The sequence below is a fragment of the Diceros bicornis genome, chromosome 17 (genome assembly GCF_020826845.1).
Source record: "Diceros bicornis minor isolate mBicDic1 chromosome 17, mDicBic1.mat.cur, whole genome shotgun sequence".
Taxonomy (NCBI): domain Eukaryota; kingdom Metazoa; phylum Chordata; class Mammalia; order Perissodactyla; family Rhinocerotidae; genus Diceros; species Diceros bicornis.
This window is the reverse complement of record NC_080756.1, coordinates 50,043,255-50,115,343: the sequence shown is the minus strand read 5'-3', so window position 1 is coordinate 50,115,343 and position 72,089 is coordinate 50,043,255.

Here is a 72,089-nt window from a genome sequence, read left to right as displayed (position 1 = left end):
TCTGCCCCCTTGTCTCGCTCTTCTCCTTCCGGGACACCTATAACACGGATGTTAGTGCGCTTGATGTTGTCCCAGATGTCCCTTAGACTGTCCTCAGTCTTTTTAATTCTTTTCTCTTTTACCTGTTCACCTTGGGTAATTTCATCTAGTCTTTCGTCCAGCTCACAGATCCGTTCTTCTGTATCCTCTACTCTGCTTTTGAGTCCCTCTAATGAATTTTTCATTTCCAGTATTGTATTCTTCATTTCTGATTGGTTCTTTTTTATATCTTCCTCTTCTTTCTTGACATTCTCACTGTGTTCATCTATTCTTCTCCCCAGATCAGTGAGCATCCTTAACACTCTTAGTTTGAACTCTCTGTCGGGTAGGTTGCTCATTTCTGTTTCACTTAGTTCCTTTTCTGGGGTTTTGTCCTATTCCCTTACTCGGAATGTATTCTTTTGTCTCCTCATTTTGCTTCCTCCCTGTGCTTGTGTCTACGTATTAGGTAGGTCAGCTACGTCTCCTGTTCTTGGATAGGTGACCTTATGTGAGTGATGTCTTAGGAGGCTTCCAGTGTGCTTCCCTCAGTTCTCAATGTTCCAGGGTTGACTCCTATGTGGGCTACGTGTGTCCTTCTGTTGTGGCCTGTTTGCTCTCCCTGTAGGCGCCCAGGGAGGCTGAGTTATGCTCCTGGCCAGCTGTTGTAATGCTCAGCTGCTTGTAGTTGTTGTGGGCCCTTCAGTCTCTTTATGAGGTGTGGGGAGTCCCAGCACAGTTGGCTGCAAGTTGTAATACCACATTTGTGTTGCAGTATTTCTTTTAAGTGAGTAGGCCCCCAGCGTGGCAGGTTGTTAGGCTCAGGGCCTTACAATTGCTGTAAGCTTCTAGCCTCTTATGTCTCTTGTCAGCTCTCTGAGGATTGCAGCTGGGTGGGGCTGGCCTCAGGCACGGGAGCACCCAATTGTTTCAGGCTTTGGAAGGTGGGGCAAACCTCCTATGTGGGTCTTTGAGAAGCACAAGTCTTCTGCGGCTGAGAAGCCCTGCCGCCCACAGGTCCACACACACAGTCAACACAGTCCTGCCCCATGTGAGCGCCCCGACCTCACCAAGCGGACCCAGTCTCTCCACAGCAGGAGCCCCACACACTCCTCCACCTCCTCACACTCTCCACCTGCTCCTTGTGCACACCCTGCCCCGCTCAAGTCGGCTCAGTTGCCAGGCTGCAGAGAATCCTGTCACCAATCTCTGCAGGCCCACAAGTAGCCTGAGGGCTTGTTGTTGGGTGGGGCCAGTCTCTAGGGTGGGCTGCCTGCCCTGGCTGAGCTGGATTAAATCGGTGCTCTAGCGGGTGGGGCAGACCCTGGGCTAGCAGGCCTCAGGGAGAACTCCAATGGCGTCTGTGTCAGCACGCCCACACCAGGCCACAACAATGGCCGCCGCCAATGTCCCAGTCCCTGGAGAGGTCTCACCCCTCACCGAGATGCACTCAGGGCCTATTAGGTGAGTCTCTTGTCACCAAAGCACTGTGCACCTTTCTTTCTGGTGATTTTAGGATGCTTTCTGAAACGGGTGAGTTTGCACGCGGGCCCTTTAAGAGCCAGTTTTAGTTTCTTTGTGAACCGGGTTTTCTGGGGTGACTCCCCAATGTTTTAGTAGCAGGCACAGTCACATATTATGCCGCTGGTCTCGATTGTGCTGGGTCCACAAAATGCCCACAGCAGGGGCGCTCCCTGGCTCAGGGCCCCGCGCCTCCAGGGAGGGTGCGTACCTGTGAGCTCTTCCCGGCGGCCGTGACGCTGCGGCTTGTGAAGGCGGCGTTTTTCCTCTCCAGAAGGGAGTCTCTGTCTCTTCCACCTCAGTTAGGATTGTCCGTTGTTGCAGGAGTTCCTCTCATCCAGTTTTCAGTTTTGTCTCAGGGGTAATTTTTCCACAAGTAGTTGTAAATTGGCTGTGTCCACAGGAGGAGGTGAGTTCCAAGTCTGCTTACGCCGCCATCTTCTCCTTACCTCTATGTATTTTTATCTGTATAAATATATCTAAATTAAAATATACTCATAGCAACTCTTAAAGTATTTGTATATCAAACTGATACAGTAGAAATTATCCAAGATAACATTAAAATGTCCCATATTTTGCCTAACATAAAATGTATTATCCATATATTCTAATTATACTATTAATTGTATCATCATTATTCTGATGGAAACATCAAAATTGTTTTCTTTTAACTTATTCCAGGCAGATATTTTCAATTAGGCTCAATGAACAATCACAAAACAGAATAAAAGAATTTGGGATAAATGAAGGAAATGTGCATGGAGTCCTATTTGTTGTCTTGGGAAAATCACAATCCTTTCAGGGATGTTTATGGGGATATAGGTTTCCTTAGATTCAGGCAACACTTCAGCTTCCTCAGGACACTGAGAGAAGCCTGTTTCAATTTGCTGATCCATAAAAACAGAAGAAATGGATGGCCAGATGGACTGAAAAATATTAGCACATTAGCAAAAATCTTTGCTGCGAAAGTGTCTATAATGGCAGAGGCTGAATTTATTATAATATGAGTCAAACAGTACAAGAAGAAGAGGAGTAGGAATGAAATCATACACTTCATGGCTCTCACATGGGCCTCTGTGCTGGAATCCCTAGAACCTGTGCCCTTCATCTGCCTGGTGTGGCTCCATAAGGACAGGATTAAAAGGAGTAGGGAGGCCAGTGACACTACAAAGGGGATGAGGAACATTATGTTAAGGAGCATTTGAGAAGTTAATAAATCATATTTTCTCACTGTGAGTTCCATGTCAAATTTCATTCAGTGTTTCCCTGGTTTTTGATCAGGCTCCTAACTACTGTCTCCTAAAAGAGAAGGAGCAAGCAGAAAGAGAGGGCTGCCCCCAGCACAAGAATGAGAAGCACCTTGTGAATTCTCCATTTCATCCAGAGGAAAATAAGATTAGAAAAGTTGGCTATCTTGAGGAAATAGAAGACACTGATGCAGTATCTATAAAATTAATATGCACAGCAGAAATATTCTGGAAATCACCAAGCAGGTGAGAATAAAGTCAATGAGGGAGAACTTCCAGCTCTTGATCCAGTCAATACAGTTAACTAATACAATGAATCCATTTCCCAAAATCCCCATCATGAATTCTCCAGCATAAAGGATCATAAATATCTTCTTCAATGTGCTTGCCATGCCTGCCGACAGGGAATCTCTGCCTTCAGTTCCCCAGTGATTTATAAATGAGGTGTTACAGATTTGTGCATCTGAAGCTCTCATGTTCAATAAGCTTCTTTTCCTGTATTTTGATGTCCACTGGCAAAGGAATGATTGTATCCAGTGTGCTCCCAAAGTGTTAATTATCTTTGGGAAAATCACCTTTGTTCCTCTCAAGATCTCAGCTAGTGATTTTCAAGGTAGGTATTATATTACCTGCTGCTGTGACTCTGCTTATAATTTCCATGTAAAGCTGTGCATTAGAATTTGAATGCTGGTTTGTTAAAACACAAAATAGAGGTACATTTTAAAATATTTTTTTACAATGTCTTCCTTCCCTTAAGTAATAAGCATTTTTAATCACCTTAGCTATAAGCCAGAAACATTAAAGTCCAATCTAGAAAATATGCTATTTCAGTCTGATTGCTCTGAGAAATAAGGAAATGACTGAGGGAAATGTCTGAATGGGAAGTCCTGGAGAGAGCAGAGGCTGGGAGAGCTGTTATACTACAGATAAGTCTGATCCCTGTGGGGGAGAGTAGGTAAGAAAGAAGGAAGGTCTTAGAAAACAATGTAGTCCTAAGAAAGTTCTAAGAAGGCCAGTGGTCATTGTCAAGCCCGTGGTGCACACCAGAGGTTCCTGAGCCTCCCGGGAGCAGGCCTGCCATGGAATCTCTGCCCTGATCAGCCATTGGCTGGGAGCAGCTCATAGGAGGGAATGAGGTGATGGAGTGTAGAGCATAGGAACATGGGCTTGTCAGCTGTGTAGGAAATATAATTAAATGCAGTATCTTCTCCTAACTCAGAAAACTTCTCCACAAAGATAGTAGAGAAAGAAAACAATTTTATTATTGAATAAACATTAAAGTAGAATCTGATATACATTACTGGCAATCTGCTAAGAGATTGTGAAAACAAAATGAAATCTGACTCTTTTACATGGCAAAGCAGATACAACTCATTACATGCATGTCCTCAAGGTAAACAGGAACTAGTCCTCACATAAGAAGATTTGGCAGAACCATTTATTACACATAGTTTATCCTACATTGACCTGGTAATTTGGGTGACCATCTGTGTTAGATAATTGGCTTTATATAAAGGAAAAATAAATTCATATCTCCAACACAGGAGATAGTTAAGCTCCTCCCTTCCCACAGAAACTAGGAGATAGGGGTGTAAATTTTTAATATGAAGAATTAAGTCTCTTACTTTTAATTTGTATTTGCCCTTACATAGCCAATTATGCTCTCTTAAGTCAGAGATCTCAGAGGCACATTTTCCTATCACCACATGCAGCAAGTATCCTAAATTATAGTCACAGTTTATCTTTATTACTTATCTCATCAATACGTATTATCTCTAAAATACCCAAAGTTTATGTAAATACAGCCAATCTGCTGTCCAATGTTATACCAGAATCTCGTAGAATCTATGGCAGTTTTGAAACAAGGCGGCAAACTCTTTAACCCTCCTCTTACTGAGATCAGAGGTCTGCAACCCCTCTTTTTGAAGCTGGTTGGGCTTGTGGCTGCTTCAACCAATATAATACAGTGGAAATGACATCATAAGACTCCTAAGGCTGTCATAAAATGCCTAGCAGTTTTTGCCTTAGTTGCTGCAACATTTCCTCTTAGAGTCTTGAGCACTCTACAAGGAGTCTGACAAAACTGTTGTGAGGAAACCTAAGCCACATGAAGAGGCCACCTGTAGGAAATCTGGTCAACCATTCCAACTGATCCCAGACTTGGCACCATCCCAGTCCAGGGACAGATATGTAAGTAGGGAATCTTCTTGGTGGCACCAGCCCCTTCCATTTGAGTCATATTCAGCTGTCTAAATATTTGAAGTTGAGCCCCAGACATTTTGGAGCAGAGACAAGCCATCCAACTATGCCTTGTCTGAATTCCTGACTCACAGAATTTGGAGTATAATAAAATGATTCTTTTGTAGCAATGAGTTTTGAGTTAGTATTTTAAAGAGCTTTAGATATACAGAACAGAATTATTTAGCATATAGGTAGAAAAAGTCATTTATTATTATTATTCCAATTTTCTGTTTCTCTCTCTCCCTCAATACAAATATGCATAACTTTTGTTATGCAATATTATGTACAATTTTTAAAAATGAGCAAAGGATCTGAATAAACATCTTTACAAGAAAGGTATACAAATAGTAAATGAGTACATGAGTAGATGCTTGACATTATCAGTCATCAGGGAAATGCAAATCAAAACCATAATTAGATACCACTTCACATCCACTAGGATGACTAAAATTAAAAAGTCAGATAATAACAAGTATTGGCCCGAATGTGGAGAAATCAGAACCTTCAATCACTACTATTAAGAATGTAAGAATGTACCACTGCTTTGAAAAATAGTCTAGCAGTTCTTCAAGAGATTAGACCTAGAATTACCATGAACCAGCAATTCCACACCTAGGTATAAAGCCAAGAGAAATGAAAATACATGTCCACACAGAAACTTGTATGTGAGTCTCCACAGCAGCATTATTTATAATGGCCAAAAGATGGAAAAAATTCAAATATTCATCAAGAGATGAATGCAAAAACAAAATGTGCTATATCCTAACAATGGAATGTTATTCAGACATAAAAAGGAATGAAGTAGTGATACATGCTACATCATGGATGAACCTTGAAAACATGCTATGTGAAAGTATCCAGCCGCAAAAGACTGCATATTATATGATTTCAGTGTGAAAGTCTGGAATTGAAAAATCTATAGACACAGAGTGTAGATTACTGGTTGCTTAGAGCTGGAGTGGGGAGGGGGGTGGTGGGATGTGAGGAAATAGAAAGGTGATAGCTAAATGATATGCTAGGTTGCTTCCAAGTCTTGGCTATTGTGAATAATGCTTCAATGAACATAAGGGTGCATATATCTTTACTCATTGCATTTTCATGTTCTTTTGAATAATACTCAGCAGTGGAATAGCTGGATCATATGGTAGTTCTATTCTTAACTTTTTGAGGAATCTCCATAGCTGCACCAGTTTGCACTCCCACCAGAAGTGTATGAGAGAGAGTTCCATTTCCTCCACATCCTCTCCAACACTTGTTGTTTCCTGTCTTGTTAATTATAGCCAATCTGATGGGCGCGAGGTGATATCTCATTGTAGTTTTGATTTGCATTTCCCTAATAATTAGTGATGTTGAATATCTTTTCATATGCCTGTTGGCCATCTGTATATCTTCTTCGGAGAAATGTCTGTTCAGATCTCTTGCCCATTTTTTATTGGGTTGTTAGTTTTCTGTTGTTGAGATGCACTAGTTCCTTATATATTTTGGATATTATCCCCTTATCAGATATATGGCTTGAAAATATCTTCTCCCAATTGTTAGGTTGTCTTTTTGTCTTGTTTATGGTTTCCTTTGCTATGCAGAAGTTTTGAGTTTGATGTAGTCCCATTTGTTTATGTTTTCTTCTGTTTCCTTCACCTGGTCTGACATAGTACTTGAAAAGATGCTGCTAAGACTGATGCCGAAGAGGGTACTGTCTATGTTTTCCTCTAGAATTTTCATGGTTTCAGGTCTTACATTCAAGTCTTTAATCCACTTCGAGTTAATTTTTGTGTATGGTGTAAGAAAATGGTTTACTTTAATTCTTTTGCATGTGGCTGTCCAGTTTTCCCAACATCACTTATTGAAGAGATTTTCCTTTCTCCGTTGTATGTCCTTGTCTCCCTTCTTGAAAATTAGCTGTTCATAGGTGTGTGGGTTTATTTCTGGGTTCTTGATTCTGTTCCATTGATCTGTGTGCCTGTTTTTGTGTCAGTACCATGCTGTTTTGATTATTAAAGCTTATTAGTATATTTTGAAATCAGGGAATGTGATACCTCCAGCTTTGTTCTTTTTTCTCAGAATTACTTTGGCTATTCAGGTCTTTTGTTGTTCCATATAAGTTTTAGGATTCTTTTTTCTATTTCCATGAAGAATATCATTGAGAATCTGTTTGGGATTGCATTGAATCTAGAGATTGCTTTAGATAATATGGACATTTTAACTATGTTTTTCCTTCCAATCTGTGAGCATGGAATATCTTTCCATTTCTTTATGTCATCTTCCATGTCTTTCAATAATATGCTATAATTTTCAGTGTGCAGGTCTTTCACTTCCTTGATTAAATTTATTCCTAGATATTTTATTCCTTGTGCTGCAATTGTAAATGGGATTTTATTCTTGACTTCTCTTTCTGCTAATGCGTTATTAGTGTATAGAGGTGCAGCTAATTTTTGTATGTTGATTTTGTACCCTGAAACTTTACTTTAGTTGTTGATTATTTTTAATAGTTTTCTGGTGGATTCTTTAGGGTTTTCTATATAAAGAATCATGTCATCCTCAATTAGTGAGAGTTTTATGTCTTCCTTTCCAATTTGGATCCCTTTTATTTCTTTTTTTCACCTAATCCTTCTGGCCAAAACTTTCAGTACTATATTGAATAAGAGTGGTGAGAGGGGCACCCTTGTCTTGTTCCTGTTCTCAGAGGAATGGCTTTCAGTTTTTCACCATTAAGTATGATGTTGGCTGTGGGTTTGTCATATATGGCCTTTATTATGTTGAGGTACCTTCTTTCAATAAAAAACCCTTTTTTATTGAGAGTTTTTATCATAAATGGATGTTGGATCATGTCAAATGTTTTCTCTTCATCTATTGAGATGATCTTGTGATTTTTATTCCACATTTTGTTCATGTAGTGTATCATGTTGATTGATTTGTGAATGTTGAACCATCCCTGCATCCCTGGAATGAATCCCAATTGATCATGGTGTATGATCCTTCTAATGTATTGCAATATTCCAATTGCTAGTATTTTATTGAAGATTTTTGCATGTATGTTCATCAACAATATTGGCCTTTCATTTTATTTTTTGTGTTTTCCTTGTCTGGTTTTGTAATCAGAATAATATTGGCCTCGTAGAATGAGAAAGTGTCCCATCTTCCTCAATTTTTCAGAATAGTTTGGGAAGGGTAGATTTTAATTCTTCTTGTAATGTTTGGTAGACTTCAACAGAGAAGCTATCTGGTCCTGGACTTTTGTTTTTTGGGAGATTTTTGATTACAGGTTCAATCTCTTTACTTGTGATTTTTCTATTCAGATTCTCTATTTCTTCTTGATTCAGTTTTGTGAGGTTTCATGATTCTAAGAATTTGTCCATTTCTTCTAGGTTATCCAATTTGTTGACATATAGTTTTTATAGTATTCTCTTATAATCCTTTGTATTTATGTGGTATCCATTGTAATTTCTCCTCTTTCATTTCTAATTTCATTTATTTGAGCCTTCTCTCTTTCTTTTTCTTAGTGAGTTTGGCTAAGGTTTTGTCAATTTTGTTTATTTTCTCAAAGCAACAGCTCTTTGTTTTATCGATCCTTTCTATTGTTTTTCTAGTCTCTATTTCATTTATTTCTGGCCTAATTTTTACTGTTTTCCTCTTTTTGCTGACTTTGGGCTTTGTTTGTTCTTCTTTTTCTTGTTCTTTTAGGTTTAGTTTAAGATTTATTTGAAGTTTTTCTTTTTTGTTGTGATAAGCCTCTATTGCTGTAAATTCTCCTCTTAGAAATGCTTTTCCTGCATGCCGTAAGAGTGCGTACGTTGTATTTTCATTTGTCTCCAGGTATTTTTTGATTTCTTCATTGATCCAGTGGTTGTTCAGTACCATGTTGTTTAGTCTCCACATATTTGTGAATTTCCCTGCTTTTTTCTTGTAGTCAATTTCTAGTTTCATACCACTATGGTTGGAAAAGATGCTCAACGCAATTTCAATCTTCTTAAATTTATTCAGGTTTGCCTTATTTCCAGATATTTGGTCTATCTTTGAAAATGTTCCATGTGCACTTGAGAAGAATGTGTATTCTGCTGTTTTTGGATGGAATGTTCTATATATATCTATTAAGTCCATCTGGTCTAGTGTTTTATTTAAGGCAAGTATGGTCTTGTTGACTATCTGTCTGGATGATCTATCCATTGATGTAAGAGGGGCATTGAGGTCCCCTACTATTATTGTGTTACTGTCAATTTCTCCCTTTAGGTCTCTTTATAGTTGCTTTATATTCTTTGGTGCTCCTGTGTTACATGCATATATATTAATAAATGTAATGTACTCTTGGTTGAATATCTCTTTTATCATTATATACTGCCTTCATTATCTTGAAGTCGGCTTTGTCTGATATAAGTATGGCTACACCTGCTTTCTTTTGCTTGCCATTTGCTTGGAGTATCATCTTCCGTGCCTTCACTCTGAGCCTATGTTTGTCTTTAGAGCTGAGATATGTTTCCTGGAGGCAGCATATTGTTGGATCTTGTTTTTTCATCCATCCACTCCGTGTCTTTTGATTGGTGAATTCAATCCATTTACATTTAGAGTGATTACAGATATATGAGGGCTTGATAATGCTTTTTTATCTCTTATTTTCCTCTTGTTTTATATTTCCATCATTTCTCTTCTCTTATATTTCTGACTGCCATTTCAGTTTGGTAGTTTTCTCAGTTTTCTCTTTTTTTATGATTTGTGTCTCTGCTCTGATCTTTTGTTTAATGGTTATAATGAGGTTAGTATAAAAGATTTCATAGATAAGAGAGTCCATTTTCTGAAAGTCTCTTATCTCCATTAGCCTAAGCAGGTTCCATCTCTTTCCTCTTCCCCTTCTGTGTTAAAGTTGTCATAAATTGTTCTTTTTGGTGTTGTGAGTTTGTGACTAAATCGAAGTGTTTATAGTTATTGTTGATGCTTTGTTTCCCTTTATCTTTTATGTTATAATTTTTTACTAACCTGTTCTCATAGAGAGTTGCAATTTTTTGATTTTGTCTATTTGTCTCCTAACTCATAGCTTTGTAAAACTTTGCCTTTTTTTTCAAGTAGGAGAGCTCCATTCATCATTTCTTGTAAGGCAGGTCTAGTGATGATGAACTCCCTCAGTGCTTGTTTATCTGGGGAAGCTTTTTATTTTTCCATGATATGTGAAGGAAAATTTCACTGGATAGAGTATTCTTGGCTGATGGTTTTTGTCTTTCAGTATTTTGAATATATCATTCCATTCTCTCCTAGTCTGTAAGGTTTCTGCTGAGAAATCAACTGAAAGCATAATGGGGGTTCCTTTGTAGGTTATTTTCCTCTCTTGCTGCTCTTAATATTTTTCTTTGTCACTGACTTTTGACAGTTTTAATATTCTATGCCTTGGAGAAGGTCTTTTTGCATTGATGCAGTTAGGAGTTCTTTTTGCTTCATATACTTGCAAATCTAGTTCATTCCCCAGGTTCAGAAAGTTCTCAGCTATTATTTCTTTGAACAAAGTCTCTGGTCCTTTCTCCCTCACTTCTCCCTCTGGGAGACCTTTAATCCTTATGTTACTTTTCCTAATTGACTCAGATATATCTCAAAGAATTTCTTCATCTTTTTAAAATCTCAGTTCTCTCTCCTCATCCACTTGAAGCATTTATAGATTTCTATCTTGCAGGTCACTGATTCTCTCCTGTATAAGGTCTACTCTATTTTTTATGCTTTCTACATTATTTTTTGTCTCTTTAATTGTGTTCTTTATATCCAGAATATTTGTATGAATTTTTCTAAGGGCTTCAATCTCTTTGGTGAAATATTCCCTCTGTTCATTAACTTTATTCCTGAGCTCATTGAACTGTCTTTCTGAGGTTTCTTGTAACTCGTTGAGTTCCTTTATGATAGCTATTTTGAATTCTCTGTCATTTAGATTGTAATCTTCTGTGACTTTAGGTTTGGTTTCTGGAGAGTTGTCATTTTCCTTATGTTATCCAGTGCTACTGTAGTTGTTCATGGTGTTTGATGAATTGATCCGCTGCTGGTGCATATGTGGTAGTAATCACTTTTTCTTATTTAGGTACGGGTTTGGTTACTTTGGTTCTGGTCACCTGAGTCTCATGTTTCACCTCTGGGTCTCCACAGGCTCAGATGCTGATGTCCTGTGTACCACCTGTACTGTTATTCCTGGTTTGCATTGGGGTTCTGGTTGCACCACTGTCAGTGTTGCTGGGTTCACAGGTATCATTGTAGCTTGTGGGGCCTGGGGACCCAAGGACTTGTATAAAGCCCCTGCTGCTGGTGGAGCTGGTGTCTGAGTCGCTGCCAGTGAGGGCTGGTTCACAGGTTCTGCTGTGGTTCCTGTTGCTTCAGGTCACAGATTCCATCTGCCACTACTGGAGGGGGGGCAGGGGCTGTGTTTTCTATTCCTGCTCCATCTGCTCATAGTTACCCTGGTCAGGCTGCTCTGCATTTGTGCAGGCTGGCCACAGCTGCTCAGTGGTTCATGCTCATGCAGGATTGGCCATTGTGCTCTGCTGACATGTCTTGCCAGGCTGCTGTGCTTGGCTGGTGGAGCCCTTTCAGGTGGGCTGAGCCGGCAGCACTAGTGAGGAGTGTTCTCATGGGCAGGGCCACTGCAGTAGGCAAGTACTCTCTCAGGCCAGGCTACCACTCCAGATGTGTTCATGTGCAGGCTGGGCTGTTTGCACCTCCACTCAGAATCACACCAGCCACTATGTGAGGATCTGAAACCTGGATCACTGCCACTGGGGAGGAGGAAGGGTCCCCTCCCATAGTTTCACTGCTTCCCCAGAGTCCGTTCCACCCACCTTCAAATGTATAGCTGTGTGGATTTCTCAGGGGTCCTGATGTGTTGTGTAGGGAATCCTCTGTTTGTTAATGGATGTCTGTTTACAGTTTATTTATTTATTTATTTGTGAGGAAGATCAGCCCTGAGCTAACATCTGTGCTAATCCTCCTCTTTTTGCTGAGAAAGACCAGCTCTGAGCTAGCATCTATTGCCAATCCTCCTCCTTTTTTTTCTCCCCAAAGCCCCAGTAGATAGTTGTATGTCATAATTGCACATCCTTCTAGTTGCTGTATGTGGGACGCAGCCTCAGCATGGCCCAAGTGGTGCGTGGGTGCACGCTCGGGATCCAAACCTTGGCCGCCACTACCGGAGCACATGCACTTAGCCCCTAAGCCACGGGGCCGGCCCTGGATGTCTGTTTAGATGTAACTTAGAAAGGAGAGTCAAAGGGAACAACTCACTGCACCATGATGCTGACATCACTCCAAAAGTAACTTTTGAACACATTATTTTGACTGTATGACCTCATATAGGCATATACGAACTGTAAAAAAGTATTGAGGTACAGTTAGTAGAGTATCTCGCTTCCTTCCTTCCTTCCTTCCTTCCTTTCCTTTCTTTCTCTCTCCCTTTCTTTCCTTCTCTTTCCTTCCTTCCTTCCTTCCTTCCTTCCTTCCTTCCTATCTACTTTCATTTCTAGAAGTGATACCAGTTAGCAAATCTGAAACTACTTTCAGTGTATTTTACGATGGAACGAATGAGTTAATGTACCGAAAACAGTGGGAGCCATGTTTTCACTGTGAAAGATAAGATTCATAACAAAGAAAGGTTGAAGTATATAGTTTTGAATTGGAATTAGTGATATCAGCATAGACACATCATACATTAGACATAGATTCATAGATATATATATAGAGAGAGAGACAGAGAGAGCTAGAGAGAGAGAGAAATAATTAGGTGGGTCTATGTGTGTATAAAACCAAATCTTGGTTTCAAACACCCTTCCATGCTAAGAAATCAGAACTCCTTGAAAAAATAGTGAATCCAGAGCTAAATTAGGGCAAATACAAAATGAACCTGAAATATTTTGTTGTATAAGAATGCAAGGACACAGTAAAAGCGTAATAGGACATGTCAAAAGGACACAGAAGACAACTTGAAGTGGTTCTAACTTGACGAATATAGAATAACAAGGGTATTAAAATAAATAATGATGGTAAGAGTTAATAATCCATTAAATAAAATAGAAATCTATAAATCCATACTGATATGTCAAAAGACTTTCAAATAGAATGTCTCCCTCACACCTATTAATGGTATATTTAGGAGATTTTACTTGTTACACAAGCTAATTCTGGTATATTTTAAGAAATGAAGTCTCTCCTCTTCCCTTCCCTCTCTCTTTTTCATTCTCAAAATCTGTAGTAAAGACTCAGCTTTATACAGCCAGCCCTTCGTTTCCCTACTTGAAGGAAACTCCTAGCTCTCGAGAGACATGCAGGTGCTTCCTGGAGAATAAAATCTTCAACATAAAATTAAAATTCCTACCAAGCTCTATCTTCTTGACTCTGAGTTCCAGAAACACATAAAACTAACCAGAGATTTCACCACATTTCCTACAATGTCCTCAGCTTGGGAGAATGGCATAAGAAAGTGGGAAGCCAGAATTTTTGTGTATAATCTAGTGGTCTTGTCACTGTTTGCAACATTGTTTTGATTTTCACTGGAGAACTCCTGCTCAAGGCTTAACTATCAAGTAGTGACTGGGATGGTGCATTTACAGATGTGGTAAAAACAAAAAGGCTTTTTCATACTTTTAACTTCCCAGGTATAACTTATCAAACAAGTATTTCCAAGAAATTAATTGCTTTATTGGCCTTTTATCATATTTTTCCTGTTTCATATGTATATTTTATGACATAAAAAAACTGAGATCTAAGCAAAGAGCATTTCTCTTTTAATAATTTTTATTTAACTTTTTATTATGAAAATTTTCAAGCATGCACAAAAATTGAGAGAACAATGAAATAAATCTTATGTACCCATCACCCACTGTCAGCAATTATCAGTGTATAGCCAGTATTTTGGTACTCATCGTACTTCCCTGTGGATTATTTTGATGTCTTTTCCTTATATGATTGCTCCACATCCCTTAGATTGTACAATATGCTATTATAATTAAATGCACAGCAGTACTAACTGGCTGTTATGAAAGGATTTTAACAGCTTCAATGAATTCTAGACTATCGCATTTTTGCAGTTATACCAGTAGCAAAAATATTCACAAATACAATTTATTTTAAAAGATTATCAAAAATGAATTAAATGGATAAATCTGAATTATTACACAGACTAGGTGGTTACCTAGAGAAACTAAACCATTTTAGGTAATAGCACATTAATATGAACTGTGAATTTCTGAATGACAGCGCAGATCGCAGACCCATATTGACCTCCTGACATTTATGAATGACTCAGTGTTAATCATAGTGATTTTCACTGAGTTTTTGAATATTTTTTCTATTTAACTTTTTCTCTGTTAGATCTTACTGTTCGCACTCATTCAATTTGGATGACTTTTGTGTAATTTTTAACAACAGCATCCCTCTTCTGTAGATCTGTGTGGGTAGAGTGTGACTTATTCACAGCCCATTTACATGTACATATATCTATATACAAAAATTATAAGAGCTCAGAGAGGTGATTCTTCCTCTTAAAAAATTTTTTTCTAGTTACTAGATTAGAAGTCTATCCAGGTCAGGGAAGAATTTAAATGATACTCAGTGGTACAGTACACATACAAAAGGAAGAATCCAATGAAACAAGGAAGATTCCACAAGGCTTCTTGTTGACTTCTGTCGCAGGCCTGCCTACGCAGCTGAGAGTGCCTTTCCTTTCAGGGCACACTTCAAGTGCCAGAGAATCCCCAAGAAGGCTTTCCTCATTTGGCTGTTTCCAAATATCACGACATACGAGTGACATGAGGGATACAGAATTCCTATCACATAACCAAACATCAGAACCAGCTTGTTCTGTAGTGAAAAATACCCCAAAAACATCATGAAAAAGGAAAATTGGTACAGGGCAAAGAGTACAAGAAAGAATAACACAGTTTTCATGGCTCTGAAGTGGGCCTCCATTCTGGGGTCTCTGGAATCCTTGACTTTGAGCAAGTTGTGCTTCGTGTGTCTCCACAGAGAAAGGAGCAACAGCAGAAAGGACATCAAGGAAAGAGAAAAAGGAGTTAGGGACCCAATAATGAAGACTCTCATGGAACTTAAATGTTTATTTTTACTCACATTGAATAACTCAGTCATATTTCTTTCATAGTTTTCTTGGACATGATACTGGAAGACATCTAAACTATATGGCAACGGAAAGTTCATGAACAAGAAGGGCACAGAGAACAGCAGAAGCATGAAAATTACCTTGTTAATTCTCCATTTTAGCCAAAGGAAAAGAGGATGGGAAAAAGTGGCGATCTTCAGAAAATAAAAGACAGCGAGACAAGTAGCAAACCAAGTGCTCAAGTGGTTGGCCAGCAACGCACTACCAGTAAGGATAATGTTTCCTTTCATAGCATCAGGGACTTCCTGATAGAACAGCATTGAAAACAAGCTGATAGTTGTTAGGCATAATACACCGATTCTGGCGAAGGCCAGACTAGTATGGATGAAGTCAACCAAGCATAACTTCCGATTTCTAATCCAGGTGATGCAATTTGTGAGTCCAATAAATCCATTCCCTAAAATTCCTATTATAAATTCCCCACCTGTTACAATCATGAAAACTTTCTCCAACATATTCAACATGGCTGCAAAGAGAAAGCTCTGATCTGCTGTTTGTTGATAGACTAATTTCTAGATGATTTACTAGATAATGATGTATACTTTATGTTTAGTTATGCAGTAGTATTCTTCTCCTTGGTTCTTATTGGTACACTTCCTTGTAGCAATGAAGTCCAGAAACCTGCAATAGGACCGTGGAGTCACTCTCTGTGATAGTCATTGAACATTTCCAATCAGCTCTGCTAAGAATTTCCAGTCTTGGTCCAGATGTCAGCTGCAAGCTGTGATATTCTCTGTAGAGAGATGATTGAAAGAGGAAATCCTCATTTGCTAACATGTAAATAAAGACGTGGAGTACTTTTCACTCTTTCGAATGAACACTTTCTCCCCCCTCCCAAAGAACTGCTTCATTTGATTTACAAATCTGAATTATGAAACTGGAACCTCAAACACTGATTTTCACCACATTAAAATACTTTGTCATGTAGGTAAAACTAGTGACTTCTGCATTACTGATCCATTACGAAGCATTCATAGTATAGGTCACTGCATTGCAGAGTGAGATATAGAGTCTGAAATTTTCATGAAACTTAGCAGGCAATATATGAATCTGACCTCTGTATCAAAATTATCAAGGAAACTTTTCTTTTTTTTTTTTGCTGTAAAGATGCAGGCCTTTCAGGTCATCTGTCAGTAGCATTTTAAACACTATTTTTTCTTTTAATGCTAAATCTTTGTCTGAAACATAAGCACCCAAACTACATGATGAACACTGAACTCCTCCTGTTTCCTCAAAAATCTCTTTAGAGTACAGAATAGTCTTCAAATTTTTTTATTCTTGAGATAATAGGGGGACTTTGAAAACAAGAGAAATGTTAGCTGAAGTATGGGAATTTTTCCACAGAACATTGTTAAGATTACTTTATCTTAGAAAAAAATGCTTAAAAAGGTATAACCATTTCTAGGATTATCTATTTTACTTATTTTTGTTTACAATTCAAAATGCTTAAGGGATATCTGTTCTGATCATTTGAATTTAGCTAGAATAATGTTTTTATTTTTTATGTTTTGGTGAGGAAGATTTGCTCTGAATTCACATCTGTTGCCGATCTTCCTCTTTTTTTTCGCTTGAGGAGATTAGCACTGAGCTCATATCTGTGCCAGTCCTCCTCTATTTTGAATGTGAGTCACCACCACAGCATGACTTGATGAGTGGTGTAGGTCTGTGTCCAGCATGCAAACCCGGGCCCCTGAACTGGAGCACACTGGACTTAACCACTATGCAACAGGACCGACCCCAAGAAGAATATTTTTCACTTACTAATATCTTGAGTGTAGTTGAAACAATAGTAGTTAGATGTCATCCCAATGCCACTTTTATGACTGGGTCTTTGGAGGAAATATACTAATAGTAAAACAATTCAAATTATGACATTACTAGCCCGAAGGAGGAGACCCTGTGAGACGCTGTTCCTGGGGCTGGAACATATAAAGGTAATTCTGCAAAGAACACCTCTGCCAGTTAGATGATGCTTTGAGACTAGTTGAAGCTTGGTCCTTTAACCTCTAAGAACAAACAACTCTACTGTAAACGATGACCGACCACAATCTAGACATGATACAAGAGTTTTCTCATCACTGTTGTTGCCAGCAAAATGCATTCAGAGGAAGAATGCACAGATCTTAAGTATTTCATGACCTAAGGACCAGGGATAAAGTAAAAAGAGATTGATGACACCTCTTTCTTTGTTCCTAACTCTCCAGTGTAGCTCAAATATATCATTTTCTTTTACACTTGTCCAGTGTTGAAGGAAACACTCCACAGACTAGAGAGAATTCACAAAACCTCATCCTTAATTCCTCAAACTAATCCAGTATCAATTCTGCAATTATAGCTCTAGTCATTAGCAAGTCATCTATTCACAGAAGGCAGCAATCTGTGTCAAGCTGATTTCACTTTTACTCACCTTTCACATTTATTTGGTTACTAAATATAGTTAATTTTATGATCTTAATATCTCTCAGATCTGTCCCCTTTTCACTGTCTGTGGCAACCATCTTAGTTTAGATGTTCATAATTTTTGCCATGTAGGGATAGTCACCTTATTGTTCCCTCTACTTACAATCTTAGTCTTTTGTAGCAATTCTTACATTAAGTAGAGGTTTTTCCTCAGTGAAAACCTGATCAGTATTTTCAGGATAAAGTCCAAATGCGTCATCCTTTTCTGACTTTTGCAGATACTGTTAGATACAATTCCTTCTGGACAAATATCCCTCATCATCCAAACTTGAATTTGGTGTTCTTTCTATCACTCTATACTTCTCTATTTACAGCAATTTTTGCAGTTTATTGTGATTGTTTTCTGGGATGTAACTTTTTGGAAGAGAGGGAAATTCTAAAATTTCAGTGTCAAAAATCCTCTCAGTAAATGCAAAACCCGACAAATAGAAAACACTTAATAAATATTTTCTGGGTTAAAAAAAGCACAAACATTACAGGAAATTTTAGCAGTGTGTACAAGTAGATAAAAATGTAAAATGCTAATAATATGTTAATATTTACACCAGTTCCCTTCCAGTATTTTAATATTTTACAATTCATTACTTTTCTTATCATTACACATAGTTATAATCATGTTACTTTTGAAATGCTGAGGTCTAATTTTTTAATGACTAGCTTTAGAAATTAAAGACTTTGTAAGCTTTTTGAACTCTCCACAACGATTTTAATAGCTTCATAATATCACATCAAGGGCACGTAATATTTTCACTTCAAGTGATTGCTTATTGTTGGGGTATTTAAGTTACTTTGATATCTTTCTCTCTCTTTCTACTTTATTTTTTCTCTTATGCACAATGCTGCAATGACTAGCTAAGTACATTCAAGTATTCTCTATTGACTTGGATGAAACTGTGGTAAGTAGGATTATGAGTTTATATGTCCAAGCACTTTTAAGATTTATGACACATATTTTCAATCCAAATTGTCATCCAACAGCCTATGCAAAGTAAGTATTACCATTACAAAAAATCTTTAGAAATTTACTTTAGAAAGTGGAACATGGCACTTTCCATTGTGAATTATCTGTTCATAATCATAACTTGTTCATTTGATATTTCTTAGTGGTTTTCCTATGGATTTTCATCAATTCTTTTTATATTTGACTTGCAAGCACATTTCCTGTTTTCTGTGAAAAAACAAAACAAAACAAAACTCAGTTGTTATTTGCTTTTTTTCTTTTGGTGCGGAAGATTGGCCCTGAGCTAACATATGTTGCCAATCTTCCTCTTTTTGCTTGTGGAAGATTGTCACTGAGATAACATGTGTGCCAACCTGCACCTATTTTGTATGTTGGATACCACTACAGCATGGCTTGATGAGCTGTGTGTAGGTCTGCAACTGGGATCCGAACCTGCGTCCCCGGGCCGCCAAAGTGGAGCATGCAAACTTAGCCACTACCCCACCGGGCCAGCATGGTTAGTTGCTTTTCAACTTTAGAAGTTAAAATGGAAATTATTAACTTAGATTTAAAATATTTATACCCAATAGAATATCAGTCAACATCTATACTCTTCTTCTTCCAAACAAAAATTCTTCAATACCTATTTGCTTGCAAACTCTTTATCCCAAAATTTCCACTGAATAAATTGAAACACTTCTGGGTTATTACTATTTTAACTTTCTTTACAAATTCATCAAACTTCACAGGTATATTATCAACACTTTTCTAAACAAAAGTTTTATTTTTTCTCATCTCAGACGTAATACAAAAAAATCATATTTAAAACCAGCCATGAAACTAAAATAGGTTTAGGAAATAGAGTCAATAGAAAAAGCCTAACACCTAAGAGGAAACAATAACTGTGAAACTTTATTGAATAACCTAAAAGAAGACAAATAAAGCAATTTGTTTGTTATATTCTTAGAAGGAAATACACTGTGTTTTAGAGAAATCTATAAAGTCAGTGCACGCCCAGTTAAAGTCCCAATAGTATATTCCATGGAATTTGAGAAGTTGATTCTGAAAATACTCTAGAAAAATAACTGTTGCAGAATAACCAAAAAATTGAAAAAGAAGAATAAGAGGCCACAAACTCACAGAGTTGCCTGAAGTTGACCGTTTTAAAAAATGAATTTGAATACAATTATAAGGGACACATAACAAGTTCATCACAATCAGCTCTACTACCGATGTCTTCCCACATTTACAGACAGTCCTCTCCCCTGTGGACATTTGAGTCTGCTGCCCGTACCTAGAGGTATGTTACTAAAAACAGTTTATTGGCCATCCATTTGAACTAGTCAGATTCCTTATCTCACAAAATATACAAAATTAATATTATTTTGATTGAAAAGCTAAATGAAAAAAAACAAACACACATACAAGCCAAAAAAACCTAATGAAAATTAAAAAATGGGAACATATTTTTAAAAATTGAATATGAAAGTCCTCCTAAGAGCTCAATTCAAACTACTAGAACCACAAAAGAAACAAGTGATAGATTAAGCACACGCAATTGTAAAATAATTCTATGAAAAATAATATCATGTACAAAGTTTTTAAACAGAAATAATTCATTGGAAAACAGTTGCAACATTTGTAATACATAGAGAGATAGTGTTCATAATTCATAAAGGGATCTGATAGAGTTAATAGGAAAAAGTCACGTAGTCCTATAGAAAAAGGGATGAAGTTATGATGAGACAAATAATTATATTAAGAAAAAATAGTGTAGTATTTCAGGTTCTTTTGAGGTGGGAAGGATGCCATGCTTCCAAAAATAAGCAGTCCGTTCACCCTAAAGGAAATTCTGCAAAATCATTTTTCCACTCCCTTGTCCCACATTATCACCAGACCCAGGGTTCCCTAATCAAGTGCTCTAGCTTATAGGCAACTCGTGATTTTAACTTGGGTTGAGGAAATTGACTTCAGATCTCTATACTGACCAAGGTGTATCCTAGTTTAAGGTCATAAAATCAAACCCCTAAAAAAGGCTGGATGGGAACGTAAACATATATTGTTGTTGAGTGACAGACCACTGAAGGTTGCACAAGTAATAATTTAGACAAAACATCGTAGTTAAAATTATAAAACAGTATGTTAGCCAAGACAAAAAACAAAACCAAAAAGAAAGAAAGAGACAACGAAGATCACATACATGGGCTAAATCTTGGCCACTGATTACACCTGTACATATAGACATTAAAAAAATTAATGTTGAGGAAAGTCAAAGCAATGAAAGAGAAAAACTAGACCAAACAAAGAAAAGAAATAACCTTCAAGAAAATGCAGTTAATATAGGGGACATTGAATATTAAATAAATATTAAAGCACAATTGGTGGGTCAGAGGAATCTGATAGGCTTTCATAACTATATAACAACAATATTCTCCTATAATAAAAAGGCAAACAGAATATTTGGGAATTAAAATCACATCTGCTTTATTTTGTTTATTTTACAGTTGTGCTGAATTGGAGAATAGGCTTTTCTTTATACGAAATTAGCGACCTGGAATTTCCAGGCAAATAATTTATATAACATATTTTGGAAGAAATAAAAAATAAAGATTGAGAAAGAAAAATGAAGAGATGTGTAACATAAGAGAATATAAATGTCTATACAATGTTATTTAAAAAATAGAAAAGAAAAGAAAAATGAGAAGGAATCATCAAATAAATAATAGAAAAAATTCCTAGCTAAATAAAACTCTGGCTTGAAAGAATATTCCAGGTGCTAAGCTGAGGGCATGATTGAGATTTTAATAGAAAGAGCAAATCCATTTGTGAGAGTAATAATAAAAGTAGAAAAGAACAAGTAATCCAACTCCACACCTAGATATGTCTTGGAGAAATTTATAAATTGGAGCAATAAAGATAAATGCTTCAAACTCTCAGAAAGAGATGGGTCAGCCCACTAAAATGCTGCTTGATCCATATAACAGGAAAAAGTTTAATTCTGGTGGCCAAAACCACTTAGGTTACTACAATGGAGAGCCAGTCTTCACCTGGTTTCCAGCTGCTGTTTCAGACATAGTATCTGTACTAGAGCAAATTAACACAGCCTCTGATATTGAATTCTTGACCTGGCAATGCTCTTTTGATAGTTTTGTGTGTGTGTGTGTGAGGAAGACTAGCCCTGAGTTAACATCTGTTTCCATTCTTCCTCAGTTTTTCCTTTTTTCTCTTCAAACCCCAGTAGATAGTTGTATGTCTTAGTGTACATCCTTCTGGTTGCTCTATGGGGGATGCCGCCTCAGCATGGCTTGATGAGTGGTGCGTAGGTCCGTGCCCAGGATCTGAACCAGCCAACCCCTGGCCACCGAAGTGGAGCATGCAAATGTAACTGATACCTGACCAGGCTGGCCCCAATGTTTTTATGCCATAGCAATTTGCAAGAACCACTAGAAGCAATTTCCTTTACCTAGCAGCTCAAATAGCACATTTTCACTGTCTTGGCTAAGTCTTTGTCAAGCCTCCTGCTCTTTATCATAAACATTCCACCCAACATCACACTGATCCACTACATTGACGGCATTGTGCTAATAGTATCTGGTGATCAGGAAGTACAAGTACCTCAAATGCCTTAGTAAGATACATGTTATTCAAAGCACAGGAGATAAACTCCACAAAAATTCAGGAGATGGCTACTTCAGCGAATTTTTTGGGGGTCCAGTGGTCTGGGGCATGTTGAGAGGTCCCTTCCATTGTGAAAGACAATTTGCAGAAAGTTGTACCACCCGCCACGGAAAAGGGCAAAACATTTGATAGGCCTTTTGGATTTCAGAGTCAACAAAAGTCTGAGTGTGCTCCTTTGACCTATTGATTTACAGAGTACTCATAATGCTGTCAATTATGAGTAGAAAACTGAGCTAATAAGACTCTTCAGAAAATCTAGCCTCTTCCCCATCGATCCAGAAAATCCAATGATACATTAAGTGTGAACTAAAAGAGAGCAGGTAATGTGGTTGGAACTGATGTCAAAGCAGTCTACATCACCTGATCATGCAATTTCCTTGTGACTTTCAGATCCATTCAAGTTGAATCTCTTATATATCATTGCTACTTAATAATAGATTGCAGCTGTCCATGCCCAAATTTATGGCTTGGTGGATCACATACCATCTGGTTCGTGAAGGGAGGCTGAGATCACATGGGTAATGAATGTCCCATGCTTAACTGTTTAGTCTCTACCAGGACTTAGTGGCATGATGCTTCTGCATGATACGCTGCTGCATCACAGATCCACGCAGGGGGCGCCTGACAGACATTGGTGAAGAGAAATCCTGTATACTTTGTTGTCCATTTGTCTGAATGAAGAGATGGCCAGAAAACATATCTGCCCTGACACATGGGTGGTGGCTAACAGTTTGGATTTTTTGTCAAAGACTTGAAAAGAACAGGATTGGAATACAGTTGATCAGGAAAACTGGGGAAGCAGTGTATGGGAAATATCTCTCAAAATAGGTACAGAGTGTGAAATGCTCCTATGAATGTTCACTAACGGGCATGCACTGCAGAAGAGGCTCTCAATAACCAGGTAGGCAAAAGAATACATTCTGTGGATATCAGTCAGCCTCTTTCTCCAGCCATTCCAGTGCCTCATCAACAGGTGCATGGTGGCAGGGATGAAGGCTATATGTGAACTGTCTCTCACCAAGTAATTATCCGTCATCATAACAATGTTAATTTACTCTCACCCCGGTTATTCTGGCTATTGTGATCAACCTCTAACCTGCTAACAACAGAGAACAATAATGAACTGCTAATACGGCATCATTTCTTAGGGACAGCAGCCAGACACCTGTGGCCAGATGATTTATTTGGATCCTATTGCATCATGGACAGAGAAGATATTTGTCCTCACTGAAGTAAACATGTATTGTGGATGTGGATTTGCCTTTCCTACCTGTAACATTTCTGGCAATGTCACCATATGTGGACTTAATACCACATTTACCTTAATAGCATTCAGCACAACTACTTCTGATCAAAGAAATTATTTCACAGCAAGAAAATATATAGGACAATGAGGTTATGCTTATGGAAATCACAGATCCTACTTACTACATCCTCTATCACCCAGAGTCAGCTAATTAAATAATGGAATTGCCTTCTGAAAACTCAGTTATGGTGTCGGTTGTGAGACCACACTCTGAAAGAATGGGCTTCTATCTTACAGGATGCAGTACAAGCTTTGCGTCAGAAAATGATATTGTAATATGTCTCGTACAACACTTGCCAAGGTCCAGAGGTGGTAGTGGAGAGAAAAGCCTCCCCTGTTACACCTAATAAAACAATCAGTTTTTGCTCCTTGTACCCACTACTTTGCACTCTGCCAGTTTGAAGGTCTTTATTTCCAGTGCAGGTAATTTTCTGCCAGAGGACATACTGATGTGTCCTTGGAAGTGGCCATTTGGGACTCCTCTTTCCAGTGAGCCAGCAGGCAAAGAAAGAGTTTTATCTGCATGCTGGGGTGATTACCAAGGTGGAAATTGGGTTGCTCTTACCTAATGGGAGGAGGTCTATGCCTAGATCACAAGAGATTCTCTGGGATATCTCCTAATTCTTCCATGTCCAATAGCAAATTTAATGAAAAACTACAGCAATGAAAAACAAGACAGAATAACTAATGATAAAGACTCTTCAGTAATGAAGGTTTGGTTTACCCCACCAGGTAAAGAACTCAGACTGGCTGAGGTCCTGACTGAGAGCAAAGGAATCATGGAATGGATAGTGGAGGAAGGAAGTTATAAATATCAACCCACTAGCTTGATCAGTTACACAAATAAGACTGTAGCTATATATATATTTTTCCCTTTGTTAATAAGTGTGTATATATATTTATAATATTAACTGTTTTTTATTTTCTTTCTTTGTTCTCACTATTTTAAATAGTTATGTTGTTTTGTCACTGTTACAATTTATTCTTCAGGTAGCAGAATATTTAGATGGGGCTGTGACAGAATTTGAGGAATAATTAAGAGACCCCACAGATGGATGCAGTGTATCTCTTTATTTTGGAGAATGCCTGAGAACGTCTTTGTGTGAATAGTTGTATCTTTCTAGACAGACTTATAGATTTGGTTTTTTTGTAGCATGAATGTGCAAATATGCATGGAAGGATGTCTATGGATGATGAGCAGCCTAAAGGGTGGATTATGCCAGTTATTAAATTTTTGTCTCTCAGGTCCAAAACCGTGCATTTATACTTGGCTTCGTGATAGGATTCTGCAAATGATGTTTCTGCTGTGATACCTGGCTCTATGATGGGCTCCAATAAGGGATGGTAGAAGGAGACCGTAAGGCTGATGAAGGAAAATGGAAATGACTTCCAATTTATTCCTTGTGGGCTTCCTATGTGATTCCTGTCCACTCACTGTTTCTGTGAACACCACTCCAGCAATGTTTCCTCATCCTGGCAGCATTTCCTTCTCACAGCAGTAGCTGAATCCAATTTGCAGCTTTTCCAGCACTTTACTGCACCCTCCCTCAGACCACCAGCACTCGCAGAAGCTGGCTGGCTCCCCCTCTTCATGGCACAGCCTCAGCAAATCCTTCCCCTCATGTTCAAAGGGCCATTTCTCTGGGATCAGAGACACCACAAGATGGACAGTGTGCTTTCCTTAACGTCTGAATTTCAGCTCTATGGGACCCCGTCTCTAAGTTTCTAGGCTTTAATCATTTGAACCTCTTTCTTTTGTTCCTAACCCTAGGAATGAGGCTCCTTCCTCTAGCCTCTGTCATATCATAGGATTCTCTTTTTATTATTACTGTTATTTAATTAACAACTTTATACCTAGTTAACAATTCTCTAAACTTTTCAAGTGACTGCCATAGTTTCTCTCTTCTGATTGGACCCTGATTGATGCGCCATCCACTTAGATCTTAATGTTAAATACTGTGCTTTTTGCTTCTCAAATGTCCCTTTTTTATCCTTTTATAACTTCTACTTCCAAGCAACAGTCTTAAGCTCACTGGTATAATAAGCCGTCATAATTGAGTTGCTTCCACTTAATGGGCCTCATTAATTTTAGTTCCTCTAGAGCTTGATTTGGCAAACTGTGGTCCATGGAGTGCCACATTTTTGTAAATAAAGTTTTTGGAAACACAGCTATGTCCATTTATTATGTATTTTCTGTGGCTGATTTTGAGCTAAAATGGCAGAATTGAATATTCACAGCACAGATTGTATGGCTTGGAAAGCCTGAAATATTTCTTCTCTGACTCTTTACAGAAAAGAAATTGCTGACCTCTGTGCTAGAGAGCTCCAGTCAAGGCTAGTATAAGGGCCTATCTCCCCTACAGTTTCTGTTTTGTGCACCTAACTGTACTTTCTGTAAGAGGATAAAGGAGAGTATTTCTTGGTGTTTTGTTAGAGGCCTTTAAGACTGACTGAAACGTCCTAGAATAGCTATACTAAAAAATTACAATACCAATTTTGTAGTTTTGTTTCCTTTAGCACTTCCTTCTCACTGATATGGAGATTTATCAAAAGAGGCCAAAAGAGATTATTTCTCTGAGACAATATTCAGTATATTCTATATCTCTTATCTTCCAAATGGAGGGAAATAATCTATAGAAATTGACATGTATCTCGTAGAGATAGGGGGACGCAACTGGGCTTGACTTATACCAAAACGTCTATAAGGTCAAACATGGTTGTAGAATGACTAGAGCAAAGAGGACTATTTAGGAACAGCTGCCCTTCCACAGCTCACTGGGGCAAGTTTCATGTTTCCCATGGGCCAGATATGGATGCTGTAAGGGATTTGACATGGGCCACCCTAAAGGAAACTCCTACAGAGCACCTCATGAAAGGGAAAAGTAATCCCAGCAGATAATGTCTGGGTGCAGTACAACATCTGAAACCAGGAGCATAATGATTTCTTAAGATTCAGTGCCATTGAAGGAGGCAACAGTCATCTCAGGGAAATTCAGGTGGGAGGGCCCATGTGAAGAGATTTCAGTAAAACCCACAAAGGTGCCCTGCAGTAAAGGGTTAAGTCAGCAAACTTGGGGCGCTCATACCCTGCATATTCCAAAGAAAGGTTGGGCCCTTGGCTGGCTCTTGGGAGATAACCTCTAAGCCCTTGGAATATCCTTACTTGTAAGAGTGTCATTGTATACCTGAGGCTTTGAGCCACATCAGATAGTTTGTGCTAACAATGTGATACATTGTGAATCCTTTTGTGTTCGCATGGGGCCTAGAGCCATGCCGTATCAGTTTGACCTCTGAGAGGGCTGGAGACTGAGTAGTTATGATCAATCACATGGGTGCTCCATGCCCATGTGACTCATCCCTAATGAAAACCTCGCATATCAAACTTTGAGTTTTTCTAGTTGACAATACTTCATGTGTGTTTTCATACGTTATTGCTGGTTGCATAATGTTTTCATACATTATGCAAGTGCTGTTCATATGATTCCACTGGGAGAGGACAACTGGAAGTTTGTGGAATTAAAAGCAAATAACCACTCATTATACCGAGTGATGAAATTGAGACAGAGAAAGACAAATGTTGTATGATATCACTCATATGTGGAATCTAAAAAAGCTGAACTTATAAAAACAGAGTAGAAGAACAGGTATCAAGGTCTGGAGGGTTGGAGGAATTGAGATATTTTTTAAGGGCACAAACTTAAAACTAACAAATAAATACATTCTGGAGATCTAATGCACAGCATAGTGATTATAGTCAATAATACTGTATTATAAACTTCAAAGTTGCTAAGAGACTAGATCTCAACTGTTTTTTTGTTTTGTTTTATTTTGTTTTTTGCTGAGAATGATTCACTCTGAGCTAACATCTGTTGCCTGTCTTCCTCTGTTTTTTTTTCCTCCCCAAAGCCCCAATACGTATTTGTATCTTCTAGTTGTAAGTCCTTCTATTGCTTGTATGTGAGCCGCTGCCACAGCATGGCTACTGACAGACGAGTGATGTGGTTCTGCACCTGGGAACCAAACTGGGCCGCCAAAGGGAAGCATGCTGAAATTTAATCACTGGACCATCAGGGCTATCTCTCAATTGTTTTTAATACACAAAAGAAATTATAATTATGTTACAGGAGAGACGTGTTAGCTAATGCAGTCTTGGTAATCATATTGCAATATATAAATGTATCAAATTAAATTGTAGTACACCTCAAATTTATACAATGTTATATGTCAATTATATCTCAATTGACAAAAACAATTAATTCCACCCTATTTAGTTGTCTATGAATTATCCTTTTATGATCCTTTAAAAGAATAAATGGGGGCTGCCCCTGTGGCTTGGTGGTTAAGTGCGCGTGTTCCGCTACTGGCGGCCCGGGTTCGGATCTGGGCGCACACAGACACACCGCTTGTCTGGCCATGCTGAGGCGGCATCCCACTTACAGCAACTAGCAGGATGTGCAACTACAACATACAACTATCTACTGGGGCTTTGGGGAGAAAAAGGGAAAAACAGGAAGAGGACTGGCAATAGATGCTAGCTCAGGGCTGGTCCTCCTCAGGAAAAAAAAAAAAAAACAAATAAGTGTTTTTTTGAAATAAATACATTTTTCTTATATAAAGTCAAATAGCAAACTTAAATCTTGTTGCTTACAAACTACAATACCTGCGAGAGAAAGCTGAAATAAATAAATTGAAGTTTTATTTACTGGAAAAAACAAACAAATCCCATGTTTTGAATCCACTGTCAAAACACAAGCTTCCTGATAACCCAATGTTAATGGGTGACACTCCAGGACCCAGACTAGGACTATACCAGGGGAATGAGAAAAATGTAGAACTATCCTGCATTGTAAGTGTTTTCTGTATTTTTCTTTCTAAATAAAGTCTCTTGTACCCCATACTTTATCATTATTCTGAGGTTTTTATGTCTCTGAGCCTTGCTACACTTAATCTTTTACGGTTTTAATCTAACCACAAATAAATATCTTTCTTTCCAAATGCTATTCTTATATCTATCAAAATATCCACTGTTTTGGTGATATTTGGAACATATTTTGAATCCATTCATTTACTCATTCAACAAATGCTTACTAAATACCAAGAAGCTGAGAAAAGTAGTCTCTCCTGGTGAGCAAGTCTGCATTTTAAGTATTATGTTCTTCTTGATTTAAAATCATGCTGGACAATTGGCAAAGATAACAAAATGAGGTATTGGAGTATGCTACATTATGAAAGAGAGAGGAGGAAGAGAGGACGATAGAGCCAATAAGGGATTGAAGAAAATATTTGAAAATTAAGTCAGTGTGTCGGAGAGACAGTAATGTTTTGGGGGCCTACATTGTCTAAGACGCTTTTCTGAGTTTTAGCTTTTATTTTATTGATTTAATTTTCTATATTATTGCTTTTTAAAAAATGTGTTTAAAATTGACCAATTGCAGTTCTTCTTAAGTATTAATAATTGAAACCTTCTCTCGCTTACATGCAATCTCCTCATTCTTTGAGAGTTTATCCCAATTGGTTGCCAAAAGTCAGCTTGCTATTTAAGGCTTTTCTGGGACTGTGTTATTTTGTCCTTTTCCTTCACCATGCATTACTTTTTTTGTCCCCTTGGTATTTCGTTGTATTTTTTTGTTTGGTGTACTCATTCTTTATTGATCTTAAATCTGTAACCTATGAGATTGCGCATGCTTTTTTTTTTCTTTCAGGAATTTGTTTTCTTCTCAAGAGTTTTTTGTGAAATATAATTTAGTATACTGCTACAGCCATGTGCTAGAGTTCCCCATATTTTCTAATATATGTTTTGCTTTTAGCTTTCAGTAATAACCAGATGAATGTTCTAAAAGTTTACATTCCAAATTCTAAGTCTGCTAATTAGACCGTTTCTTATGGTTGGGGCACTTAATTGTTCCTTGATGACTTTTGCTTGAAATATTAACAAATGCATGACTTGTTTTAGGAAAAACTACAAATGGCTTGAGACTTGCAAATGACTTTATTTCTTGTTCATATATGCTTTTTTATTTTTCATTAAAGTTTTAACCTATTACTCAACATGTTTACTGTTCTCATTTTGTTGTCCTTTTCTAGTTTTAAATGAAAACTTAAAATATTTATCCTTCTTTAGGAGTTAAATCTATATGTATTTTTAGGTTATAAATACATCTACATTAAGATATATTCACAGCAATTCTTTATCTATTAGTATCTCAAATCAATATAGTGGAAATTATGTGAGATATCAGTAAAATGTCTAGTATTTTGCCCAGCATAAAATACATTATCTATATATTCTAATTTTACTATCAATTATATCATCACTATTCCGATGGAAAAGCAAAATCCTTTTTCTTTTAACTTATTCCAGGCAGATATTTTCAATAAATCTCAATGACCAATCGCAAAACAGAATAAAAGAAATTGGGGTAAATGAAAAAGTTGTGCATAGAGTCCTATTTGTTCTCTTAATTCTTGGGAAAATCACAATCCTTTCAGCCACGTTATGGCGATGTAGCTTTCCTTAGATTCATGCAACACTTCAGCTTCCTCAGGACACTGAGAGACGCCTGTTTCAATTTGCTGTTCCATAAAATCAGAAGAAATGGATGACAAGATGGATAGAAAAATACGAGCACATAGGCAAAAATCTTTGCCACAAAACTGTCTAGAATGGCAGAGGCTGATTTTATTATACTGTTAGTCAAATAGTAGATGAAGAAGAGGAGTAGGAATGAAATCATACACTTCATGGCTCTCACATGGGCCTCTGTGCTAGAATCCCTAGAACCTGTGCCCTTCATCTGCCTGGTGTGGCTCCATAAGGACAGGATTGAAAGGAGTAGAGAGGCCAGTGACACTACAAAGGGGATGAGGAACATTACGTTAAGGAGCATTTGAGAAGTTAATAAATCATATTTTCTCACTGCGAAGTTCCACGTCAAATTTCGTTCAGTGTTTTCCTGGTTTTTGATCAGGCTCCTAACTACTGTCTCCTTAAAGAGAAGGCACAAGCAGAAAGAGAGGGCTGCCCCCAGCACAAGAATGAGAAGCACCTTGTGAATTCTCCATTTCATCCAGAGGAAAATGGGATTAGAAAAGTTGGCTATCTTGAGGAAATAGAAGACACTGAGGCAGGTGGTACAGGCTGTGCAGAAGTAATTGGATCCTGTCCAGAGGATTTCCAAACTTCTCAGTAGATTACCATCATTGTACTGTATTTTCTCATATTTTACATCTAAGACAATAAATAAAATTACTATGCACAGCAGAAGTATTCTGGAAATAGCTAAGCAGGTGAGAATAAAGTCAATCAGGGAGAACTTCCAGCTCCTGATCCAGTCAATACAGTTAACCAGTACAATGAATCCATTTCCCAAAATACCCATCATGAATTCTCCAGCATAAAGGATCACAAATATCTTCTTCAATGTGCTTGCCGTGACTGCCGACAGGGAATCTCTGCCTTCAGTTCTCCACTGATTTGTAAATGAGGTGTTATAGATTTCTGCATCCAAAGCTCTCATGTTGAATAAGTTTCTTTTTCCTCTATTTTGATGTCCACTGGCAAAGGAAGGAATGCCTCCAGCATGCTCCCAAAGTCTTAATAATCTTTGGGAAAACCACCTTTATTCCTCTTAAGATCTCAGCTACTGATTGTCAAGGCAGGTATTATATTACCCACTGCTGTGACTCTGCTTATAATTTCCATGTAAAGCTGTGCATTAGAATTTGAATGCTGGTTTGTTAAAACACAAAATAGAGATAGATTTTTAAATATTTTTTTACAATACCTTCTTTTCTTTAAAATGTAAGCATTTTTGATTCATTCACCTTAGTTATAAGCTAAAAAGTTTAAAGTCCAATCTAGAAAATATGGTGTTTCAGTCTGGTTGCTCTGCAAAACAAAGAAATCACTGAGGGAAATGCCGGAATGGGAAGTGCACGAGGGGGCGGAAGGCTGAGAGAGCTGTTATGATACAGGTAGGTCTGACCTCTGTGGAGGAGAGAGGGAAAGAAAGAAGGAAGGTCTTAGGAGACAATGCAGTCCTAGGAAAGTTCTAAGAAGGCCAGTGGGTCTTGTCAAGCCTGTGGTGCACATCAGAGGTGTCATGAGCCTCCCAGGAGCAGGCCTGCCGTGGAATCTCTGCGCTGCTCAGTCATTGGCTGGGAGCAGCTCATCAGAGGGAAAGGGGTAATGGGGTGCAGAGCACAGGAACATGGGCCTGTCAGCTGGTGGGGAAATATAATTAAAAGCAAAATCTTCCCCCAATCCAGATAACCTCTCCACAAAGGTAGTAGAGAAAGAGAACAGTTTTATTATTGAATAAGCATTAAAGCAAAATCTGATGCACATCACTGGCGGTCTGCTAAGGGATTGCAAAAACAGAAAGAAATCTGACACTTTTACATAGTGAAACAGATACAACTCATTATATACTGTTCTCAAGGTAAACAGTAACTAGTCGTCTCGTAAGAGGACTTGGCAGCACCATGTATTACACGTAGTTTATCCTACATTGACCTGGTATTTGCAGTGATCGTCTGTGTTAGATAATTGGCTTTATACAAAGGAAAAATAAATTCATATCTTTATGACAGGAGATAGTTAGGCTCATGCCTTCCGACAGAAACTAGGAGATAGAGGTGCTTATTTATAACGTGGAGAATTAAAGCTCTTATTTTTAATTTGTTTTTGCCCTTACATAGCAAATTATGCTCCTTAAGTCAGAGAACAAGAGGCATATTTTCCTCATCACCACATGCAGCAATATCTTAAATTATATTTAAAGTTTACCTTTATTACTCATCTCACCAATACATATTATACATAAAATACCAAAAATTTATGTAAATACAGAAAATCTGCTGTCCAAATTTACACCAGGATCTCTTAGAGTCTATGGCAGTTTTGAAACATGGCTGCAAACTCTTCAACACTCTTCTTACTGAGATCGGGGGGCTGCAACCTCTCCTCTTGAAGCTGGGTGGGCTTGTGACTGCTTCAACACATAATACAGTAAAAATGACATTAGAGGATTTCTCAGGCTGTCATAAAAAGCCTAGCAGATTTTGCCTTAGTCATTACAACGTTTCCTCTTAGAATCCTGAGAACTCTGTAAGAATTCTGACAAATCTGAGACCACCCCACTATGAGGAAACCCAAGTCACATGAAGAGGCCACCTGTAGGGAGTCTGGTGAACCATTCCACTGAGCCCAGACTAGGAATCATCCCAGGCCAGGGATAGACATGCAAGTAGAGAATCTTCTTGGTGATTCCAGCCCTTGCCATTTGAGTCATATTCACCCATGTGAATATTCAAGTTTGAGCCCCAGATATTTTGGAGCAGAGACAAGCCATCCCACTGTGCTCTGTCTGGATTCCTGACTCACGGAATCTGGGAGCAGAATAAAATGGTTCTTTTGTATCACTGAATTTTGAGTTAGTATTTTAAAGAGCTGTAGATATTCAGAACACAATTATTTAGTATATAAATAAAAGTCTTTTATTATTTTTATTCCAATTTTCCATCTAGCTCTTTCCCTCAATACAAATATTCATACTTTTTTTGATGTAAAATTATGTGTAATTTTTAAAATTGGGCATAGGATCTGAATAAACATTTCTATAAGGAAGATATACAAATGGTCAATAAGAAATGAATAGCAGCTCGACATTATTAGTCATCAGGGAAATGCAAATCAAGACCATAATGAGGTACCACTTCACACCCACTAGGATGACTAGAAATAAAAAGTCAGATAACAAGTGTGGGCCCGAATGCTGAGAAATCAGAACCTTCATACACTACTGTTAAAAATGCAAAATGATCTTGCTGCTTTGCAAAACAGTCTAGCAGTTCCTCAAGAGATTAAACCTAGAGTTACCGTGACACAGAAATTCCATCACTAGATATAAACCCAAGAGAAATAAAAATACATGTCCACACAAAAACTTGTAGGTGAATGTTGATAGCAGCATTATTTCTAAAATGCAAAAGATGGAAAAAATTCAAATTCATCAATGGATGAATACTTAAATAAAATGTGCTATATCCATGTATGGAATATTATTCAGCCATAGAAAGGAATAAAGTACTGATACATGCTATGACACGGATGAACCTTGAAAACATTACGCTAAGTGAAAAAAGCCAGTCACAAAGTCCACATATTATATGATTCCAGTACGGAAGTCTAGAGTAGAAAATCTATAGATACAGAGTATAGATTAGTGGTTGCTAAGAGCTGGAGTGGTTGGGGGTCGGATGATGAGGATACAGGGAGGTGATAGCTAAAGGGTATGGGGTTTCTTTGCAAAATGATGAAAATGTTCTAAAATTGAATGTGGTGATGGTTGCACATAGCTATGAGTATACTAAAAACCATCAAACGCACACTGAAGTGGGTGAATTGTATGTTATGTGAATTATATCACAATAAACCTGTTTAAGAAAAAAACAAATATATGACATTTTTTTCATCAAAGACTGTGAATATAACATTTATGTACAGTTTTCACAGTTTTCTTATACATTGAAGTGATCCTATTTGCTTAGTCATCTTTAATTTTGATGAGGTATAAATAAAACATAACCATCATCATTTCACTTTAGTTTACTATTAGTTATTGAGGAGCTTTTTACTGCTCATATGAAACATGACAGGATAGGTTATGCTGTAGCATCCAAAATGTCAGTTTCATAAAATGTGCATTTCTTGGTTCACATTACATAACTAATCGAGTTTAAAAGTGCAGAGCAGGGCAGAGGCAGTTCTTCTCCAAGTAGTCTCTCAGAAATGCAGGCCAAGGGAATATCTAACACCCAACATGTGACTTTCAAAGCCCCTCACTGGGGAAGAGATGGACATAGAGGTTCACGCTCAACCTCTTCAATAAATCAGCCCCAAAGTGGCACGTAATTTTGCTTAAAGCCCCCATTGGCCCGAACAAATCACATACCCCAGTTAATTGCAAGGGCCTGGGAAATATGAGGTGCACGTGGACGTTCAGTGAGTGGCAAATGTCTCTTGCACAGTCCACACTCCCGGTCACAAAATACAATTTTACTCCCTCTTCATTCATATAGAACATTCTCTCATCTCCCCAAGAAAGATAACCCAAAGACAAAGCTCAATATGTACAGCTCAAATTCTCAGATCTCTGGTCTGGACTTGGCTCCTCTTGACACAGACATTTATAAAGTAAAATGACGATTACCTGTTCCTATCCACCATCCCCCACACATCCAGTATGCAATGGTGCAACAGGGACAGGCCAACAGCAAATAAACAAGCATCTTCTTTCACAGTTCTCAGATATATTCATTTCTTATTTTGCTTTCCTCATAGATTTCTCTATAAAATAGAGATCGTCTTAATGCTGTCAGGTTATGTGAGAATCTGACCTTTATAGTGAATAACTTTTTATCCAATTTAAAGATTTCAGTGGAAGACACACTTTTAGTTTTATTTTTACCCTGAAGCACCTTAATGAATTAAGATATTTCAACAAGAAGTAGGAAGTCCACATCCTTAAACTGATTTCTGCAGTTTTGAAAGATTTTACTTGGTGTCAGAACAATTAGTTTTATCTTTGTCCTGAACTGCTTTAACAAACTGAGAGTATTAACAATATGAAAGCTACATGCTTTATTTGATATTTTCTCAGAGAGAGACTTTTTAAAGCTTCATTGACTTAGGTTTAACGTGCAATAAATTGCATATTCGAAGTGCACAATTTGCTAAGTTTTGACATGTGTACACAATCATGAAAACATCACCAAAATCAAGATAATGAACATGTCCATCGTTCTCCAAAGTTTCCTCATGCCCTTTCATAATCACTTTCTCTTGTGTCTAGCTGCTTCCACCATCCCCAGGGAAAAAGTGACATGCTTTTTGTCACTGTAGTTAGTTTGCATTTCCTAGACTTACACTCTTTTTTGTCTGGCTTCTTTCACTCAAAATAATTATTTTGATATTTGTCTAGGTTTTTTTTTTTTTTTATAATTTTATTTATTTATTTCTCCCTCCAAAGCCCCAGTAGATAGTTGAACGTCATAGCTGCACATCCTTCTAGTTGCTGTACGTGGGACACGACCTCAGCATGGCCGGAGAAGCGGTGAGTTGGTGCACGCCCGGGATCCGAACCTGGGCTGCCAGCAGCGGAGCGCGCGCACTTAACTGCTAAGCCACGGGCCGGCCCAAGGTTGTTTCTTCTATCAATAATTCATTACGTTTTTATTGCTGAGTAGTGTTCAATTGTATGTCTACCACAGATGATCTATTCACCTATTTGTGGGCATTCAGATTTTTTCCAGGTTTTGGCTGTTGCAAATATAGCTATGAACACTCGTTTATAAGTCTTTGTAGGGACAAAAGCTTTTATTTATCGTAGGTGAATACCTGGAAGTAGAATGACTGGGTCATATGATAGATGTAAGTTGAACATTTTCAAAAGCTGCCAAACTGTTTTCCAAAGTGGTTGTACCATTTTATATTCCACTGGCAATGTATGATAGTACCCCTTGCTCCATATCCATGCCAACACTTGGTGTGGTCAGTCTTTCTGAGCATCATTTTATGTGCTTATATGTCATTGTATTTTGGTAAGGTGTCTGCTCAAATCTTTTGCCCATTTTTAACCGGACTTCTTGTTTTCTTATTGTGGAGTTTTGAGAGCTTCTTATATATGTTCCAGACACCAGTAAGTTGCAAATACATATTCCTGCTTTTGGCTTGCATTTTTATTCTCTGAACAATGTATTTTATATTTTATTTATGTAGTTTTAAATTTCAGCTTTATTGAGGTATAATTGACAATATTGTAAAATATTTGAAGTGTACATCATGGTGATTTGATATATGTATGCTTTGTTAAATGATTCTTCCCCAACTAGTTAATTAACATATCCATTACCTCACATACTTATCTGTTTTTTTTTTTGAGAACATTTAAGTTCTACTCTTTTAGTAAATTTCAACTGTACAATACAGTGCTGTCATCTACAGTCATCATGTTTTACATTCGACCCTCAGATCTTATTAATCTTATAGCTGAAAGTTTGTACTCTTTTACCAAACTATCCCTATTTCCCCAATCCCCAAAATCCTGGCAACCACTTTTTGACTCTCTATTTCTATGAGTTTTATTTTTTTATTTATTTATTTTTTTAGTTTCCATGTATGAGTGACATCATGAAGTATTTGTCTTTCTCTGGCTTATTTCACTTGGCACAGTGCCCTCAAGGTCTATCCAAGTTGCTGCAATGGCAGGATTTCCTTCCTTCTCATGGCTGAATAATATTCTGTTGTATCCAGGTATCACATCTTCTTTATCCAGTCATCCACTGACAGACACTTAAGTTGTTTCCATATCTTGGTATTGTGAATAATGCTGCAGTAAACATTGGGGTGCAGATATCTCTTCGATCTCCTTAGCAGCGTCTTTTAAGTATCAGGAGTTCTTAATTTTGAAGAAGTTAAATTACCATTATTTAATGTATTTAAGAAATCATTTCCTAATCCAAGGTCACCAAGATTTTCCCTTACATATTCCTCCAGAAGCTTTACAATTTTAGGTTTTACTTGTAGGTCTATAATCCATTTAGAGTACACTTTTGCATGTGGTGCAAGATATAACTTGAAGTCCTTTTTTTCTTTTGTATATTGTTATCCAATTGTTGCAGCATTGTTATTGGAAAAGACTATCATCTCTCCACTGAATTGCCTTTTCATGTTTGTCAAAAATGAATTGTTAACATGTGTAAGTCTATTTCTTAACTATCTATTCTGTTCTATTGTTCCATTTGTGTATTTTTATGCCAGTACCACACTGTCTCGATCTGTGTACCCTTTTAAGTCTTGAAATCAGGTAAAGTTCTCAAAACTTGGTTTTCTTTTTCAAAGTTTTTTATTTGTTTGTCTTTTTGCTATTCTCTTCCTTTACATTTCCATAGATATGTTAGAATTAGCACATTAATTTCTACAAAAAAACATCTGCTGGCACTGGACTGGGATTGCACTGATCAATAGACCAATTTGAAGAGAAATTCACCTTAAAAAATGCTGAGTTTTCCAATGATAAAAATAATGTAGAACTTTTAACTTATTTATGTCTTCTCTAATTTTCTCTACAATGTATTATAATTTTCAGTGTACATATTTTGAACATCTTTCATTATATTTATTCCTAAGTATTTCATATTTTTCTCTTATTGCAAATGATATATTTTTTAAAAAAATATTTCACTTTTTTTTTTTTTCAGAGATTGTCCTCTTTTTTTTTTTTTGTGAGGAAGATCAGCCCTGAGCTAACATCCATGCTAATCCTCTTCTTTTTGCTGAGGAAGACTGGCTCTGAGGTAACATCTATTGCCAATCCTCCTCCTTTTTTTCCCCACAAAGCCCCAGTAGATAGTTGTATGTCATAGTTGCACATCCTTCTAGTTGCTGTATGTGGGACAAGGCCTCAGCATGGCCTGAGAAGCGGTGCGTCGGTGCGGGCCTGGATCCGAACCTGGGCCACCAATAGCGGAGCACCAGCCCTAAAAACATTTCACTTTCTAATTGTTGCTGGTATATAAGAGTACTATTTTTTCTTTTTTTTTTTGTATATTGATCCTATATCCTAGATCCCTGCAATATTCACTCAGTTTTGTAGTTTTTTGTTTTGGGGTCTTTTTTTTTGTTTTTTTGTTTTTCAGATTATACAGAATTTTCTACTTAGATAGTCATGTCATCCATGAATAAAGACAGTTTCATTTCTTCTGGTCAAGCATAGGTGCCTTCTTTTTCTTCTTGCCTTATTGCACTGGCCACAACCTCCCATACGGTGTTAAAGAGAAGTGTTGACAGTTCACTTCCTTGTCTTGTTCTTGATCTTAGGATAAAGTATTCAGTTTTCCTTTATTACATATGATGTTGACTCTAGCTTTTTCATAGGTTCTGTGTATCAAATTGAGGGATTTCTCTTCTAGTGCTAGTTTTCTAGGAGGTTTTTATTATGAATAGAAGTTAAATTTTATCAAATGATTTTTCTGCATCTATTGAGATGATGATGTGATTTTTTCATCTTAAATCTGTTAATATGATGAGATACATTGATTGTTTATTTTATTTTATTTTATTTTTTTTTTCCTGTGAGGGAGATCAGCCCTGAGCTAACATCCCTGCTAATCCTCCTCTTTTTGCTGAGGAAGACCAGCTCTGAGCTAACATCTATTGCCCATCCTCCTCCTTTTTTTTTTTCTTCCCCAAAACCCCAGTAGATAGTTGTATGTCATAGCTGCACATCCTTCTAGTTGCTGTATGTGGGACGTGGCCTCAGCATGGCTGGATAAGCAGTGTATCAGTGCGCGCCTGGGATCTGAACCCGGGCCGCCAGTAGCGGAGCGCGTGCACTTAACCGCTAAGCCACCGGGCCGGCCCACGTTGATTGTTTTTTAATATTAAACTAACCTTACATTCTTTTGATAAACTCTACTGTGTCCCATTAGATTATCCCTTTTATATATTGGTGAGTTTGATTTACTAATATTCTGTTGAGAGTTTTTGCATCTATGTCCATGAATAACTCTTGTCTCAAGTTTCTTTCTTGTGATATCTATGCCTAGTTTTGTTAATGCTAATGTTGGCCTCACGAAATGAGTTGGGAAGGGTTTGTTCTATTCCATTTTCAAGGAGATATTGTGTAGAATTATTTTTATTTTTTCTCAAATATTTGGTAGAATTTGTCGTTGAAATCATGTGGGCTTGGAATTTTCTCTTTAGGAAAATTTTAAATTATAAATTTAATTTCTTTAATAAATTTCTATTTAGATTATCTTTTTTTTCTTGAGTGAGTTTTCATATTTTGTATAGCTGAAGGAAGTGGTCCATTTCATCAAAGTTGTCAAATTTTGGGCAAGGGTGATTTTGTAATATTATTTTGTTTAATGTCTGTAGTCTATAAGGATATCCCTTTTTTTATTCCTGATATTGATAATTATGTCTTCTATCTTTTTTCTTCATCAGTCTAGCTAGTGTTTTATGAATTATATTGATGTTAAAAAAAGATCTAGCTTTTAGTTTTATTGGTTTTCTCTATTGTTTTACTGTTTTAAATTTTATTGATTTCCGATCCATTTTTTTTGGTTTTATACCTCTGCTTCCTTGGCTTTAATTTGCTCTGTTTTTACTTGTTTCTTAAGCAGGTAACTTGTCATATTGATATAAAACCTTTCTTCTTTTCTAATACAGTCATGTGTCACATAACATTTCGGTTGCGACTGAATGTATGATGTTGGTCCCATAAGACAATAATGGAGCTGAAAAACTCCTATCACCTAGTGGCATTAGGGCTGTAGTCACATCACAGCACAACACGTGCTTCGTGTGTTTGTGGCGATGCTGGCGTAAACAAACAAGAGAAAAGGAAACTGCAAGAGGAGAAAAACAAGAACCCTCAAGGGAACTCACAGTGAAGGGTTTAGGAGAAGCTTTCGTGGATCTCAACAAACTTCTTAAAATTTTGAGAATATGGATCCCAACACCAAAACGTTTTCATTAACAGAGAGGAATGTTCATGGCGCATTACCTGCTTACAAGCAAACCTCTGATGAAAACAAGAAACAAACCAAGCTCCGCAGACGTACTTCTGAAAAGAGTGACCCCTCCTCAAGAAAAGCCTCAGGCAGGTCCATGAGGAAGTGCTCCGGAAGAAGGCATCATTAGCATAGGAGACGACAGCTCCGTGCATGTTATTGCCCCTGAACACTTTCCAGCAGGACAAGATGTGGAGGTGACAGACAGTGCTACTGATGACCTTGACCCTGTGTAGGCCTAGGCTAAGGTGTGTGCTTGTGATTTAGTTTTTAACGAAAATGTTTAAAAAGTAAAAAAAAAAAAAAAATTTAATTATACAGAAAAAAGCTAATTGAATAAGAACATAAAGAAAGAAAATATTTTTGTCTAGTTGTACAAAGTGCTTGTATTTTAAGCTAAATGTACTACGAGTCAAAAAATTAAAAAAAAAACGAAAATTTTATGAAAGAAAACAGTTACAGCAAGCTGAGGTTAATTTATTATTGAAGAAAGAAAAATAAGTTTTTATAACTTGAGTATAGCCAAAGTGTACAGTGTTTATAAAGTCTTCAGTAGTGTACAGTTATGTCCTAGGCCTTCACATCACTCACCACTCACTCACTGACTCACCCAGAGCAACTTGCAGTCCTGCAAGCTCCATTCAAGTAAGTAGCCTATACAGATGTACCATTTTTTTTTTTGTAGGGAAGATTAGCCCTGAGCTAACAAGTGTTGCCAATCCTCCTCTTTTGCTGAGGAAGACAGGCCCTGAGCTAACATCTGTGCCCACCTTTCTCTATTTTATGTGGGCCACCTTCCACAGCATGGCTTGATAAAGCAGTGTGTAGGTCCGTGCTCAGGATCCAAACCCACGAACCCTGGGCTGCTGAAGTGGAGCACGCGAACCCAACCACTACGCCACTGGGCCAGCCCCCAGATGTACCATTTTTAATCTTTTATACTGTATTGTTAATATAACTTTTCTGTGTTTAGATCTGTTTAGATATTGTCTACTGTATTCAGTAGAGTAACATGCTATATAGGTGCGTAGCCTAGGAGCAATAGGCTATAACGTATAGCCTAGGTGTGTAGTACACTATACCCTCTAGGTCTGTGTAAGTACGCTCTATGGTGTTCCCACAATGATGAAGTCACCTAACCACACATTTCTCAGATTGTATCCTTGTTGTTAAGTGACACATGACTGTATAAGAATTTTATGCCATAAATTTCCCTCTAAGCACTGCTTTGACCACAACCTTCTAATTTTGATATGCTGTATTTTAATTTTTATTTTCATTTACTTCAATATGTTTATAATTCCTCTTGAGATTTTCTCTTTGATGTATTGAGAAGTATGATGTGTAATTTTAAATATTTGCAGTATTTAGATTACTTTTTGCCTTATCGATTTCTCATTTAAATCTCTTATGATCAGATAACATAGTTTGTATAAATTCAATTATTTTAACTGCTTTAAGGCTTGTTTTATGGGTCAGAATACATCTCTCATGATGAATGGCATGTGTGCACTTGGAACATGCATTCTGCTGTTATTGAGCGGAGTGTCCTATTAGTGCCCATTAGGTCAAGTTGGTTGATAGTATTGGTAGAGTTTCCTGTGTCCTTACTGATTTTCTATCTACCTGCTCTACTGATTACTGAATGAAGACTATTGTAGTTTTCAAGCGGATAGTGGATTTATGTTTTTCTCTTTTCAGTTCTGTCAGTTCATACTTCATGTATTTTGGAACTCTCTTGCTACGTGTGTTTATACTTAAGACTATTATGTCTTCTCAGGTCTTGACTATTCTGTCATTTTTTAAATGTTTTATCCCTATTAACTTCTCTTGTTCTGAAGCCTGCATTGTGTGGTATTAGTATAGCTTCCCCAGTTTACTTTTATTAATGGTAGCATGGTATAGTTTTTCCTACGCTTTTATTTTCAACCTCTCTATATCATTATATGAAAGTGAGTTTCTTTTAGACTGCATGTAGTTCAGTCTTGTTTTTTATTTAATTAATCTGACATCTCTGATTCCTCCCTGGTTTGTTTACACCATTTATAGCAAATGTATTATTAAAATGATGAGATTTAAACCAATGAATTTAATTTTTTTATGTTTTTTCCCTCTGAGTTTTATTTTCCACTTGTCCTCACTTCCTGTCTTTTAAAATTATTTAATTGTTTTTAGTATTCCATCTTATCTACTAGCTTTTTGACTTCAGTCTTCATATAATTACTTTAGTGGTTGAGGTAGGATTGTGGTATTCCTAACCTGTCACAGTCTATTGAGAGTTAATATTCTACCACTTCAGGTAAAACGTAGAACTCTTATCACCATATAGGACCCCATGCCCTCCCCTTTTATGTTATAGTTTCCATATGTGTTATATTTACATTCACTGAAAGTTTTCAGACACTATGATTTCTTATTTTTTTTGCTTTCTACACTCATACATATTAAAGAATTTATGAGAACTAAAATAGTCTACTCTGTATGAATATATATTTACCAGTGCTATTGCATTTTCCTTCACTGCTGAAGTTACAGGTTTCCCTCTGGTATCATTTCTTTCTTTTCAGCCTTAAGATGTTCTTTTAGCATTTCTTTAAGAGAAGTTCTATTTGCAACTATAGAATTTAATAGTTCTCCATTTGATATCCCTCCATTTGAAAATATATCAATTTTACTTTCATTCCTAAAGGCAATTTATGCTGGATATAGAATTCTGGGTTGAAAGTTCTTTATTTTCAGCACCTTAAAGACATCCCACTGTCTTTTCTCTGAATTTTTTTCTTTAGAATTTGTTTTCAGCAGTTTAATTTTGATTTGTCCAGGTGCAGTTTTCTCCAAGTTTATTCCTTTTGGAATTTGCTAAGCCTCTTCAATCTGTAAATTTATGGCTATTACCAAATTTGGAAGTTTCAGGCATTTTTTTCTTGAATATCTTTTCTACAATACACCTTTCTGCTCTTTTTTGGAACTTCAGTGACATCAATGTTTGCCCATATCTAATCTGTCAGGTTACATGGCTAATGCACAGTATTTTTATCTCACTCTGGGCTTTTAACAACCTAAAGGAGAAACTTGAGTCTTCATCCCTGGAGACTACTCCCTAAGGGGGCAATGAGTATTGGAGTTTGGAATGAAAGAAGCAGCTTGCCCTTGGTCAAATACCTGGCTCCATGCTGTCAGGTGATTCAGAGCTTGTGTCTGTTGGGGGTGGAAGTGAGGGAGGGACGGAGATGCATCTGCAGAATATCCCTCCCAGCTCCAGTCACTTGCCAGAAACTGATTTCACTCTGGAGGAAGTAGATGCAAAGGCTTTTGAGTCTCTTTAATGCTGCCAGGGAACATTCTATACTTTCCGTCAGGCCTACTTTTCAGTGTTAATATATAAATAATTTAATATAATCAAATTAATACCACATATTCTATAAAAGGAAGAATTGAAGAAGTCTTTCTTCTGTTCTAACCTAATCTAATATGTGATAGTTTGTTTTAATTTAGTGTTTCCTTTTCAGAAAACCAGAAATAAATGAGATCAGACTAGTGACCAGGAGTCATCTAGTCATTCATTTATTAATTTATATATGCTATAAATATATAAAATATAGTATTTATATATGATAAATTACAGCATGTCCTACGTGCTAGACTGTGCTAGGTGTCGGGTAAATTTGAAAGAACAAGATAGGAAAAATTTTTGTCCTTAAAAATTTACACCTTTCTTAGGATGGCAAAGAAATTCAAAAGTAAAATGATAGCTGTCAGAAGAGGGAAGGGGGACCTAGCTTTACATATGTGACCCTCCAGAGTAGAATTGGAACAAGCAGGTTGAAATTACAGGAAGGCATAGTTTAACTGCTGAAAAGAATGTGTCCCAAGATGAAGTGTTCTTCCCAGGGTAGTGAGTTCTCCATTACTAGAGACGATAGGAGACTTGACAGTTGTGTTATATAAGGAAAAAATACCTTTATATATTTTTTTAAATAAAAGAACATTGAATGTATGACCGAGCTGGGTACTATTTAAAATGCTTCAAACCATGAGATTGCGCGATTCAATAACATCGGATAGCCTATGTAAAAAGTAAAGTCAAAATATTACATTAACTTAATAAGAGAACTACAATTCCTATTAATAAAAAACCGAGCAATTATAACTTTATAATTTTAGGAGATCGCACCCTAACAGAGACCTGATTCCTCTCTCAGACTCACTGTGTTAATGACGGAACTATATTCAAGAGATGAGAAGGAATAACTCATCTCCATGAAGGGAAACCAAATTGCTCTCATATGGTGACCAACACAGTGGTCACCAGGCAGCTGCTCTTTAACTGACTCTAGTGGAACCTGAGTCACACAGATATGGTGCTGTGACTCTTGGATGAATGTCTAAAAGAGAGCCCACAATATCAGATGGCCGAAAACGAGTCAAAGCTTCTAGAGGGAGTAGGTCACTCCTGCCCCTCCAATACCTTCTTAACTCTTGGTCCAACTCTCTTCAAAAGAGTGTGGAAATTCAACTTAGCACATTTAGGAGTGGAGTCTTGCCCTTTTCTGGGTTAGGAATTAATCTCATACTGTGGCTGATGCAGATAAAATAATTCTCCCTTCTTCCATGACTTACTGCATTATTGTCTCATTTGAGTCCTACTGTTTGCTGGAGTTATTTGGCTGCAAGTTTTTCATGAGCTTCTTGCTCTCCAAGCTCCTGACTATTGTGTGTGGGTTACACTTCATTGCACAGGACTTGCCAAGGAAATTTAATTTCCAGAAAAAGAAAGTGTTCTCCAATGTGTGTGTGTGTGTGTGTGTGTGTGTGTGTGTGTGTTTTCCCCCTGTGTTTAGGGTTAAGCCTGTGTAGTGTCACACTTCATAGGACAAAGCTGGCAATAAGGAGATTGGGGAGATAACTGGGCAGTGGTGTGGGGAGACAAATAGTGATTGAGTGCCTTGGCCCTTGCATCAGACTGCCCACTGGTTTGCTTCCTGATTCTATAACACTTACTGTGTGGCCTTTCATAAGTTCCCTAACCTCTCTGTGCCATAGTTTCTTCATTGAGAAAAAGATAATAGTAAGATTATCTTTGATTTGGTATTAGGATAAACTAATATATGTCTATGGTACATAGCTGAACACTCAATAAATATTAGCTGTTTTCACTGAGGGATTTCTCTCAATGGTATTGTCTGCCCTGTGGTTTCTGAGGAGCAGGAATTAGCTGTGACTTTTTAAGTAAAGAAATCTGAGACATAAAGGCATCATGAGAGTTTGACCCTGTGATGGCAGTTGTGTATAAGAGATAAAGACCTGCTTTCCAGGTAGTGGTAGGACATTTAATTGAGCGCTGAGGTTGACTTCAGTGAGCCAATCCCACAGCCTTGTATTTTCTCAGCCTTTTTTTTTCAGTTTTGTAAAATTTTCTTTTAAATTATTTTATTGAGGTCAGATTGGCTTATAACATTGTGTAATTTCAAGTGTACATTAATATATATCAGGTTCTGGATACATTGCATCGTGTTCCCTACAAATAGCCTGGTTTTTATCCATCACTATACATATGTGTCCCTTTACCCCTTTCACTCTCCCTCCCACTCCCTTCCCCTCTGGTAACCACTATTCTATTCTCCTTATCCATGGGTTTGTTTATCTTCCACTTGTGAATAAAATCATATGGTGTTTGTCTTTCTCTGTCTGTCTGAATTCACTTAGCATAATACCCTCAAGGTCCACCCCTGTTGTTGCAAATGGCACAATTGCATCTTTTTTATTGCTGAGTAGTATTCCAATGTAGATAGATACCACATCTTCTTTATCCATTCTTTGGTTGATGGGCACTTGTGCTGCTTCCACATCTTGGCTCTTGTGAATAATGCTGCAATGAACATAGGGATGCATAAATCTCTTTGAATTGTTGATTTCATGTTCTTTGGATAAATATCCAGTATAGCTGGATATCCAGGATAGCCAAATATCCAGGATAGCTGGATAGTATGGTATGTCTGTTTTTACTTTTTGGGAAATCTCCATACTGTTTTCCATAGCAGCTGCACCAGTATGCATTCCCACCAGCAGTGTATGAGGGTTCCCTTTTCTCCACATCATCTCCGACATTCATTGTCTTTTTAATTGTAGCCATTCTGATGGGTGTAAGGTGATATCTTGTTGTAGTTTTGAATTGCATTTGCCTACTAATTGGTGATACTGAACACCCTTTCATGTGCCTGTTGGCCATCTCTATAACTTCTTTGGAAAAATGTCTGTTCACACCCTCTGCCCATCTTTTGATCGAGTTGTTTGTTTTTATGTTGTTGAGTTGTATGAGTTCTTTACATATTTTGGAAGTTAATCTCTTGTAGGATATATGATTTGCAAATATATTCTCCAAGTTGATGGGTTGTCTTTTTGTTTTGTTCACAGTTTCCTTTGCCTTGTAGAAGCTTTTTAGTTTGATGTAGTCCCATTTGTTTATTTTTTCCTTTGTTCCTCTTGCCCGAGTAGACATGGTATTCAAAAAGATGCTGCTGACTGATGTCAAAAGTGTATGGCCTATATTTTCTTCTAGGAGTTTTCTGGTTTCCAGTCTTACATCCAAGTCTTTTATCCATTTTGATTTAATTTTTGTGTATAGTGTAAGATAATGGTCTGCTTTCATTCTTTTGCATGTGGCTGTCCTGTTTTCCCAGCGCCATTTATTGAAGAGACTTTCCTTTCTCCATTGTATGTTCTTGGCTCCTTTGTCGAAGATTAGCTATGCATAGATGTGTAGTTTTATTTCTGGGTTTTCAATTCTGTTCCACTGATGTGTGTGTCTGTTTTTCTGCTTTGATTACTATAGCTTTGTAGTATATTTTGAATTCAGGGATTGTGATGCCTCCAGCTTTCTTCTTTTTTCTCAGGATTGCTTAACTATGCAGGGTATTTTGCTGTTCCATATAAATTGTAGGATTCTTTGTTCTAGTTCTGTGAAGAATGTCATTGGGATTGCATTGAATCTATAGATTGCTTTAGGCAATATGGGCATTTTAACTACGTTTATTCTTCCAATCCATGAGCATGGGCTATCCTTCTGTTTGTGTCTTCTTTTATTTCTTTCAAATAATGTCTTATAGTTTTCAGTGTGTAGGTCTTTCACTTCCTTGGTTAAATTTATTCCTAGGTGTTTTATTCTTTTTCTTTTGATTCTCAATGGCATTGTATTCTTGACTTCTCTTTCTGCTAGGTCTTTATTACTGTATAGCAGTGCAACTGATTTTTGAATGTTGATTTTGTACCCTGAAAGTTCACTGTACTTGTTGATTAATTTTAACAGTTTTCTGGTAGATTCTTTAGGGTTTTCCATTTCCATTCTTTAGGGAATCCACAAACTGGGTGAGTGGTCTTTTGTCATCCACAAACTGGGTGAGTTTTACTGCTTCTTTTCCAATCTAGATCCCTTTTATTTCTTTTTTGTCCCCAAGTGCTCTGGCCAAAACTTCCATTATTATGTTGAATGAGAGTGGTGACAGTGGGCACCCTTGTTTTCTTCCTGTTCTCTTAGAAATGGCTTTCAATTTTTTGCTGTTAAGTATGATGTTGCCTGTGTGTTTGTCACATATGGCCTTTATTATGTTGAGGTACTTTCCTTCTATACCCATTTTAGTCAGAGTTTTTATCATAAATGGATGTTGGATCTTGTCAAATTCTTTCTCTTCAGCTATTGAGATGACCTTGTGATTTTTATTCCTCATTTCGTTAATGTGTTGCATCACATTGATTTGTGGATGTTAGACTTTTGCTGAATCCCTGGAATAAATCCCACTTAATCATAGTGTATGATCCTTTTAATGTGCTGCTGTACTCCATTTGCTACTATTTTGTTGAAGATTTTTGTAACTATGTTCATCAGCAGATTTGGCCTGTAATTTTCCTTCTTTGTGTTTTCCCTGTCTGGTTTTGATATCAGAGTAATGTTGGCCTCATAGAATGAGTTAGGAAGCATCTTTTCTTATATAATATTTTAGAATAGTTTGAGAAGGATAAATATTAAATCTTTGAATGTTGGGTAGAATTCACTGGAGAAGCCATCTGGTCCAGGACTTTTGTTTTTTGGGAGATTTTTGATTACAGTTTCAATCTCTTTATGTGTGATTGCTCTACTCAGATTCTCTATTTCTTTTTGATTCAGTTTTGGGAGGTTGTATGATTTTAAGAATCTATCCATTTCTTCTAGGTTATCAACTTTGTTGATATATAGTTTTCATAGTATTCTCTTATAATACTTTGTATTTCTGTGGTATTTGTAGTAATATCTCCTCTTTCACTTCTAATTTCATTTATTTGAGCCTTCTCTCTTTTTTTCTTGGTGACTCTGGCTAAGGGTTTGTCAATTTTGTTTATCTTCTCAAAGAACCAGCTCTCAGTTTCATTGATACTTTTTATTATATTTTTATTCTCTATTTCATTTATTTCTGCTCCAGTTTTTATTATTTCCCTCCTTCAGCTGACTTTGGGCTTTGTTTGTTCTTCTTTTTCCAGTTTATTTAGGTGTAAATTAAGATTATTTATTTGAGATTTTTCTTGTTTGTTGAGGTAGGCCTGTATTGCAATACAGGACTTAGGACTTAGGACTTAGTCCCTTAGGACTGCTTTTGCTGCATACCATAAGAGTTGGTATGTTGTGTTTTCATTTTCACTTGTCTCCTAGTGTTTTTTGATTTCTTCTGTGATTTCTTCATTGATCCAATGCTTGTTCTGTAGCATGTTGTTTAGTCTCCATATATTTGTGACTTTCTCAGCTTTTTTTTTCTTTTTTGTTGGGATAGATTCACCATTAGCTAACACCTGTTGCCAATCTTCCTCTCTTTTTTTTTCCTCTCCCAAACCCAAGTACATAGTTATATATTCTAGTTGTAGGTCCTTCTAGTTCTTCTATGTGAGCTTCCACCACAGCATGGTTATTGACAGACGAGTATGTGGTTCTGCAACCGGGAACTGAACCTAGGCCCCTGAAGCAGAATGTGCCAAACTTTTAACCACTAAGCCATCAAGGCTGGCTCCCAGTCTTTTTGCTTGTAGTTGATTTCTAGATTCATAGCATTGCGGTCAGAAAAGATGCTCAATATCATTTCTTTTTTAAATTTTTATTTATTTATTTTTCCCCCAAAGCCCCAGTAGATAGTTGTATGTGATAGTTGCACAGCCTTCTACTTGCTGTACGTGGAACGCGGGCTCAGCATGACCAGAGAAGTGGTGCATTGGTGCATGCCCGGGATCTGAACCCGGGCCGCCAGCAGTGGGGCACGCACACTTAACCGCTAAGCAATGGGGCCGGCCCTCAATATCATTTCAATCTTCTTAAATTTCTTGAGGCCTTGTTTCCCAACATATGGTCTCTCTTTGAGAATGTTCCATGTGCACTTGAAAGGAATGAGTATTATGCTGTTTTTGGATGGAATGTTCTATGGTATCTATTAAGTCCATCTGGCCTAGTGTTTCATTTAAGTCCACTATTTCTTTGTTCACTTTCTGTCTGTATTATCTATCCACTGATGTAAGTGGTGAGTCGTGGCCCCCTACTATTATTGTGTTGCTGTCAATTTCTTCCTTTAGGTCTCTTAATAGTTGCTTTATATACTTTTGTGCTCCTCTGTTAGGTGTTTATGTACTAATAAGTGTTATGTCCTCTTGGTGGAATGTTCCTTTTATTATTATATACTGCCCCTCTTTCCTTGTCATCATCTTTTTATCTTGAAGTCTACTTTGTCTGATGTGAGTATGGCTACACCTGCTTTATTTTGCTTGCCATTTGCTTGCAGTATCATCTTCTATCCCTTCACTTTGAGCCAGTTTTTCTTTACAGCTGCAGTGTGTTTCTTGGAGGCAGTGTATTGTTGGGTCTTGTTTTTTAATCCATTCTGCCACTCTGTGTCTTTTGTTTGGTGAATTCAAGTCATTTACATTTAGCATGATTATTGATACGATGGCTTAATAGTATCATTTTATCTCTTGTTTTCCAGTTGTTCTATATTTCCATTCTTTGTTTTCTCTCATATTTCTGACTGCCATTGCAGTTTGATGGTTTTCTGTGATGGTTTTCTCAGTTTTCTCTCTATTTGTGATTTGTGATTCTGCTCTGATGTTTTGTTTAGTGGTTATAATGAGGTCTGTATAGAAGATCTCATAGAGGAGACAGTCCATTTTCTGAATGCCTCATCTCTGTTAGCCTAAGCAGATTCCAACCTTTTCCTCTTCTCCTCTGTATTTTTATTGTCACAAATTATTCTTTTCTGTGCTGTGTTTTGTGACTAAATTGAAGTGTTTGTAGTTACTTTTGATGCTTTCTTTCCTTTTATCTTTTATGATATAGTTGTTTGTTAGCCTATTCTGATAGCTCCAATTTTCTGATTTTGTCTGTCTTTTCATCTTCTTTCTCAAAGTTTTGTAAGCCTTTGCCTTTTTACTTCAGGTAACAGGGCTCTCTTCATCATTTCTTGTAAAGCAGGTCTAGTCACAATGAACTGCCTCAACTCTCATTTATCTGGGAAAGCTTTCATTTCCCTGTCATATCTGAAGAATAATTGCCACCACTGGAGGTGGAGCAGGGGCCATGTTTTCTGTTCTCACCCTGTCTGCCCAGACTTGTGCTGGTCGGGCTGCTCTACAATTCACATGGGCTGGCCACAGCCACTCAGTGTGTCTTCCTCATGTGGGCTGAGTTGCTATATGTGTTTGGTGGATCCTGAAGTGTGGACGGGGTGCCCTTGTTTGGGCCGGGTGACTGTGCTCAGCAGGTGGGTCTAGCTGGGCTGCTGTGCTTAGTGAGTGGGGTGCTTCACGCAGGCTTAGCTGATGCCACTAGTGAGAAGTGTTCTCAAAGGCAGGACTGCTGTGGTAGGTGATTGCTCCCACAGGCTACCACTCCGAAATTGTTTGTGTGAGTCTGGGTTTTCCCCACTTCCACTCAAAGTCGCACCAACCACTATGTGGCCATCAGTGACCTGGATTGCTACCTGTGGATAGGGGGAGGGGGCCGTACCCTTAGTTCCACTTCTTGCTGATGGTCGGGTGCACTCACCTTCAGGTATAGCTGTGTGGATCTCTCAAGCTTCCTGTTGTGTTGTGTAGGAAATCCTCTGTTGGTTAATGGATCTCTGTTTAGTTGTAACTTAGAGGAGAGAAACAAATGTAACCACTCACACCACCACGATGCTGACATCACTCACAAAGTAACTTTTGAACACAGTATTTTGACTATATACCCTTATAGACATATATGAACTGTGAAAAAGTATTAAAGTAAAGTTAGTGGAGTGTCTCTCTTTCTTTCCTTCTTCCTTTCTTCCTTCCTTTCTTTATTTCCTTCTTTCTCTTTTTCTTTCTTTCTTTCTTTCTTTCCTTCTTTCCTTCTTTCTTTCTTTCTTCCTTCTTTCCTTCCTTTCTTCCTTCCTTCCTTCCTTCCTTCCTTCCTTCCTTCCTTCCTTCCTTCCTTCCTTCCTTCCTTCCTTCCTTCCTTCCTTCCTTTCTTTCTTTCTTTCTTTCTTTCTTTCTTTCTTTCTTTCTTTCTTTCTTTCTTTCTTTCTTTCTTTCTCTGTCTCTCTCTCTCTCTCTTTCTTTCTTCTCTTTCCTTCCTTCCTTCTTTCTTTTCTAGAAGTGGAATGAGTTAGGTAATCTGAAACTACTTACAGTGTATTTTAGGATGGAAGAAATGAGTAAATATACTGAAAACAGTGGGATCCATGTTTTCACTGTGAAAGATAACATTTATAAAACGGAAAGAATGAAGTCTGAGGTTTGAATTGGAATTAGAGATATCAGCATAGATACATCATCCATTATACAAATATATATATAGAGAGAGAGAGAGAGAGAGACAGAGAGAGTGGGAGAGAGAGAGAGAAATAATGAGCTGTGTGTATACAACCAAATCTTGGTTTTCAAATATCTTTCACACTACAAGAAATCAGACACCTTGGAGGAATAGTGAATCCAGAGCTAAATTAGGGAAAAAACAAAGTGGACCTGAAATAGTTTGCTGTGCAAGAATGTAAGGAAACAGTAAAAGTGTTATGGAACATATCAAAAGGGTACAGAAGCCAATTGGAAATGGTTCCTACTTGACAAATCTGGAACAACATTGGCATTCAAATAAATAATGATAGTAATAGTTAATAATCCATTAAATAAAATATGAATCTGTAAGTCCATACTGATATAAATAAATGAATAATAAATGGATGATTTCAAGTAAGCATTCTTCATCAGGCAAAACAAGTGTTCTCTTACTTGTTTATTAAGAACGTATGTCAAAAGACTTTCAAATAGAATGTCTCCGTTACACATATTAACAGTACATTTAGGGGACTATACCTGTTAATATAATTCAGGTATATTTTAAGAAATGAAGTCTCCCCTTCTCTTCCCTTCTGCTTATGTCTTTTTCATTCTCAAAATCTGTAGCAAAGACTCAGTTTTATACAGCCAGCCCTTTGTTTCCCTTCTTGTGGGAAAGTCCTACTTCTCGAGAGATGTGCAGGTGCTTCCTGGAGAACAAAATCTTCAACATAAAATTAAGATTCCTACCAAGCTTTATCTTCTTGACTTTGAGTTCCAGCACCATGTGAAACTAATCAGAGATTTCACCACCTTTCCTGTAATGTCCTCATCTTGGGGGCATGGCATAAGAAAGTGAGAAGTCTGAATTTTTGTGTCTAATATAGTGGTCTTGTCTATATTGGCAAGATTGATCTGATTTCACAGGAGGATTCCTCCCTAAGGGTCAACTATCAGGTAGGGGTTGGGACTGTGGATGTATAGATGTGACAAAAACAATCTAAAGCCTTTTTCCTACTTTAGCTTCCCAGGCATAACTTAGAAAATGAATATTTCCACAAAATTGATTGATTTATTGGCTTATCACATTTTTCCTCTTTCATATGTATAATTTATGCCAGAAAAAAAAAAACAAAAACTAAGACTTAAAGAGCATTTCTCTTTTAGTAATTTTTTAAAATTTTTATTATGGAAATTTCCAAACATACAGAGAACTAGAGATAACAATGGAATAAATCTGATGTAACTGTCATCCACTTTCAACAGTTATCATTGTATGGCCAATATATATTTACTCATCCCACCTCCTTATGGATTATTTTGATGTGAGTTCCTGACATGATTGCTCCACATCCCTTAGATTGTACAGTATGCTATTACAATAAAATTCTCAGTAAGAGTAACTGGCTGTTACAAAAGGACTTTAACAGCTTCAATAAATTCTAGACTATCTGCTTTCGGCAGTTACATCAGTAGCAAAAATATTCAGAAATACAATATATTTTAAAAGATTTTCAAAACGTGAATTAAATGACTAAATCTGAATTATTACAGAGATTAGGTGATGGTTATCTAGAGGAATTAAATAGTTTTAGGTAACTTCAAATTAATATGAACTGTGAATCTCTGAATGACAGTTTACGTCATAGATCCATGTTGACCTCCTGACGTTTGTAAATGACACAGTGTTAAGTAACTTTCATTGGGTGTTTGAATATTTTTTCTATTTAACTTCTTTGTCTGTTAGATATTACTTTCCCCACTCATTGAATTTTGATGATTTTTGTTTAATTTTTAACAACAATGTCCCTCTTCTATTGATTTGCGTGGGTAGAGTATGGCTCATTCACAGTCTATTTTTTTCTCCTCTATATACAAAAATTTCAACAGCTCAGAGAGGTGATTCTTCCTCTTAAATTTTCTTTTCTAGTTACTAAATTAGAGGTCTATCCAGGGCAAGGAAAAATTTAAATAATACTCAGTGATACAGTACACATACAAAAGGAAGAACCCAATGAAGCAAGAAAGATTCCAGAAGACTTCTAGTTGACTTCTGTTGCAGGCCTACCTATACAGCTGAGAGTGCCTTTCCTTTCAGGACACACTTCAGGTGCCAGAGAATCCCTAAGAAGGCTTTCCTCATTTGGCTGTCTCCAAAAATCATGACATGAGTGACCCGAAGTATATAGAATTCCTATCATATAACCAAACATCACAACCAGCTCGTTCTGTAGTGAAAAATAATGCAAAAATGTCAAGAAAAAAGAAAATTGGTACAGAGCAAAGAACACAAGAAAGAAAAACACAGATTTCATGGCTCTGAAACGGGCCTCCATTCTGGGGTCTCTGGAATCCTTGACACTGAGCTCACTGTGCTTTGTGTGTCTCCACAAAGAAAGGAGAAACAGGAGATAGGACATCAAGGAAAGAGAGAAAGGAGGGAGCGTCCAAGTAATTCAGGGTATCATGTAATTTAAATCATTATTTTTACTTACATTGAGTAATCTGTCATATTTCTTTCATACTTATTTTGTACATGATACTGGAAGACATCCAAACTATATGACAAAGGAAAGTTTGCCTTATAGTTTTCCTTCATTAACAGGAAGGGCACAGAGAACAGCAGAAGCATGAAAACTACCTTGTTAATTCTCCATTTTAGCCAAAAGAAGGGGGATAGGAGCAATTGCTGATCTTCAGGATATAAAAGACAGCGAGACAAGTAGCAAACCAAGTGCTCAAGTGGTTGCCCAATATCCAGATGCCAGTAAACATATTGTTTCTTTTCATAGTATCAAGGACTTCCTGATGGACCAGCACTGAAAGCAAATTGGCACTTGTTAAGTATAATTCACTGATTCTGGCGAAGGCCAAACTGGTAAGGATGAAGTCAACCAAGCATAACTTCTGATTTCTAATCCAGGTAATGCAATTTGTGAGTCTAATAAATCCATTCCCTAAAATTCCTACTATAAATTCTCCATCTGTTACAATCATGAAAACTTTCTCCAACGTATTCAACATGGCTGCAAAGAGAAAACTCTGGTCTATAGTTTGTTGATCAACTAATTTCCAGATGATTTACTAGATAATGATGTAGACTTTATGTTTAGCTATGCAGTAGTATTCTTTTTGGTTCTTATTGTGGCTCTTCCTTGTAGCTGTGAAGCCCAGTAACCTGCAATAGGACCATGGAGTCACTCTCTGTGACAGTCATCGATTGAACATTTCCAACCACCTCTGTTACGAGTTTCCAGTCTTGGTCCAGATGTCAGCTGCAAACTGTGACATTCTCTGTATAGAGATGATTGAAAGACCACATTCTCATTTGCCAACATGTAAATAAAGGCATGGGTTACTTTTCACTCTTTTGATTGAAAATTTTTTCTCCTCTCCCGAAGAACTGCTTCATTTGATTTACAAATCTGAATTGTGAAATTGGAACCTGAAACACCAATTTTCATATTAAAATACTTTGACATGTAGGTCAAACTAGCAACCACTGCATTGCTGATCCATTATGAAACATTCTTAGTGTAGGTCACTGCATTACAGAGTGAGATACAGAGTCTGAAATTTTCAGGAATCTTGGCGGACAATATATGAACCTAACCTCTGTATCATATTTCCCAAGGAAATGTCGTCTGTTTTTTTGCTGTAAAGATGCCCTCCCTTTCAGGTCATCTGTCAGTAGCATTTTGAACACTGATTTTTTTGAATTCTAATTCTTTGTATGAAATTTAAGCACTCCAAAATATACATGGAAATAATTGAACTTCTCTAGTTTCCTCAAAATTCTTCTTTGGAGTATAGAAGAGTCTTCAAATTTTTTTATTTTTGGGAGAATAGGAGGACTTTGAAAACAAGAAAAATGTTAGCTAAAGTATGGAAATTTTTTCACAAAATATTGTTAATATTACTTTATCTTAGAAAAACATGCTTAAAAAGTTATAACTATATTTAGGTTTATGTATTGTATGTATTTTTGTTTAAAATACAAAATGCCTGAGGGATATCTGTTCTGATGATTTGAAATTAATTAAAGGAATATTTTGATTTAGTAATATCTCCAATGCGTTGAACCAATAGTAATTAGATGTCATCCCCAATGCCACTTTTCTGATTGTGTCTTTGGAGGAAATAAACTAATAGTAAAACAATTCAAATTATGACATTACTAACCGGAGAGAGGAAATCTTCTGAGACACTGTTCTTGGGGCAGGAACATGTAAAGGTAGTCCTGCAAAGAACACCTCTGCTAGTTAGATGACGCTTTGAGACTAGTTGAAACTTGGTCCTTCAACCTCTAAGAACAAATAAATCTACTGTAATTGGGGGTCCACCACAATCTAGACATGATAAGAAGAAGAGTTTATCATCATTGTTGTTGCCAGCAAAATGCATTCAGAGGAAGAGTGCACAGACCTTAATCATTTCATGACCTAAGGACCAGGGATAAAATAATAAGAGAATAGGAGATTAATGACACCTCCTTTTTTCCCCCATCTCTCAAGTGTACCCAAAATAGATTTCTTTTTTCTTTTGTATCTGTCCAGTGTTGAATGATTCTCTCCCTAGACTCGGGAGAATTCACAAAGCTAGTCCTTATTTTCTCAAACTAATGCAGTATCAATTCTGCAATTATAGTTCTAGTCCTTTGCAAGTCATCTATTCACAGAAGCCAGAAATCTGTATCAATCTGATTTCACTTTTATTTAGTTACTAAATGCAGTTAATTTTATCATCTTAATATCTCTTAGATCTATCCCGTTTTCACCAAGTCTGTGGCAACCATCTTGGTTCAGATCCTCATCATTTTTACCATGTAAAAATAGTTTCCTTACTGTTTCCTATACTTACAATCTTAACCTTCTGTAGCAATTATTACATTAAGTAGACATTCTTCTTTAGTGAAAACTTGATCATTATTTCCAGGATAAAGTCCACATGCATCATCCTTTTCTGACAATTGCAGATACTGTTAGATACAATTCCTTCTAGAAAAATATCCCTACTCATCCAAACTTGGATTTGGTGCCTTTCTAACACTCTGTACCTCTCTAATTTTTGTACGTTACTGTGACTGTTTTCTGGGATGTAATTTTTTGGAAGAGAGGAAAACTCTAATGTTTCCCTGTCAAAATCCCCTCAGTAAATGCAAAACCTGACAAGTAGTAAACACTTAATAAATATTTCCTGGGTTAAAAAAACCACAAACATTATAGGAAATTTTGGAAGTGTATAAAAGTAGATAAAAATTTAAAATACAATAATTTGTTAATATTTATACTAGTTTCCTTCCAGTATGTTAGTATTTTACAATTCATTACTTTTCTTATCATTAAGTTTAGTTATAATCATACTACTTTTGAAATGTGAAGCTTAATTTTTTAATTACTAGCTTTAGAAATTAAAGACTTTTGCATGCTTTGTAAACTCTCCACAATGATGATTTTAATAGTTTTATAATATCACATCAAGGGCATGTAATATTTTTACTTCTAGTGATTGCTTATTATGCAGGTATTTAAGTTACTCTGATATCTTTCTCTCTTGTTCTACTTTATTTTTTCTATTATACACAATGCTGCATTGAGTAGCTAAGTACATTCAAGTATTCTCTATTGACTTTGATGAAACTGTGGTAAGTAGGATCATGAGTAAATGTAGAAGCACTTTTCAGCTTTTTGATACAAATTTTCAATCCCAATTGTTGTCCAACAGCCTATACCATTATAATGGTAAAGTATTGCCATTAAAAAATTTTTTTAAATTTGCTTTACAAAGTGGAACGTGGTGCTTTCCATTGTGAATTATCCATTCATGTTCATAACCTGTTTATGTGAGGAGTCTTAGTGGTTTTCCTATGGATTTTCACCACCTCTTTTTATATTGGAGTTATAGGCACATTTCTTGTTTTCTGTTAAAAGAAGAGAACATAAAAACTCAGTTGTTATTTGCTTTGTAACTTTAGAAGTTAAAGTAGAAGGTATTAACCTGTATTTTAAATATTTGTATTAAATAGAACATCACTCAACATCTGTAGTCTTCTTCTTCCAAACAACACGTCAAGTATCTATTTACTTACAAACTCTTACACCACAATTTCCACTGTTAGAATAAATTGAAACAATTTCAGGTTGTTGCTATTTTAGCTTTGTTTGAAAATTCATTAAACTTCACAGGTAATTTATCAACACTTTTCTGAACAAAATTTTTTTTTTTCATTTCAGATCTAACACAAAAAAATTATATTTAAAATTAGCCCTAAAATTAAAATATATTTAGGAATAGAGTCAATATAAAAAGCCTGACACCTAAAAGAAAACAGTAACTGTGAAACTTGGTTGAATAACCTAAAAGAAGGCTAAATAAACCAATTTGCTTGTTATATTCTTAGAAGGAAATACACTATGTTTTAGAGAAATCTGTAAAGTCAGTGCAAGCTCAATCAAAGTCCCAACAGTATATTTTACAGGATTTGAAAAGTTGATTCTGAAAATCCCCTAAAAAGTAACTGTTGCAGAATAGCCAAGAAATTGAAAAAGAAGAATAAGAGGCTACAAACTGGCAGACTGGTCTAAAGTTGATTGTTTAAAAAATAAATTTGAATACAATTATGAGAAAGACATAACAAGTTCATCACAGTCAGCTCTACTGTCAATGTCTTCACTGACTACTAACCAAGGCATATCCTAGTTTAAGGTCATAATTTCAAATACCTGAAAAGGTTGGATGGAAACACAAATGTGTATTGTGGTGAGTGACAGACCACTGAAAGTTGTAAATGTAAAAAATTAGACAGAACATTCCATAGTTAAAATTATAAAACATTATGTTAGCCAAGACAAAAAGCAAAACTAAGGAGAAAGAAAGAAACAACAAAAACCACATACTTGGACTGAATCTTGCCTATTGATTATACCTGTATATATAGGTATTTTAAAAAAATAATATTTAGGAAAGTCAAAGCAATGAAAGAGAAAAACTAGACTGAACAAAGAAAAAAATAACCCTCAAGAAAATGCAGTTAATGCCAGGAACATAGAATATTAAACAAATATTAAATAATGTATAATTGGTGGATTAGAGGAATCTGATAGGCTTTCATAACTGTACAACAATAATATTCTCCTATAATAAAAAGTCAAACACAATATTTGGGAATTGAAGTCACAAGTTTTGTTTTGTTTTCTTTTGTTTTTAATTATAGTTCTGCTGAATTGGAGAATAGACTTTTCTGCGTATCAAATTAGTGAGCTGGAATTTCCAGCCCAATAATTTATATAACATGTTTCAGAAGAAATAAGAAATAAAAATGATGAAAGAAAAATGAAGAGACCTCTAAAATGATAATATAATATAAATGTCTATACATTGTTATTTAAAAAATAAAAAAGAAATGAGAAGAAATAATCAAAAAAATAATAGAAAAAATTCTTAGCTGAACAAAACTCAGGCTTGAAAGGGTATTCCAAGTGCTGAGCTGTGGGCATGCTTGAGGTTTTAATAGAAAGAGCACACCCATTTGTGATAGTAATGACAAAAATAGAAAATAACAAGTAACCAAACTCCACACCTAGATATATCTTGGAGAAGTTTATAAATTGCGACAATAAAGATAAATGCTTGAAACTTTCGGAAAGAGATGGGTAAGCCCACTAAAATGCTGCTTGATCCATATGACAGGAAAACCTTCAATTCTGGTGGCCAAAATCCTAACTTAGGTTGCTCCAGTGGAGAACCACAGTCTCCACATCCCCCTCCTGTTTCCAGCTCCTGTTTCAGACAGTATCCGTATTGGAGCAAATTAACACAGCCTCTGACACCTGATATGCAATTGTTGACGTGTCAATGCTTTTTTTGCCATAGCAATTTACAAGACCACTAGAAGAAATTTGCTTTTACCCGGAAGCTCAAACAGTACATTCTCACAGTCTTGCCTAAGGCATTGTCAACCCTGCTGCGCTTTCCACCCAATGTCACACTGATCCACTACACTGATGGCATTGTGCTGATTGTATCTGATGAGCAGGAAGTACAAGCACCTCAAATGCCTTAGTGAGACATATATTATTCAAAGCATGGCAGACAGACCCCGTAAAAATTCAGGATATGGCTACCTCAGTGAAGTTTCTCGGGGTCCAGTGGTGTGGAGCATGTTTAGAGGTCCCTTCCATTGTGAAAGACAATTTGCAGAAAGTTGTACCATCTGCTACTGAAAAGGGCACATTTGATACGTCTTTTGGATTTCAGAGTCAATAAACGTCTGAATATGCTACTTTGACCTGTTTGTTTACAGACTAAGCATAATGCTACCGATTGTGAGTAGCGACCTGAGCAAGATAAAGCTCTTCAGAAAATATAAGCTCTTCCACATGGATCCAGAAAGTCAAATGATATATGAAGAGTGAACTAAAAGAGAGCAGGTAATGCAGTTGGAACTGATGTCAAAGCAGTCTACATCACCTGATTACGCAACCTCCTTATGAATCTCAGATCTGTTCAAGTTAAATCTCTTATATATCACTGCTACTTAATAATAGACTGTGGCTGTCCATGCCCAACTGTGGCTTGGTGGATCACATAACATCCAGTTAATGATGGGAAGCTCAGATCTCATGGATAATGAAGGTCCCTTGCTTAATGTTCAGTCTCTACCAGGACTTAGTGGCATGATGCTTCTGCATGATATGCTGTGGCGTTACAGATCCACTCATGGGGGCCCTGAAAGACATCGGTGAAGAGAAATGTCTTGGTTACCCATTTGTCTGATCAAAGAGAAATATCATTGGTTGTCCATTTGTCTGAATGAAGAGATGGCCAGAAAATATATCTGTCCTGATACATGGGTGGTGGCTAATAGTTTGACTGTTTTGTCAAAGACTTGAAAAGAATAAGATTGGAATATAGTTGATCAGGAAAAGTGGGGAGGCAGTATATGGGAAATACCTCTCAAAATAGGTACAGAGTGTGAAATGCTCCTGTGAATGCTCACTAATGGGCATACACTGCAGAAGAGGTTCTTAGTAATCAGGGAGGCAAAAGAATACATTCTGTGGAAATCAGTCAGCCTCTTTCCCCAGCCATTCCAGTGCCTCATCAATAGGGGCATGGTGGCAGGGATGAAGGCTGTATGTGACCTGTCTCTTACCAAGTTACTATCCATGGTCGTAACAACGTTAATTTTCTCTCACCAAGGCTATTCTGGCTATGGCTACTGATGGATGCCTTACCTGCCAACAACAGAGAACAACAGTGAGCCCCTAATATGGCATCATTCCTAAGGGAAACCAGCCAGACACCTGTGGCCAGTTGATTTATCTGGATCCGATTGCATCATGGACAGGGGAGAAATTTGTCCTCACTGAAATACACATGATTGTGGCTATGGATTTGCCTTCTCTAACTGTAACATTTCTGGCAGTGTGACCATCTGTAGACTTAAAACCATATTTACCTTAATAGCATTCAGCATAATTACTTCTGACCAAGGCAATTATTTCAGAGTAAGAAAATATATAGGACAATGAGGTCCTGTGTATGGAAATCACAGATCTTGCTACATACTCCATCACCCAGAATTAGCCAATAAAATAACAGAATGGCTTTCTTAAAACTCAGTTATTGTGCCAGTTGTGAGACCACGCTCTGAATGAATGGGGCTTCTATTTTACAGGATGCAATATAAGCTTTGAATCAGAAAATGATACTGTAATATCTCTCATAGAGCCAGAGAACACTTGCCTGGGGTCCAGAGGTGGTAGTGGGGAGAAAAGCCTCCTGTTATTACACCTAATAAACCAGTCAGATAGGTTTTGCTTTTCATACCCACTGCTTTGACTTCTGCCAGTTTGAAGGTCTGTATTTCCATTGCAGGAAATTCTCAGCCAGAGGACATACCGATGTGTCCATGGAAGTGGCCATTTGGGACTCCTCATGCCAGTGAGCCAGCAGGCAAAGAAAGAGTTGTATCTGCATGTTGGGGTGATCACCAAGGGGGATATTGTGTTGCTACTACCTAATGGGAGAAGGACTATGCCTAGAACACAAGAGATTCTCTGGGACATCTCCTAATTCTTCCATGGCTAGTAGTAAATTTAATGAAAAACTACAGCAATGAAAAACAAGGCAGAATAGCTCAGGATAAAGACTCTTCAGTAACGCAGGTTTGGTTTATCCCACCAGGTAAAGAACCCAGACTGGCTGAGGTTCCGACTGAGAGCAAAGGAATCGTGAAATGGATAGTGGAGGAAGGAAGTGATAAATATCAATCTGCCGACATGTCCGGTTACAGAAATGAGAGTCTAGCAGCTGTATATATTTTCTTTCTTTATTAATAGGTGTATATATATATTCATATATATTAACTATATTCTTACTTTTTGTTTTTGTTCTCCTTGTTTTAAATAACTTTTGTTATTTTGCCATCATTACAAGTTATTTTTTATATAGCAGCATATTTAGATGGGGCTGTGACAGAAACTGAGGAGTAATTAATGGAGCCCACAGATGGATGCAGTGTATCTCTTTATTTTGGAGAATGGCTGAGAACATCTTTGTGTGAATTGTTGTATCTTGCTAGACAGACTTATAGATTTGTTTTTCTGTAGCACGAAATTACAATTATGCATGGAAGGATGTCTATGGATGCTGAGTAGCCTAAAGGGTAGATTATGCCAGTTATTAAATTTTTGTCTCTTAGGTCCCAACCTGCATTTTTTTTTCTTTTGTTTTTTTGGCGAGGAAGATTAGCCCTGAGCTAACTTCTGTGCCCATCTTCCTCTATTTTATATATGGGATGCCTGCCACAGCATGGCTTGATAAGCGGTGCATATGTCCATGCCTGGGATCCGAGCCTGCGAACTCTGGGCCACTGAAGTGGAGCACACGTACTTGACGGCTACACCACTGGGCCGGCGCCAAATCTGCATTGTTTTTTTCTACATGGTTTTATGAGCAAATTCTGCAAATGATATTTCTGCTGTGCCAACTGGCTCTATGTTAGGCTTCCATAAGTGATAGCAGAAGGAGACTGTAAGGCCGATGAAGGAAAATGGAAATGACTTCTAGTTTATTCCTTGTGGACTTCCTATGTGCTTCCTGTGTACTCGTTGTTTCTATCGACACCACTCCAGCAATGCTTCCTCGTCTTGGCAGATTTGCTTTCTCACAGGAGCAGCTGAATCTAGTTTGCAGCACTTGACTGCACTTTTCCAGCTCTTGACTGCACCCTCCCTCGGACCACCAGCACCAGTAGAACCTTTCCCTCATGTTCAAAGGGCCGCTTCTCTGAGATCAGAGACAGACCACCAGTTGGACAGTGTACCTTCCATAATGTCTGAACTTTAGCTCTATGAGACCCCTTCTCTACATTTCTAGGCTTTAGTAAGTTGAACCTCTTTCCTTGTTCCTAATCCTAGGAATGAAGGCTGCTTCCTACGGTTGCTGCCTCTGTCATATCATAAGATTCTGTTTTTCCTCTTTCATTTATTTAATTAACAAATCTATACCTAGTTAACAATTCTTTATATTAAACTTTTCAAGTGACTGCCATAGTTTCTCTCTTCTGATCGGATCCTGATTGATCTGCCCATCCACTTAGATCTTAATTTTAAATATTGTGTTTGCTAGTTCTGAAATGTCCATTTGTTATCATTTTATAGATTCTATTCTGAAGCAACAGAGTCTTAAGCTCACTGTTTTAACAAGCCCTTTAAATTGAATTACTTCCACTTAATGGACTTTAATAAGTTTTTTTCCTCTAGAACTTGATTTGGCAAACTATGGCCCACAGGCTGCCACCTGTTTTTGTAAATAAAGTTTTATTGAAACACAGCTATATCCATGTATTTATGTGTTGTCTGTGGCTGCTTTTGAGGAACAATGGCAAACTTGGGCAGTCACAACACAGACCGCATGTCTTGCAAAGCCTAAAATATTTCTACTCTGACACTTTGCACAAAAAAATTTGCTGACCTCTGTGCTACAGTCCTCCAGTCACAGCTAGCATAAGGTCTTACCTCTCTCATAGTTTCTCTTTTGTACACCAAACTATACTTTCTGTCACAGTATGAAGGAGAGTATTCCTTGATGTTTTATTAGAGGCTGGAAACCTGAACCAATGTCCTTGAATATCTATACTAAAAAATTACCATACCAGTTTTGTAGTTTTGTTTCCCTTAGTACATCACCCTCATTAATATGGAGATTTAAAAAGAGGTCAAATGAGATCATTTCTTTGAAGAGAATAATCAGTATATTCTATATCTCTTATAATCCAAAGGGGGGGAAATAATCTATAGAAATTGACATGTAACTCCTAGAGATAGGGGGACTCGGGTGGGCTCGACTTATACCAAAATGTCTATAAGGTAAAACGTGTTTGTAGAATCATTAGAGCAAAGAGCACTACTCAGGAATGGCTGCTGTTCCACACCTCACTGGGGCAAGTTTCATGTTTCCCATGGGCCAGATGTGGATGCTGTAAAGGGATGTGACCTGGGCCATCTTAAAGGAAACTCCTAAATAGCACCTCATGAAAGGGAAAAGTAATCCCAACAGATAATGTCTGCGTACAGTACAGCATCTAAAACCAGGAGCATGATGATTTCTTAAGATTCAGTGCCACTAAAGGACGCAACACTCATCTCAGGGAACTTCAGGTGGAGGGCTCATGCGAAGAGATTTCAATAAAACCCACAAAGGTGCCCTGCAGTAAAGGGTTAACTCAGCAATCTTGGGATTGCTTGGGATGCTCATACCCTGCATATTCTAAAGAAAGGTTGGGCCCTTGACTTGCTCCTGGAAGTTAACCTCTAAGCCCTTGGACTATCCTGCCTTGTAATAGTTTCTTTGTATATGTGGTGCCTTGAGCCACATCAGATAGTTTGTGCTAACAATGTGATTTATGGTGAATCCTTTTTTGATTCTATGGGGCCTAGACTATGCCGTATCAGTTTGACCTCTGAGAGGGCTAGAAACTGAAGGGTTATGATCAATCACATGGGCGCTCCATGCCCATGTGACTGATCTCCAATAAAAACCCTGGACACCAAGACTTGAGTGAGTTGTTCTGGTTGGCAATACATCATACATGTTTTCATACATTATTCTGGGTGAACCGAGTGCTGTTCATATGACTCCACTGGGAGAGGAAAACTGGAAGTGTGTGCCTGTTTTCTCCTGGTCACCATTCTATGCACCTTTAGCCTTTGCTGATTTTAATCTGTATCTTTTCAATGGAATAAAGTGTAACTGACTAAACAGCTTTTCTGAGTTCCCTGAGTATTTCTTGTGAGTCACCAAACTTGAGGGTGGCCTTGGGGACGCCTGACACAGATGTCTACAGAAGAATGAGTCTGTATTAAAATATCTGCTATGATTGACAGCTTTCCACAGCCACAAGAGAAGTATAGATGACACTAGCTACCCATGAAACTGTAAAGGAACCCGAATCAGCACAGACGATGGGGAGAAGAACAAGAGTCTGCAGCAAACTAACCTTTCCTCTCTCGGGTTTTCAGGCTTGAAAGGGGTCTGAAAACCGTGAGTGGAAGAAGATTTATATTGAATGACAGAGTCAAGCTTTGTTTTTAGCCTGGACTGGACTTAATATATGAGTGATGATAGAAGCTATGAGATCTGGCTAAGGTTTTATACTTGAAAGGGAAGAATAACTCAACAAAACAGGATTGTAGGGGCAGCGGTGAAAAAGAATAAATTTATATTCTGCCTTCGTGCCACTAAGTCCAACTTTTTGAATACCTGGTGCATTTCTATCTCACCTAGACAAAACTTTTTTGTATTCTACCTTCTTAAAACGCAGACAACCCATATCTACATTAAACTGCCTAAGGAAGGAATTAAAAGCAAGTGACCACTCATTATGCTAATTCAGACAGAGAAAGATCAACATTGCATGATATCATTTATATGTGGAATCTAAAAAAGCTGAACTTGTACAAACAGAGTAGAATAGCAGTTACGAGGGGCTTGGGGGTTGGAGGACTTGAGATGATGTTTCAGAGTACAAACTTGCAACTAGTAAATAATTAAGTTCTGGAGATCTAATGCACAGCATAGAGATTATAGTCAACAATACCGTATTATAAACTTCAGTGTTGCTAAGAGACTAGATTTCAATTATTCTCAACACAAAAAAGCAATAATTATGTCACAAGACAGAGGAGTTAGCTAACACTACTGTAGTAATCATATTGCTATATATAAAAGTATCAAACCAACACATTGTACACTTCAAGTGTACACAATGATAATTGTACCACATTTATTTTTCTATGACTTATCCTTTTATGGACTTTTAAAACAACATATTTTTTTGAAAACATACATTTTTCTTGTATACAACAGAATGTCAAACAGCAAACTTAAATCTTGTTGCTTACAAAGTAAATTGGCTATAGGTGAGAAAGATGAAAGAAATAAAATAAAGTTTTATCTGCTGGAAAAGAAAAAACTAGTGACCACTGTCAACATATGGGATTCCTGATAATCCAGACTTAATGAGCAACACTCAGCACCCAGACTAGAACTATACCTGGGGAATGAGAAAACGTAAAACTATTCTGTATTGTGTTTTCTGTATTTGTCCTTCAAAATAAACTCTACTGTATGCTATACTTTGAGCCTCACATTTTCAGTCATATGTTTTCTTTCTTATTTATTTATTTGAGACCACCTGTGGCATGTGTTTAAGGAATAGTCTGATTCTAACGGGTGCTGCAACTGGACTTCTAGACACCTATCACGGGCACACAGCCAAAAATTTAACATGCCAGGTCATTCTCTACTCATCCTTTCCCAAATACAATTTTAAGTCATGGTAAGCCATCAGCCACAGGTAATAGGGTGTTTGAATTTTCAAATACTCCTTTCATTATTCTGAGGTTTTTATATCTCTGAGACTGGTACACAGTCTTTTACAGTTGTAATCTAATCACAAATCAATATCTTTCTTTCCAACACTCTTCTTTTATCTCATCAAAATTTCCATTGTCTTGGTGACATTTGGAAGATACTTTGAATTCATTCATTTATGCAATCAACAAATACTTACTAAATACCAAGAAGCTGAGAAAAGTATTCTCTCCTGGTGAGCAAGTCTGTATTTCAAGTATTATGTTCTTCTTGATTTAAAATCATACTGGACAATTGGCAACAACACCAAAACGAGGAATCAGAATGTGCTACATTATGAAAGAGAGAGGAGGAAGAGAGGAGAAAGAGAGGAGAATGGAACTAATAAGGAATTGAAGAAAATATTTGAAAATTAAGTCTGAGTGCATTGGAGAGATAGTAATGTTTTGAGGGTTTACATTGTCTAAGATATTTTTCTGTGTTTTACCTTTCATTTTACTAATTTGATTTTCTATATTATTGCTTTTTAAAAATGTGTTTTAACAGTGTTGAAAATTGATCCATTGAATTTCTTAAGTATTAATAATCGAAAGCTTTTCTTGCTTACATGCAATATCCTCTTTCTTAGAGTTTATCCCAATTGGTTGCCAAAGTCAGCTTGCTATTTAGGGCTTCTCTGGGATTGTGTTATTTCGTCCTTTTCCTTCATCATGCATTACTTCCCCCCACCCCTTGATTTTTGGTTGTTTTTTGTTGAGTGTACTCAACCCTTCTTGAACTTAAATCTTTAACCTATGTGATTGCTCATGATTTTTTTTCATTTCAGGAATTTGTTTTCTTGCTAAGAGATTTTTATGAAACGTAATTTGCTGTACTGCTACTGTCATGTCCTAGAGTTCTCCACATTTTCTGATATAAGTCTTTGCTTTTAGCTTCTAGTAATAACCAGATGAATGTTCCAGAGATTTACATTTCAAATTCTAAGTCTGCTAGTTAAACCGTTTTTTATGATTGAGGCCCTTAATTGTTCCTTGATGCATTTTGTTTGAAATATTAACGTCATGACTTGTATTAGGAAATAAGAACAAATGAACTGAGACTTTCAGATGACTATTTTTCTGTTCATATGAGCGCTTTTTATTAACGTTTTAATACATTGCTCAACGTTTTTACTGATCTCATTTTGCTGCCCCTTTCTAGTTATGACATTTTAAAATATTTACTCTTTTTTAGGAATTAAATCTCTCTATATTTTTATATGTATAAATATATCTATATTAATATATACTCATAGATATTCTTTAAGTTTTTGTATATCAAATCAATATACGAGAAATTATATGAGATAACATTAAAATGCCTAGTATTTTTCCTAACATAAAATGCATTATCCATATATTCTAATTACTGTTAATTATATCCTCACTATTCTGATGGAAACAGCGAAGCCTTCTTCTTTTAACTTATTCCAGGCAGATATTTTCAATAAGGCTCAATGACCAATCACAAAACAGAACAAAAGAAGTTGGGATACATGAAGGAGATGTGCGTGGAGTCCTATTTGTTGTCTTCATTCTTGGGAAAATCACAATCCTTTCAGGGATGTTTATGGGGATGTAGGTTTCCTTAGATTCAGACAACACTTCAGCTTCCTCAGGACACTGAGAGACACCTGTTTCAATTTGCTGTTCCATAAAATCAGAAGAAATGGGTGGCCAGATGGATCGAAAAATATGAGCACATTAGAAAAAACCTTTGCCACAAAAGTGTCTAGAATGACATAGGCTGAGTCCATCAAAATATGGCTCAGGTAGTACATAAAGAAGCAGAATAGGAATGAAATCATACACTTCATGGCTCTCACATGGGCCTCTGTGCTAGAATCCCTAGAACCTGTGCCCTTCATCTGCCTGGTGTGGCTCCATAAAGACAGGATTAAAAGGAGTAAGGAGGCCAGTGACACTACAAAGGGGATGAGGAACATTATGTCAAGGAGCATTTGAGAAGTTAATAAAACATATTTGCTCACTGTGAAGTTCCATGTCAAATTTCGTTCAGTGTTTCCCTGTTCTTTGATCAGGCTCCTAACTACTGTCTCCTTAAAGAGAAGGCGCAAGCAGAAAGAGAGGGCTTCCCCCAGCACAAGAATGAGAAGCACCTTGTGAATTCTCCATTTCATCCAGAGGAAAATGGGATTAGAAAAGTTGGCTATCTTGAGGAAATAGAAGACACTGAGGCAGGTGGTACAGGCCGTGCAGAAGTAATTGGATCCTGTCCAGAGGATTTCCAAACTTATCATTAGATTATTATTGTTGTACCGTATTTTGCCATAGTTTACCTCTAAGCCTATAAATAAAATTAATATGCACAGCAGAAATATTCTGGAAATCGCCAAGCAGGTGAGAATAAAGTCAATCAGGGAGTACTTCCTGCTCCTGATCCAGTCAATACAGTTAACCAGTACAATGAATCCATTTCCCAAAATACCCATCATGAATTCTCCAGAATAAAGGATCATAAATATATTCTTCAGTGTGCTTGCCATGCCTGCCGACAGGGAATCTCTGCCTTCAGTTCTCCACTGAGTTGTAAATGAGGTGTTACAGATTTGTGCCTCTGAAGCTCTAACGTTCAATATGCTTCTTTTCCTATATTTTGATGTCCATTGACAAAGAAAGGACTCCGTCCAGTGTGCTGCCAAAGTCTTAATTATCTTTGGGAAAATGACCTTTATTCCTCTCAATATCTCAGCTACTGAATTTCAAGGCAGGTATTATATTACCTGCTGCTGTGACTCTGCTTATAATTTCCATGTAAAGCTGTGCATTAGAATTTGAATACTAGTTTGTTAAAACACAAAATAGAGGTACATTTTAAAATATTTTTTTACAATGTCTTCTTTTCCTTAAGATTTAAGCATTTTTAGTTTATTCACCTTTACTATGAGCCAGAAACATTAAGGTCCAATCTAGAAGGTACGGTGTTTCAGTCTGGTTTCTCTGAGAAACAAGGAAATCACTGAGGGAAATGCCAGAACAGGAAGTCCAGGAGGGAGCAGAGGCTGGGAGAGCTGTTATACTACAGGTAAGTCTGACCCCTGCAGGGGAGAGAGGAAAAGAAAGAAGGAAGATCTTAGGAAACAATGCAGTCCTAAGAAAGCTCTAAGAAGGCCAGTGGTCATTGTCAAGCCCATGGTGCACATCATAGGTGTCCTGAGCCTCCCAGGAGCAGGCCTGCCGTGGAATCTCTGCCCTGCTCAGTCATTGGCCGGGAGCAGCTCATAGGAGGGAAAAGGGTGATGGAGTGCAGAGCACAGGAACATGGGCTTATCAGCTGTTAGGGAAATATAATTAAAAGCAAAATCTTCTCCTAACCCCAAAAACCTCTCCAGAATGGTATTAGAGAAAGAAAACAGTTTTATTATTGAATCAGTATTAAAGCAGAGTCTGATGCACATCACTGGCAATCTGCTAAGGGATTGCAGAAACAGAACGAAATCTCACTCTTTTACATGACGAAGCAGATACAACTCATTACATACATGTTCTAAAGGTAAACTAGTCCTCACATAAGAAGACTTGGCACCACCATCTATTACACGTAGTATATCCTACACTGACCTGGTAACTGGGGTGACTGTCTGTGTTAGATATATGACTTTATACAAAAGAAAATTAAATTCATATCTTTATGACAGGAGATAGTTAGGTTTCTGCCTTCCCACAGAAGCTAGGAGATAGGGGTGCTTATTTTTAACATTTAGAATTAAGCCTCTTACTTTTAATGTGTATTTGCCCTTACATAGCCAATTATGCCCCCTTAAGTCAGAGATCTCAGAAGCACATTTTCCTAATCACCTCATGCAGCAGTATCTTAAATTATAGTCAAAGTTTATCTTTAGTACTCACCTCACCAAAATGCATTATGTGTAAAGTACCCAAAGTTTATGTAAATACAGAATATCCGCTGTCCAATGTTACACCAGGATCTCTTAGAGTCTGTGGCAGCTTTGAAGCATGGCTGCAAACTCTTCAACCCTCTTCTTACTGAAATCAGTGGTCTGCAACCTCTCCTCTTGAAGCTGATGGGCTTGTGACTGCTTCAACCCGTATAACACAGTGGAAATGACATCATGGGATTTCTAAAGTTGTCATAGAAAGCCTAGCAGGTTTTGCCTTAGTCACTCCAAAATTTCCTCTTAGATTCCTGAGCACTCTACAAGGAGTCTGACAAATCTGAGACCAGCCTGCTGTGAGGAAACCCAAGCCACACGAAGAGGCCACCTGTGGGAAATCTGGTCAACCATTCCACTGAGCCCAGACTTGGAATCGTCCCAGTCTAGGGACAGATATGTGAGTAAAGAATCTTCTTAGTGATTCCAACTCCTGCTATTTGAGTCATATTCACCCATGTGAATATTCAAGGTTGAACCCCAAACATTTTGGAGCAGAGACAAGCCATCCCACTGTGGCCTGTCTGAATTCCTGACTTGCAGAATCTGGGAGCATAATAAAATAGTACTTTTGTATCACTGAGTTTTGAATTCCTATTTTAGAGAACAATAGATAATCAGAACAGAGTTATTTAGATAGAAAAAGTCTTTTATTATTATTATTTCAATTTTTCACATATCTGTCCTCCTCCTTACAAGTATGCAATCTCTCTCCCTCAATACAAATATGCATAGGTTTTGTTATGCAAAATTATGTACAATTTTTAAAAATGAGCACAGGATCCAAATAAACATTTTTATTAGAAAGATATTCAAATGGTCAATATGCACACAAATAGATGCTTGACATTACTAGTCATCAGGAAAATGCAAATCAAAACTGTAATGAGATACCACTTCACATCCCCTAGGATGACTAGAATTAAAAAGTCAGATAATAACAAGTGTTGGACAGGATGTGGAGAAATCAGATCCTTCATGCACTACTGTTAAGAATGTAAAATGGTCTTGCTGCTTTGGAAAACAGTCTAGCAGTTCCTCAAGAGATTAAACATAGAATTACCGGGAACCACCAATTCCACAGCTAGGTATAAACCCAAGAGAAATAAAAATACACATCCACACAAAATCTTGTTGTGAATGTCCACAGTAACATTATTTATAACAGCCAAAAGATGGAAAGAATTCAAATGTTCATCAATGGATGAATATTCAAACAAATTTGCTATATTCATATAATGGAATATTATTCAGCCATAGAAAGGAATGAAGTACTGATGTGTGATACAACACAGATGAAACTTGAAAACACTGTGCTGAGTGAAAGAAGCTGGTCA